Source organism: Poromitra crassiceps (assembly GCF_964638095.1).
Source record: "Poromitra crassiceps genome assembly, chromosome: 16".
NCBI lineage: Eukaryota > Metazoa > Chordata > Actinopteri > Beryciformes > Melamphaidae > Poromitra > Poromitra crassiceps.
The window spans coordinates 22,243,699-22,315,787 of record NC_139645.1 but is presented as its reverse complement, the minus strand read 5'-3'; the positions used below and the strand labels follow the sequence as shown (position 1 = coordinate 22,315,787).

At 46.8% G+C, this 72,089-nt stretch overlaps 2 protein-coding genes across 2 annotated transcripts in view; both read right to left on the bottom strand.

Moving 5' to 3' along the window:
* LOC310791525 (stonustoxin subunit beta-like) overlaps window positions 1-156 on the bottom strand; it is a gene marked incomplete at both ends in the record, with an annotated part of 27,064 nt that extends 26,908 nt beyond the window's left edge. Inside the window, one exon of the mRNA XM_083653199.1 lies at window positions 81-156. Within this exon, the coding sequence (XP_083509325.1) occupies window positions 81-156 (76 nt within the window). The remainder of the gene's footprint in view (window positions 1-80) is intronic.
* Window positions 157-22,209: 22,053 nt separating this feature from the next.
* On the bottom strand, window positions 22,210-44,901 carry LOC310791524 (NLR family CARD domain-containing protein 3-like; the record flags this gene model as incomplete). The annotated part of the gene is made up of 4 exons (XM_083653198.1): window positions 22,210-22,243; window positions 26,599-26,775; window positions 41,282-43,118; window positions 44,832-44,901. The coding sequence occupies 4 exons, from the start codon at window positions 44,899-44,901 to the stop codon at window positions 22,210-22,212; spliced, it is 2,118 nt and encodes a 705-aa protein (XP_083509324.1).
* Window positions 44,902-72,089: the final 27,188 nt, after the last annotated feature.

The following is a 72,089-nucleotide window of genomic DNA, read 5'->3' as shown; positions in this document are numbered from 1 at the left end:
AGGAATCCTGTTTTGAGAGAATGGACCTCAGTTTGGGAAATGTGTTGAATCAACTGAGAAAAACTGTAAACTGACTTTACCTGAGAGTCTCCAGTCTGCATTCTGGACTGTCCAGTCCAACAGAGAGAAGGTTCCATCCTGAATCTGGCACGTCATTGTAACTCAAGTCCAGCTCTCTCAGATGGGAGGAGTTGGACTTCAGAGCTGAGGTCAGAACTTCACAGGTAGTCTCTAACAAGCTGCAACCACTCAATCTGAATAAAGAATAAAGCAATAAAATACAATACTCCTTTAAATCTTTAACCAATCCAGTGTCTTATAATCCAATGGACTTCAGCATGTTGTCAGTGTGGATCAGCATCATGTCAGCCTTATACTGTATAGTATTTCCATCTGAAACCAGACAGACTGTCACTCCTGTTTCAGGATTTGCCCATTTTCCTTGAAAACTTTCTGTAACAGACCAGATGAATACATCTAAATGCCAAGTAGTTTAAAATAAATAAATAAATATTTAGTTATGGTCCAGAATCCACTTTTTTGGGGACACAATTTTCAGATGGCAGTTTATCTGGAAAAGTTGTAATACAAGCAGAATTTGAATTGGATGGGGAACTTAACCCTAACTGGACCCTAACTTAACCTGAACCATCCAATTGACCTATCGCTAAGTCCCGCCGCGAACGCAGATGAGCCAATCACAGCGCGTGCAGCTCTACAATACACTCGGACATGCTGAGCTTGGAGTTCCATAGAGAAGCACTAGAAAACGCGAGTTTCCTCTGGTTTTATACATTTATAAGTTGGAAAAATGGTCAAACGATGTGCATGGGGGTAAATTGACCATTACGAGGTATCCTGGGAGGCCAGGCAATTGATAATATTAAACTAGTAAACGTAGATCCACTCACATCCACAATGATGCTGCTGTTTTGGACGTTAAATCTGCATCGTGGTGACAGCGAGATGAGTCTTCTCCTTCATTTGCCTTCCGTGATCCAAAAGTATCATGAAATCATCATGGTATTCAGAAAGTCGGCAAAAGAAAATGCTGAATTATGCGAGTTTCCAGTCATTACGTTATGCACGTAATGCTGGAGTTGGTTGAAGAGGAGGCGCATTGATTGATGTGATTAAAACATCGCCAGACACCAGTCAAACCCTAAAACGAGGGAATTAATCTCGTTCCCCAAATAAATGTGAGGTAGTCTAAAGAGAAAACATGATGGAAAAAGTGGTCTGCTGTAGGCTATGCCTCTCCTGATCTGCTACACCCATGCGTGCGTGCTGTTGTCTCGCTATGAAAAACATCGGCACTATATTAATTTAACGTTTGTTGATTATACAGAGGTAGGCCTACATAGGTAGGCCAGGCGCCACTCTTCAATTCGGCATATATATAATCCACGGAGAGGTTACTCAAGTGAATAAAATGTAAATTCTGGATGTCAGTCGCCTGTTATCCCACTGGTTATCTCGCTGTCTTCCTTCGTTAAAAGTGCATGTTTGGTTTGATTCGCTAAAGCCGTTTCCATGCACTTATCTCATTTATTTTTATCGATAGCTTTAAATGTTGTACATCGCCCTCCATGGCATAGTGAAGTACTTTATGATGGCTTCTAGACAATATCAGGCCTCAAAAAGTTGTGAAGAGCGTCTTGGGATATAACTTTGACAGTGACGGCTGCCATTTATTCTAGTCAGTCTGCCTTGTGTTTGTCTGAGTGAGGACAGGGGGTGGGGCTTAGCGATAGGTCAATTGTCTATTCACCTTATTCTTTGCCCACACATGGACGCTTCCGCATTACGTCATTCCGTAATAGTATTTCCGTTTTGACTTGCCAAAAACTCCGCAGGCAAGATGGCTGTGCACACTCCGCATCTAAACTGGCAGAATTACTCCGCCATAAACTAACATATCTTGGCCAATACGTATGTAACATGCAAAATAAAACAACCCGTAATATCTTAATTTTATGTAGAATGCAGAGGATATGTAACTGTTTAGTTAAACTTGCATTCCAGGAATATTGTGCTCTTAAGATGACGTTAGTGGAGTCGAGGCTGTTGCGTCCTGAAACCCACTAGCGTAACCTATGTGCGATTCGAAATAACGCATCCGAGATAGAAACGTTATGAATATAGCCAAGTTATAAACAACAAACTAACGCTGGTGATCCGTATGGAAACAGTGTTACTCGAAATGGTTAAAAGTTATTATCAATTTGGTCATTCAGTGGCATTTTACTGCCATATAACATACCGGTAACTAACTAGTGGCTAACCACAGAAGCCACAGAAGGCAACTAGCGCTGAACCGGAAGAACAAATACGTTTGCGTTGAACGCGGAAGAGAGAAAAAGTGGGCGTGGTGAATAAGGTGAATACGGAAGCAACAGATTAGAGCAAATCAAATATTTCAGGGTTTTATCAAATCTAGGAAGTGAGTTAAAATGGAAATCCGAATGGGCTCGGGATATATATATATATATTAGTCATGGCCTTAGAAATAGTAGGGGGGTTATGATTTTGTTTAAGAAGGAACTGCAACAACACAAGGGTCGCAGGTTCACGCCCCCATGCTACCTCCGGCTTGGTCGGGCGTCCATACAGGCACGATTGGCTGTGTTTGCAGTCTGGAAGCCGGATTATGGGTGTGTCCTGGTCACTGCTCTAGCGCCTCCTCTGGTCGGTTGGGGCACCTGTTCGGGGCGGAAGGAAACTGGTGGCAATAGCATGATCCTCCCACGTGCTACGTAGTTCCCCGCTGTCAGGTGAAAATAAGTGGCTGGCAACTGCGCATGTGTCAGAGGAAGCATGGTGCTAGTCTACAGCCCTCCCCAGATCGGCAGAGGTTGGAGCACGGACTGGGGCAGCAGGGGGAAATTGACAAATTAAAACTGGGGAGAAAATGGGGGGGGAAAAAGAAGGAACTGCAACACACAGTCCACGCTGTCCAAACTGATGAGAATGGAAGAGGGAGATCTATGCTAGATGTTACAATAGATAACTTATGTTCAAAGCAGACTAGCTGGGGAGCTATCAGCACGCACACTCACCAGATGAAAAAGTTTTAGGTGCAAGGCACAGGAGTTTCCATAGAGCATGAGAGAAAGAGCCAGCACTCAAAAATGTCCTTTGAAGTTTTATTCCTGTATGTATCACAACGTACGCGTTTCAGCAAACAGCCTTCGTCAGCGTTGTGCTGTGTAAGGCGGAAAAGGGCGTATAAATACAGCCAGACAGGAAGTACATTCAATTAGTGCAGAAAAAAATGTATTCAAAAAGTGCCTAATGCATCGATGAGATATAATAAAATACAACCCAGCATAGTACATAAGCATTGATATGTAGAGTACAAGGATAGAAAAAGTAATATAATCATGGACAACCTCCATCCAGAACATAATCACTCCACATGTACAGAACCAGGCAAGACCATCACTTTAGAAGCACAGATGACAGCCTAGAACAACAGACCTGTTGTCTTCAAAGTGACAGCAGGAGAGAGATAAAACAAGGACTGGATTTTACATGTATACATTTAAAATAATAAAATAATCAGTCAAGGAAATAGTACTGTTGTCTTCAAAGTGACAGACAGGAAGGAGAAAGCCATGACTGGCACACATGCATAGATTTAAGATACACAGTGAAAATTCAAATAGTGAAAATTCAATTACGAAAATTATACAATGTGAGAAATACTTTAAAAAAATGCAGCCCAACAGTAATTCTTCATTGAGCCCTTTCGGGTGTTCTGACTGGAGTGTGTGGATCCAAAAAGCCTCTCTTTGTAATAAGGCTCGGTCCCTATCACCACCTCTTTTTAAGGGGCTGACAACCTCTATTCCCTGAAACCTGAGTGTACACACATCATGGCCCATGGAATTCAAATGTCTAGCCACAGATGACTTTTCATCTCTGTTTCTAATGTTACTTTTGTGCTCAGAATGTGTTCTGGATGGAGGTTGTCCATGATTATATTATTTTTTCTATTCTTGTACTCTACATATCAATGCTTATGTACTATGCTGGATTGTATTTTATTATATCTCATCGATGCATAAGGCACTTTTTGAATAAAAAAAATTCTGCCCTAATTGAATGTAGTTCCTGTCTGGCTGTATTTATACGCCCTTTTCCGCCTTACACAGCACAACGCTGACGAAGGCTGTTTGCTGAAACGCGTACGTTGTGATACATACAGGAATAAAACTTCAAATGACATTTTTGAGTGCTGGCTCTTTCTCTCATGCACAATAGATAACTTACACATCAATATAATCAATATATGCTCCAAATGAAGATAATCCAATCTTTTAGAGGAAATCCATCAGTGTTGGGCAAGTTACTCTGGAAAAGTAATTAGTTACTGATTACTAATTACTCCTTAAAAAAGTAATAACGTTACTTTACTGATTACTTTTTCAAAAAGTAACTAAGTACGTTACTAGTTACGTTACTAGTTACTTTTTTTTTTTTTACCCCAAATACCTTACACTTAAGTTGTTACATGTCTAGCATGTCACTGTATTAATTATTTTCGCTTTGGTATTATATAGGCTACAGTATGTTCAAAGAAACGCCAAAGGCATTTTACTTTGAAATTCGGTTAGAAAGAACAGGAAGTGGTGTGTTAAGACTGGCTAGCTTCACACTGGAAAAGACGTGAAATGATAGTCAGTCAGACAGTCAGACAGATAACTTAAGTTTAAGAAAGATGTTGTTTCTGTCGGAGTGGCAATAAAACAACACACCCTCAATGCAAACTTTTCAAGCTTCGTTGCTGAAAGAAAAGTGATGATCTGTCAACATTCACTGGGCCGTCTGACTACGGTCAGAAGGCTTTGACGAGAAGGTTAGGAAGTAACAAAGTGTACAACACTTACTCAAAGTGTATCTGTTAATCCAGTGAACTGTTACACCACCCAAGTCTACCTCACGCGGCGTCGCCTTCAATTTAGCCTCCATCCCTATCCTCCATCCACGCATATTATCTCTCGAGGTAGCCAGCAAACGTCATTTCCTGTGTGGCTGCGGCAGCTTGATATTGTTCTTCGTGGCTATTTTCTCTATGATGCATCGTTAAGAGGGCGAGTCAACAGTGCAAATAGGTAGCATCTGCCAAGCTGCTCGCACATAGTTTACAAAGGACAATAATGTCCCAACATTTGAACGCATATTTCTCTTGCTTGTCTCCTTCTTCTGACTCAGTTTGTTTTGAAAGCCAGCATGCACGCTCTGACGCTGTTGCGCGCACATACAATATGACGTATATGTGTGCGCGACAGGTCTACCTGAGTCCGTGAGGATAAAATGTTTTCTTTTCTTCTTTTACATAGAAAACACTGCATTCTGGCAGGCAATGATGTAACGCAGTAACGCATGCGTTACTTGGATTAGTAACTGTAATCTAATTATATTACTTAGTTACTAAAAAAGTAACTAATTACAGTAACGCAACGCGTTACTGCCCAACACTGAAATCCATAGTATTATCTCTTCTCAAGAGAATAACCAAAATATCATAGTTGGAAATTTAAATACAGTTTTAAATATAAACAAAGAACGTGCAGGTACTCATTCCTACAATAACCATCTCCAGGCTCTCTGTGAAATTCAATGAATGAAGGCATCTCTAGATCTAGTGGACATTTGGAGGCTATACAGAATCCTGACTTAAACAGATACACATGGTGTAGAGCGGTGGCTCTCAAACTTTTTCACATCAAGGACCCCTAAACTGACACAAATTAGACCACAGACCCCCATTTGATAAGATTTTGTCTCAGGGTCCCCCATCTGATAAGATATTTGCTTTTGGATGTTTTATTACAGTAAGTGTATGAAACCCATGACCAAAATAGTCATGTATTCTGTCATTGTGATACTTATGGATGGAATTATAGTGAAAATAGTTTTTTCGGACCCCACTTTGAGAACCACTGGCCTAGAGGACAAGGTAGTCATATTGATTGTTTTCTCATTTATTTTTCTCTTTATTCCAAGGTAGCAACATGTATGATTGGTGACCGAGATCTGATCATACTATTATAACAATTCAAATTATTACAGCTGAACATCCTAGGCAGCATGTCCACCCTGCAGCTCGCCTGCTGTGCTGGCTCACTTGCTCTTATAGAGAGACAAAGTGAAACATCACTTCCTGTACCAGCGCTGAAAAAAATATGAATGGCAGTGAACAGAGAATAACGTTCCTTTTTTGATCACCATAGCCTACGTGACTGACCACACTGACCAGCTGACCGACCACACACTAAGTGGTCCGGACCATGGTCAGAGCGTCTGTACGCTGACTGACCATGCATTAAAATGAGAAGGAACACTGACGGACCACGTGACAGACCACACTGACCACACTGACCAGCTGACCGACTACACACTAAGTGGTCCGGACCATGGTCAGAGCGTCTGTGCTGACTGACCATGCATTAAAATTTCGTTTCCGGGTCAGAGTACTGCTGGCGTCTGTTGCTGCGACTGCCGCTTCTGCCCGCGTCTTTACTCTTCGTTATTGTTAGCTGTTCGTGTGTTTATTTTGTTTTGTTTTTGGTCCACCCGTCCTCGTCCGTGTCTCTATCCTCCCTGCTAAACTGTTTGATCACTCCCGTTTTCCCCTGGCTGTTCAACACGTCCTCACCACCCTCTGGATTACCCGTCAAACCGATCGATCACTTCCTCGTTCCTGTCTCCCCTCCGCCGATCAACACATCTCTGGATTACCTTCTCCCGTTAGATTTATCATTTCCCTCTCACTGCCTGGACTCCATCTGCTTTGCCCCTCCACGACCGACCCGTTGCGTGCCGTCTCCTATCGCTGCCCAGCCGTGCTGCGCTGCGTGACCCACGGCCTGGGAGGCAGCCTCCACTACCTCGCCATTTCGTGGGCTCCCGCCACCTCTGCTAGCCATCTCTGCAGGTGAGTGATTGCCACCCCGCTTTCCCTCACTGCTGCTGGAGCTGGTCTGTCACCATGGCACGGCTGGGCTGCCCCGCCGCACGGGCTCGGTCCTGGGCCAGCACCATCAATCCTCACACCAACAACAATAACAACTGCTACAATAACAACCCACCCTACCTGCCACTATTAACCGTCAACTCCACTCTCCCTGAATTACTGTCACCTCTCCTCATATCATACCTCCATCTTGGACTCTTCTGCTCCTCCTATCTTTTCCCCCTGGACCATTTTTATTTTTTCCACCTACCCCCCAACTTCCACAATCTCTCCCCCGCCTCACCTAGTCTGCTGCCAACCTTCACTCACTTAACAATAACCACAGTCTCTCTGCTCCTGCTTTCACCACCGCCAGCAAATCTAACATTCTCCGCCGCCGCCGCTTCATCCACCGTGGACCCCGCCATAACCGCAACCGGACCCTACACTACTCTGCTGACACTAACATTCCCTCACTCTGGACTAACTCCCGCCCCCCTGTCAATACCACCTGCCGCTCTGCTAACCCCAAAGACCTCCGCTCTCTCCCCCCTGCTCCCCCTGCTCTCAAATCCATCTCCCTTGACCTGCTGAACACTCGCTCTCTCTCCAATAAATCACCTGTCATATCCGAACTCATCCTGGACAATAACATTGATCTTCTCCTCCTCACCGAAACATGGCAACAGCCCCTGGACTTCTACTTCACCCCCCCAACTATAGTTACATCGCCAAGCCCCGCCTCTCTGGGCGTGGGGGGGGGGTCTCGCCGTTCTCCATAAACATTCCCTAGTCATCAATGAACTCAACCTCAACCTCCCATCCATGTCCTCCTTTGAACACCTTGCCTTCTCACTTCCCAACTCCATCACTGTCCTTCTTCTCTACCGTCCCCCCAAGCCCCACCCCTCTTTTCTGTCTGAACTCTCTGAACTCCTCACCATCGCTTCTTCTCTTTCCTCCCGCCTCCTTCTCACTGGTGACCTGAACATCCACGTTGACCAACCTGACTCCCCTCTGACATCTGACTTCCTCTCTCTCCTCGACTGTTTTCACCTCACTCAGCACATCAACTTCCCCACCCACACCAAAGGCCACATTCTCGATCTAGTCTGCTCTTCCTCTCTACCCATCTCCAACCCTCACCCTCTCTTTTTCCCTCTCTCTGACCACCACTGCATTCTCTTCTCTGCTCCCCTGCCCTTACCCCGCCGCCCCAACAAACGCACCATCTCCTTCCGTAATATCAAATCCATTGACCTACCCACCCTCTCCCAGACTATATCCTCTGCCCTCCCCTCCCTGACTCCGCCCCCTCCTCCCCTGATGACTATGCCACCCTCCTCAATTCTGCACTCACTGACTCCCTGGCCCCCCTGAAAACCTCCACAGTCTCATTCACCTCCTCCTCCCCATGGTTCACCCCCCAACTCCGCACGATGAAACAGACCGGCCGGCAACTGGAAAGACTTCACAAGAAAACCCACCTCACTGTCCACGCCGAACTCTTCAAACAGCACCTCTCCTCCTACCGTGACGCACTCCTAGCCGCCAAATCTGCCTACTTCTCCACCCTCATCAACAGCACCAACAGGAACCCCCGCACTCTCTTCTCCACTGTCAAAAAGCTCCTCCAACCCCCGGACAATAACACTCTCTCCTCCCCTGAACTCTGCAACTCATTTCTCCACGCCTTCAGCAGCAAAATCTCGAAAAATCCACTCCTCCCTGACTGCCTCCATCGCCAACCCCTCCGCCCCTCCCCCCCCCCCCACTATCATCTTCCCTCCCCCTGACCTCCCCCCTCCCTCACTGCCTTCTCCCCTGTTGACTCCTCCCTCATCACCGACATTATCACCGCCTCCAAGTCTTGCACCTGCTCCCTCGACCCCCTCCCCACCCCCCTGACCAAGGCCTGCCTCCCCGCCCTCATCCCCCACCTCACTGCCCTTTTCAATCAGTCACTCTCCCAAGGTCACGTCCCCTCTGTCTACAAACTCGCCGCCGTCACCCCCATCCTCAAAAAGCCCACCCTCGACCCCGCCAACCTCTCCAACTACCGCCCCATCTCCAACCTCCCATTCCTCTCCAAAACCCTCGAGCGCATCGTCGTCACCCAACTTCACTCCCACCTTCACTCCCACAACCTCTATGAACCCCTACAGTCTGGCTTCCGTCCCTACCACAGCACCCGCCCTCTCCAAAGTCATCAACGACCTCCTCACTTCCGCTGACTCTGGTGCCCTCAACATCCTAGTTCTACTCGATCTGAGCGCAGCCTTTGACACTGTGAACCACTCCATCCTCCTCCAAAGGCTGCGCCAACTGGGTGTTGAGGGCACCGCACTGGACTGGCTCACCTCATACCTCACCGACAGACAACAGTTCATCTCCCTCTCCGGTCACTCCTCCACCCTCTCCTCTGTTTTGCAGGGGGTCCCCCAGGGCTCAGTCCTTGGCCCCCTGCTCTTCATCTGTTATATACTCCCCCTTGGTCACATCAACCGTCAATTCAACCTGGACTTCCACTGCTACGCCGATGACACTCAGCTCTACATCACCACCAAATCCCTCCAGAACCCACCCCTCACCCACATCGAAAACTGCATATCTGCAATAAAAACCTGGCTAACCCACAACTTCCTCCAACTCAACAGTGACAAAACGGAACTCCTCCTCATTGGCACCAAATCCACCCTCAATAAAACTGGACCCATCACCCTCACCATTGACGATTCCACCATCACCCCCTCCCCCCTGGTTCGCAACCTTGGTTTCATCCTGGACCCCACCCTCTCCTTCGATCCCCACGTCAGCTCTGTTGTTAAAACCTCATATTTCCATCTCCGCAATATCGCTAAAGTCAGACACTGCCTCTCCCCCCTGCTGCTCAATCCCTCATCCATGCCTTCATCTCCTCCCGCCTTGACTACTGCAACTCCCTCCTCACCGGCATCACCTCCCGTTCCCTCCATAGACTCCAGATGGTCCAAAACTCAGCCGCCCGCCTGCTCACTCACACCCGGTCCCGTGATCACATCACCCCTGTCCTCCTCTCTCTCCACTGGCTCCCCGTCAAGCAACGCATCGACTTCAAACTACTCCTCCTCACCTTCAAAGCCCTCGACAGCCTAGCCCCCCCCTACCTGACTGACCTCCTCATCCCCCATCGCCCCTCACGTACACTCCGATCCTCTTCTACTGCCACCCTCACCGTCCCCCCATCCAGACTCAAAACCTTTGGTGACCGTGCTTTCTCCCGTGCCGCACCCCGACTTTGGAACTCCCTCCCCCAGACCGTCCGAGACTCTCCCTCACTCCCCACTAGAGATGCAGCGGTATGAGTTTTTGACGGTATGATAACCTTGGACAAAAATACCACGGTTTCACGGTATCACGGTATCGCGGACCTTTATGTGTTATTGTGAAATCTGGCAACAAAAAAATAGCCTACATTTTTTTGTTTGTTATTGAACTATTTATTTAATCTAATTAACGTATGTAAAACTAAAACACACATGCTTATCTTTTGTCAAATCGGATTGGACACTGGACATAAATGTTTCAATGTTAATGTGCACACACACACACACACACACACACACACACACACACACACACACACACACACACACACACACACACTTTTATTTGTATCCAAAAGTACTGTAGGGCAAATATTAGAGATCCAGATATTTTGGAAGAAAGTAGCAGTGCAGACACTGGATGCATGTGCTGTAAGCACAGGAGAAATAGTGTAGCGCATTGCTAGCTTATAATGGATCCAAGCAGACATAATGTAAACACACACACACTTCTGCCTCTCTGTGCGTCACACACACACACACACACACACACACACACACACACACACACACACACACACACACACACAAACACACACACACCTCTGCCTCTTATTTAATGACTGTTGTTACTTCTCTTCAGTGCAATACGCCGGCATAAGACGTTCGCTCAGTCAAGTAACGTTATCGTTAGTTAGAGCAAAGACAGCTGAGTGCTAATTAGCCATGTTATGTTATCGATAACGTTAGCCTATGACAGTGTTTATTTTACGTTCATCCTCCTGCCGGTGGAAATGGTTTATGTCCGACACGATGTATGATGACGCAAGACGTTTAACGTACCTTGAATTTGGCAAATAAGGAAGGACGGGTGTTGTTCCTGCAGATGTGCTGATTCATGTTTGAGGTATTTCCCCCTCTAATCCTCCCTGGCCGTCCCTGCTTTTACCGAAATATTCCCACACACCGCGGAGTTTGTCTTTTTCGACGGGGCCGCGGCCCACCGCCCGGGGGAACGTTCTGGGGATTCTCCTTCAGCAGCCATGTTCACGTTGAATTACAATAGGCTACACACGGGAGTAAACGATTGACTTGATGACTTCTTGACGATCACAGCTACACTGATTGCTGAGACTGGGCAGCTGGGGGGAGGGGCCGCGTAACTGCACTCTGTCTGGGTACTTTCTAGGGGTGGGGGAAAAAATCAATTCACCTAAGTATTGCGATTTTTAATGTCACGATTTTTTGGATCGATCTTTTATTCCAGAATCGATAATCGCAAAAAAAAAAAAAAAAAAAAAAAAAATTTTTTTTTTTTTTGGTGCTTGCAGTCAGGCCACTCACTGAACAGCAGGCCAGGCGCCGCCTACTGGTTTACTAGTGGTTTTATTACTTTATTAGTTAGTCTGAAGTAATAATTACACTTCAGGGTTAAAGTGGGTGCATCTCATTGTAAAATTGGACTTCAAACGGCCCAAATCTGGCTTCAAACGGCCCAAATTTCACGCGCGTTGGCCCATATCGGCCTGGCCTGCTTGGTATCTAATGCCCGGCCTGAATTATGATCCCAGTCCGCCTCTGTTTTTAACTATATCGCCCAGCCTACTCATGATATATAATATACAGTCTCTAGTGTATGATTCAACTTTTCCCATGTTCTAATCTAGTGTAAAAAAGCAAACAAACTGAAAAAATAAAAGAAAAAAATAAACAAAAATCGCAATAAATCGTAATATCGAATCGCAATAATCATAGAATCGCAATACTTAAGAATCGCAATATAAATCGAATCGGCACCCAAGAATCGTGATAGTATCGAATCGGGAGATAAGTGAATCGCCACAGCCCTAGTACTTTCTCTCTCAGGGGGAAACAGGTGATACCGTGGGGAAGGTATGACGGCAAAACTTAGTGGTTTTGATACCGTGACTTTTTGAAACCGAGGTATACCTTCAAACCGGAAACCACTGCATCCCTACTCCCCACTTTCAAAACCCGACTTAAAACCTATCTGTTCTCCCAAGCTTACAACCTCCCCTACCCCTGACCACCTCCTCCAAACCATCAACCTCCGCCCCCCCCCACCTGCCCCTCCCTCCTGTTCTCTTCCTCTCCTCTGCTTCTCCATACAACCTTGCCCTGAACCGCCACTGTTATCTGTACCTGTCCCCTGTATCTGTTGCCTGTTGTCTGTATTTGTTGCCTGTGTCTGCTGCCTGTTGCTTGTTTCTTGTTTTACTGTTAAGCGTCTTTGAGTCTTGAAAAGCGCTATATAAAATAAATGCATTATTAGGGGTTCAAGCCCCGAAGGGGCTGAAACCCTATTGTTTTTGTGCTGGTTTATTATTAGGGGTTCAAGCCCTGAAGGGGCTGAAACCCTATTGTTTTTGTGCCGGTTTATTATTATTATTAGGGGTTCAAGCCCTGAAGGGGCTGAAACCCTATTGTTTTTCACCCGGTTTATTATTAGGGGTTCAAGCCCTGAAGGGGCTGAAACCCTATTGTTTTTCACCCGGTTTATTATTAGGGGTTCAAGCCCTGAAGGGGCTGAAACCCTATTGTTTTTCACCCGGTTTATTATTAGGGGTTCAAGCCCTGAAGGGGCTGAAACCCTATTGTTTTTCCTCCGGTTTATTATTATTATTAGGGGTTCAAGCCCTGAAGGGGCTGAAACCCTATTGTTTTTCACCCGGTTTATTATTATTATTCCCGTTCTTGTTCATCTGCCCCAACGCAAATTCCCGTGAGTTGGTAAATGGTAGAGACCTGACATTTGGCCCAATGACAGATATTGTTGGCTGGTAGGTGCTCAAAAAAGATTTTTTGAATCGGCCTGAAGGTGGCGCTATAATTGAAGGTTTTACGTTAAAGGCCTTAACTGCCACGCCGTTGGTCCGATTTTCAAACTTTTTTTTTCCAGATGTTCAGGTGGACCTGCTCTACAAATTTGCCATAAGGACCCTCAATGTCCGCCTGGAAAGTTTTTGAGATATTTGGAAAAGTTTGGAAAACACCTTTTTGACATCTCCTCCTAGACCGTTGGACCGATTTGCACCACCATCGCCAGGAAGCATCTATGGAGCAAGCTCTACAAACTGCCTTTTTGAAAATTTTGAAATCTCCTTTCGTTTCGGAGATATTAATCGTTAAAGTTGTGAGAGGGCGTGGCCTCACAGCTAAATTGTCATAACTTCATGACCGATTAAGGAATCTTCACGAAACTTGCAGGAGGTCTTCGGAGACCATCCTAGACCATGTGTGTCAAATTGTGTGCAATTCGACCAAAAGGGGGCGCCATAAACGCCAGAAATGGGCGTGGCTTAACATAAAAAAGGCTGTAACTCCACACCTGTTTGTCCAATGATCGCGAAACTTGTCAGATATATCAAGGAGGATGTCCTAGTCAGAATCAGAAGCTTTGTCATCTGCGCAAGGCTTGAACCCCGCCCATCGCCGCTTGCGGCTATATTTCTTGTTGTTTTTCATCTGCCCCGACGCAAATTCCCGTGAGTTGGTAAATGGCAGAGACCTGACATTTGGCCCAATGACAGATATTGTTGGCTGGTAGGTGCTCAAAAAAGATTTTTTGAATCGGCCTGAAGGTGGCGCTATAATTGAAGGTTTTACGTTAAAGGCCTTAACTGCCACGCCGTTGGTCCGATTTTCAAACTTTTTTTTTCCAGATGTTCAGGTGGACCTGCTCTACAAATTTGCCATAAGGACCCTCAATGTCCGCCTGGAAAGTTTTTGAGATATTTGGAAAAGTTTGGAAAACACCTTTTTGACATCTCCTCCTAGACCGTTGGACCGATTTGCACCACCATCGCCAGGAAGCATCTATGGAGCAAGCTCTACAAACTGCCTTTTTGAAAATTTTGAAATCTCCTTTCGTTTCGGAGATATTAATCGTTAAAGTTGTGAGAGGGCGTGGCCTCACAGCTAAATTGTCATAACTTCATGACCGATTAAGGAATCTTCACGAAACTTGCAGGAGGTCTTCGGAGACCATCCTAGACCATGTGTGTCAAATTGTGTGCAATTCGACCAAAAGGGGGCGCCATAAACGCCAGAAATGGGCGTGGCTTAACATAAAAAAGGCTGTAACTCCACACCTGTTTGTCCAATGATCGCGAAACTTGTCAGATATATCAAGGAGGATGTCCTAGTCAGAATCAGAAGCTTTGTCATCTGCGCAAGGCTTGAACCCCGCCCATCGCCGCTTGCGGCTATATTTCTTGTTGTTTTTCATCTGCCCCGACGCAAATTCCCGTGAGTTGGTAAATGGCAGAGACCTGACATTTGGCCCAATGACAGATATTGTTGGCTGGTAGGTGCTCAAAAAAGATTTTTCGAATCGGCCTGAAGGTGGCGCTATAATCAATGGTTTTACGTTAAAGGCCTTAACTTCCACGCCGTTGGTCCGATTTTCAAACTTTTTTTTTCCAGATGTTCAGGTGGACCTGCTCTACAAATTTGCCATAAGGACCCTCAATGTCCGCCTGGAAAGTTTTTGAGATATTTGGAAAAGTTTGGAAAACACATTTTTTGCATCTCCTCCTAGACCGTTTGACCGATTTGCACTAGAATCTCCAGGAAGCATCTATGGAGCAAGCTCTACAAACTGGCTTTTTGAAACCTTTGAAATCTCCTTTCGTTTCGGAGATATTAATCGTTAAAGTTGTGAGAGGGCGTGGCCTCACAGCTAAATTGTCATAACTTCATGACCGATTAAGGAATCTTCACGAAACTTGCAGGAGGTCTTCGGAGACCATCCTAGACCATGTGTGTCAAATTTTGTGCAATTCGACCAAAAGGGGGCGCCATAAACGCCAGAAATGGGCGTGGCTTAACATAAAAAAGGCTGTAACTCCACACCTGTTTGTCCAATGATCGCGAAACTTGTCAGATATATCAAGGAGGATGTCCTAGTCAGAATCAGAAGCTTTGTCATCTGCGCAAGGCTTGAACCCCGCCCATCGCCGCTTGCGGCTATATTTATTATTGTGCTTGCTGACAAGCAAGGCACAATCTTGAAATCCCACATACTTATTATTCATATTATATCTGCCAAAAAGTTAGCCGCGTAATAACTCCCTCAATTTTTGCGCCACATAGACATGCCAGACCTCAAAATGACCGGCTCATTGACATGCTCGTTGCTATGACTTTGCTAAGGGTTTGTGAAAGCGGTTTGGCCGCAATTCGCCATTAAGCGCCATTTTTTTCCCCATTGACTTGCATGGGGTTTCGAAAAATCTTGCAAAATCTTGCAGTAAATTAGGTGTAATTCAGAAACCATAACACCTACAGCTACGAAACTTGGTAGGGAGGTGCACTGAGGGGTCTTTTACTATCCCCCAAAAAATTGCACCAATTGACCATATGGTGGCGCTATAACAGCCCTCCTTACCTTTTGGTCCATAACTTTTGAACCGTAGGGTTTATCATCAAAATTATTTTTTCCCTGGATTCCTTGGGTCCTCCCGCATCTACTCAACTAGGCCACGCCCATTTGCGTCTGACTAGATTTTCCGCCATTTTGCATTTTGTCCAAAACCGTTTTTTTGCCATTTCTCCTTGAAATTTTGTCCAATCTTCACCAAACCAACGCACACATCATGTGGGGACTGTCCTGCACAACACTGATTTGGAAGTTTTTGAAAAAAACGCACCGTTGCGATATAATCCACTTCCAACTTTCTGTGGGTGGGGCCTATTTCACAAAGATCGTCCGATGCTAACCAAACTTGGTACAGGTGTGGAGGGATGTACTCTGAGCCTATAGGAGAAGTATTTTGTCATTTAGCCTTTAGGGGGCGCTATAGCAGCATTCAGTGCCTGTCCCTTCTAAATTGTTTTATTTTGAAGGGCGGCAGGAAGTGCTGATTCATTGTCATTTTGGCCAGCCTTCCTTCTTGTATGACACTTGACTTGACGCACGCACGCTATTATGTAGACTTCAGACATGGCTATACCTGTATTACAAGTGCTATATCACTCATGGTCTCACTCATACATTTTACATATTGTCTTTTGAGCAGCTGCAACTCTTCTCTGTTAAAAAACACATGCAAAAAGTGTACTGCAAACAGGAATCCGGTGAGATTTGACCAGATAAATAGAGCTTAAGAGCAACTCTGAGCAGGAGTGTTGCATCTTGGGTAAAGAGAATGATGTTGACACAAATAAGGCATTAAATTAACTATCTCAGAAACCATACTAGGTACAGCTACGAAACTTGTTAGGGAGGTTCACAGAGGGGTATTTTACTATCCACGAAAGAATTGCACCAATTGACAAGATGGTGGCGCTATAACAGCCCTCTTTATGTGTGGTTCATAACTTTTGAACCGTAGGGTCTATAATCAAACTTATTTTTTCCCTGGATTCCTTGGGACGTTCCGCATCTACTCACATAGGCCGACCCATAACTACTTAAAGCTACATTCAGCAATGTTTTTGTGTTCAAATAAGTGTTAAATGGCTCTATATTCTGACAGAAATCACTGAAATAGAGTGTTTGGTCAGTGACTTGAAACCCCCAACCCCCCACTGTCCTCTATCTCTCTCCTGTAGTGCTGCAGGCTGGGCGGACGTATCTCCGCAAGCGTAACTCGTACAGACTCACGGATGGCGACATTGGATTCGGGGGGAAAAAATACATATAGTCCTTTAAAGGGGTCGCGATTGGACTAGTGTTAATTTTGTCGGCTATTTTTTTATTTAGTCTTAGTCTTAGTCCCGTGTTAAATGTCCTTGTTACTCTGTATCATATTTAGTCAACCTCATCCTGTTTTTATTTAGTCAAGTTTTAGTCGACTAAAAGTTTGAGCATTTTAGTCTCGGCTTAGTCAAATAAAACCATAAGTATTTCAGTCTAGTTTTAGTCAACGAAAACTGTTCACATTTTAGTCTAGTTTTAGTCAATGAAAACTGTTGAATCTGCTGATGCGCTTGTACTAGTAATTGTAATTCGAAGCAGTGTTGGCAACTCTTTCCCAGGGAAAGTAGGTAATGGTGATGCTGCCCACCCGGGCCAGTGTCGGCATGCAGCGGTAGCAACGACAAGTGGACCGTATTTACAGTCCCTGCTCAGCCCGTAGCTGAGGGGAGAATGGAGGGAGCCTGGCTGTGCGGAAAGCACTCAGACTTCTCTGGATAGAATGTAGACAAGCAAGTAGCTGTACATTTTGGGAACACAATGCCTCATACACATATAGATAAGACCCTTAGCTAAGACTGGGCGGGTTCTGCTGTAACTACTGTAAATGTTTTTAAGACAGCTACATGTCAGCTACATCTATGATGCTGCAGCACAGGAACCTGAACTGCTGCATTGAGGGGGGGGGGGAACAGTCTATAATTAATGTTAATTTTGTCGTCTATTTTTTTATTTTGTCGTAGTCTTAGTCCTGTGTCAAATGTCCTTGTTAGTTTTTATCATATTTAGTCAACCCCGTCCTCTTTTTGTTTAGTCAAGTTTTAGTCGACTAAAAGTTTGAGTATTTTAGTCTTGTCTTAGTCAATAAAACTAAAAGTCTGAACATTTTAGTCTAGTCTTAGTCTTGGGGAAAAAGGTAGTCGACTAACATTTTTCCTCATAGTTTTCGTGGACGAAATTAACACTAATAAGGATAAATTAAGCTTTAGTCCCCCTAATTGCATGGGCAGGGACCTTGCAAGGCAGGCGGTGCATGGCGAGGACAGCAAGCACAATTACATTTTCGGTAGGAAATGTAGACATTCTAGTTCTTGTTATTATTCTTGTTCATCTGCCCCAACGCAAATTCCCGTGAGTTGGTAAATGGTAGAGACCTGACATTTGGCCCAATGACAGATATTGGTGGCAGGTAGCTGCTCAAGAAAGATTTTTCGAATCGGCCTGAAGGTGGCGCTATAATTGAAGGTTTTACGTTAAAGGCCATAACTTCCACGCCGTTGGTCCGATTTTCAAACTTTTTTTTTCCAGATGTTCAGGTGGACCTGCTCTACAAATTCGCCATAAGGACCCTCAATGTCCGCCTGGAAAGTTTTTGAGATATTTGGAAAAGTTTGGAAAACACCTTTTTGACATCTCCTCCTAGACCGTTGGACCGATTTGCACCACCATCGCCAGGAAGCATCTATGGAGCAAGCTCTACAAACTGCCTTTTTGAAACCTTTGAAATCTCCTTTCGTTTTGGAGATATTAATCGTTAAAGTTGTGAGAGGGCGTGGCCTCACAGCTAAATTGTCATAACTTCATGACCGATTAAGGAATCTTCACGAAACTTGCAGGAGGTCTTCGGAGACCATCCTAGACCATGTGTGTCAAATTTTGTGCAATTCGACCAAAAGGGGGCGCAATAAACGCCAGAAATGGGCGTGGCTTAACATAAAAAAGGCTGTAACTCCACACCTGTTTGTCCAATGATCGCGAAACTTGTCAGATATATCAAGGAGGATGTCCTAGTCAGAATCAGAAGCTTTGTCATCTGCGCAAGGCTTGAACCCCGCCCATCGCCGCTTGCGGCTATATTTAGGGGTTCAAGCCCTGAAGGGGCTGAAACCCTATTGTTTTTGTGCTGGTTTATTATTATTATTAGGGGTTCAAGCCCTGAAGGGGCTGAAACCCTATTGTTTTTCTAAATCCGAATATATTATTATTATTTCCGTTCTTGTTCATCTGCCCCAACGCAAATTCCCGTGAGTTGGTAAATGGTAGAGACCTGACATTTGGCCCAATGACAGATATTGTTGGCAGGTAGCTGCTCAAGAAAGATTTTTCGAATCGGCCTGAAGGTGGCGCTATAATCCACGGTTTTACGTTAAAGGCCATAACTTCCACGCCGTTGATCCGATTTTCAAACTTTTTTTTCCAGATGTTCAGGTGAACCTGCTCTACAAGTTTGCCATAAGGAACCTCAATGTCCGTCTGGAAAATTTTTGAGATATTTGGAAAAGTTTGGAAAACACATTTTTTGCATCTCCTCCTAGACCGTTGGACCGATTTGCACCAGCATCGCCAGGAAGCATCTTTGGAGCAAGCTCTACAACCGTGCTTTTTGCATTTTTGAAAATCTACTTTAGTTTCGGAGATATTGATCGTTAAAGTTGAGAGGGGCGTGGCCTCACAGCTAAATTGTCATAACTTCATGACCGATGAAGGAATCTTCACGAAACTTGCAGGAGGTCTTCGGAGACCATCCCAGACCATGCGTGTCAAATTTGGTGCAATTCCACCAAAAGGGGGCGCTATAGCAGCATTCAGTACCTGTACCTTCTAAATTGTTTGATTTTGAAGGGCGGCAGGAAGTGCTCATTCATTACCATTATGGCCAGCCTTCCTTCTTGTATGACACTTGACACTTCTGAGCTGATTTCAGAAAAGAAAGTGTCATTTGGCCTGTAGGGGGCGCTATTGTTTGCCTATGGGGGGCGCTACAGCAACGTATCTCCGCAACCGTAACTCGTAGAGACTCACGGATGGCGGCGTTGGACTCGGGGTGAAAAAGTAGCGGTACGAGGCACGGGATCACCATCGCACCTTCCGTTTCCCATGGGAGGCGGGGCAAGATGGCGACCTGAGCAGACGTACTACGCTCAGCTCTGTTTGCAAAGTCCCTAAAATGTAAACTAAGTTATCCTTCCTGACCGAAAAATAACTTGAAGTGAGTATAAACCAACTACGAACTTTTTGAGCTTTATCTAACTGGAAAAAAATACACGGAAATGCCTAATACAAGAGCGGAGCAGGCGCTCGCGGTGCATGACTACAACAAAGATATTTCAAACGTGGAAACAATGGAGACTGATGATAGCGCCGGGAACAACAAACGGGGGCTAAACTCGCCAACAAAACCTCCTGTGCCAAGTAAGATATTGAAGACGAAGCAAACTCCCTCTCCTGTCGAGGAAGAAGTATCCAACGCCGCCATTTTCGAGGCGGTGAAAAGTCTTACCAAAATGGTAGAAAGCTTCAACTCTCGGCTGAACGACAACACCCTTGCAATTTCCAACTTGGCGAAAAGCTTGGAGTTCAACTTCAAAGAAATCGGGGATTGCAAAGATAAAGTGAAAACTTTGGAAAAGAAAGTGTCTGCAGTCACAGCTGAAAACAAAGACCTCAAAGAGCGTGTACTGGAGAGCGAGAGATACAAACGGCGCTGGAATCTACGCATCCACGGTCTGAAAGAAAACGAGGGAGAGAACACCAGAGAGAGAGTGATCAAGATTTTGACCAAAATTGAGCCACAGTGGACGGGGAAGATGGATGGCATCGTTGACTCAGCACATCGCCTTGGAAGACAGATGGAGGGCAAAAGTCGACAGATCATCCTGCAATTCACCATGAGGATCCACCGAGATGCAATATGGCGAGCTTCCAAGAATCATGCTGCTTGCAAGGAGAACGGGATGCGCTTTTCTGAGGATCTGCTGAAGGCTGACAAGGAGGCACGAGACGCAGTGTGGCCGAAGATAAAAGAAGCCAGAGCACTCGGTAAAAAAGCTTTTTTCCGCGGGCCCACTGGTTTCATCGACAACCGTCCTATTCCAGTGCCATAGGTAACGTCAGGTAAAACTAGCCCAGGTTACATTCACTAAGATGTTACCACGCACTTTCACAATAATCTACGGCTACTGATGAAAACTGTTAAAAACGTTCAGACGTGTTTTTTCTTTTCTTCTTCAATGGAACATTCATGGAAAAGCAAGAGGCTACAGTGCCACACTTTTCCCACCACACACGTCAACTGTTAAATGACTGTTCAGTCAGATGCTGGTTTATTATACACTGAAGGTGTTTATGTTGGTTTATTACATCAACTGTTATATTGAACTGTTTGTTCAAAAGTTGGTTTACTCAGGTTGTTATAATAAGATGCTTATTGTATTACTTATTAGGCTACAAATGAAAGGGTTCTTTTTCAGGAAGCTTAAGTAGAATTTTTCATTAAGGGACACTGCCTTTACAAAACTAGTCAAGTTAAAGACACTAGTTTACAAGCACTACAAGTACTTTATCTTTTATTTTATTTATTGTCTGTTATTGTCATGTCTTCCCTAATGTGTCAGCTAGCACTCAATAGTCTAAATACTAGAGGTCTACAAAGCAAGATTAAGAGAAAAGCAATATTTTTATTTTGTAAGGGACAAAAAGCCCAGATCACCTTTCTGCAAGAAACACATTCAAGTGAAAATGATGCCAAATTCTGGTCCAATCAGTGGGGGGATAAAATTATATTTAGCCATGGTTCTTCACATTCAGGTGGAGTTGCTATTCTTTTCAACAATTGCCCAGGAAAGGTCATATCTTACAAAGCAGATGAAAATGGTCATTGGATTGTGCTGGTGGTGAATATAGAGGATTCCTTTTTCATTCTTTGCAATCTTTATGGTTACAATAATAGCCCACAAAACAGGGGTTTGCTGTCAAATATCAGTGTTCTGATTGAGGAAATGAAAATGTTATATCCTACTGATAACATTTTAGTGGGAGGAGATTTTAACATGGCCCCAGATGAATGGAAGGACAGGTGCCCTTCAAGGTTTGATGCACATCACTTTAACAACACCATGGTGGACTTTTGTAACACACTGAATCTAGAGGATGTATGGAGAGTTAATAATCCAGAGTTATTACAGTACTCTTGGTTTAAACCAGACAGAACATGTAAGTCCAGAATTGATTATTGGTTACTTTCATATAATTTATCACAATTTGTTTCTAATATATCAATGGATATTGCCCCTCTAACTGACCACAGTCTTATACATCTGGAGTTGAAGCCAATGAATACTAGCCAAAATAACAAAGGGTTTTGGAAATTTAATGCAAATCTTTTGAGAGATGAGGGTTACTGTCAGACCATCAGAGCCATGACGGAGGAGTCTTTTAATGACCCTGACATTCAATCTTACGTAAACAAATGGGAATTCTTTAAATATAAGGTTAGAAAATATTCAATATCCTTTAGTAAAGAAAGGGCCCTTACAGCTAGAAAAGAGGAAAAAGATTTAATTAAAGAGTTAAATGCACACTGTAATAAAAGTAATCCCACGGAGGAGGACAAACAGAAAATTATGGAATTACATAACAAGCTTGACTCCATCTTTATTTACAAAGCCAAGGGTGCTTATATCCGTTCAAAGGCTAAGTGGATAGAAGAAGGAGAACAGAACACTTCCTATTTTTGCAAACTAGAAAAAAGCCGTCAAGAGAGAAATGCAATCAAAACATTGCTGATTGAAAATGAAGAATGCTCTGATCCTAAAGCAATTTCTAATGAAATCTACTCCTTCTATAACCATTTGTATAGAACGTCACACTCTGAACATGACTGCTCAACGTTTTTTGAGCTTATTAAAGATAAGATTCCCACGATTGAACAAGAATTCAAAAATAGTTGTGATGCAGAAATAACACTTGAAGAAATGGACAATGCACTTAAGCGTTTACACTTGGACAGATCCCCGGGCTCTGACGGTCTGACAGCTAACTTTTATAAACACTTTTGGTGTGATATCAAGGAATTCTTGTATAAAGTGTTGACTGAGGCTCTTGGTGAACATAATCTTCCAACAAGTATGAAGCAAGGGGTCATAGTGTTAATTCCAAAACCGGGCAAAAATCCCAAAGTCATAGACAATCTAAGACCTATCACATTGTTGAACAATGATTATAAATTATTAGCACATATATACACAATTCGTCTAAAAGAAGGTATATCCCAAGTGATAAGTGAAACGCAGTCAGGTTTTTTAAATGGTAGATCTATATACAACAACATCCGTCTTATTCTAGATGTACTAGATTACAGTGAAATGATCGAGGACAAGGGTTTCATTCTATTTCTCGATTTCAAAAAAGCCTTCGACATGATCGAACACCCCTTCATGTTCCGTACTCTAAAGGCTTTTGGTTTTGGGGACTCTTTCATTAAGGCTATGGAGACTTTATATAAGAACATCAACAGCTGTGTCTCATTACCTCATGGTACCTCGCCTCGTTTTGACGTACAGAAAGGAATTCGTCAAGGCTGTCCGGCAAGCCCTGGACTGTTCATTTTAGCGGCAGAAATGTTGGCTATTATGATTAAGAATTGTGAGAACTTAAAAAAACTGAATATGTTTGGAACAGAGCTCGCAATTAGTCAGTTCGCGGACGACACAACCTTGTTTCTCCAGGATGAACATCAGATTCCTGTCGCCTTACAGAATATTGAACTCTTTTCAAAGGCCTCTGGACTATTTCTCAATATCCAAAAATGTGATCTGCTGTCTATTCATGAACATGACCAGAATGTGATTTATAACATACCAGTTAAAACTGTGGTAAAATACCTTGGTATTTATATAACAAAAGATCAGAAGGAACGTGAACTGCTTAATTTGACAAACAAAGTAGTGGAATGTAAACGAAAACTTAATATGTGGTTACAAAGAGATTTATCCATTTTCGGTAGAACGTTTCTCACCAAAATGGAAAGCATCTCCAGAGGTGTCCATCCTGCATCTTCTTTAGCACTTAGCTCAGACTTTGTTAAATCCTTAAATCAACTCAACTTTAATTTTATATGGAAGAATCGAACTCACTATATAAAAAAAGCTATAACTGTTAAAGACCTTTGTGAAGGTGGACTAAAAGCAATAGACTTTGAATGTATGAATGGAACTCTTAAAGTGAATTGGTTGAAACAGTGTGTTAAATCCCCTGACAGTATCTGGCACATATTCCCTCAAAAAATATTCAACAAGATAGGTGGACTAGAATTTGTTTTAAAATGTGATTATAATGTCACCAAATTGCCTCTTAAGCTTTCTAAATATCACCAACAGGTTTTACTTTTTTGGAAATTATTTTACAATCACAACTTCACTCCTCACAATACTCCACTATGGAACAATCGATATATACTTCACAAAAGAAAATCCATGTTCTATAAGCACTGGATGGATAGAAACATTTGGTGTGTAATGGATCTATTAGATGCAAATGGAAATGTACTTCCTCATAACGATTTTTGCTGTAAATATGATTTTGATTGTAACCTCAAAGAATTTAAATCGCTTATCAATGCCATTCCCAAAGCATTCCTTAACCTAGCGAAAAATATAGCATTGCACTCTCAGTCCTCATCTCATCTCTGCACTCTTTTTATCAATGGAATACATTTTCTTGATAAAAGGTGCTCAAACCAATTCACAAGGTCTATTCTAACAAATGATTTATACACTGCCCGTTCTTGTAGAAATAATATTTTGAATATTTTTGACAAACCAGCATTATGTAGATTGAGAACAAAATTCTTCAAATATCCAGTTCCACCCAAAACAAAAGAAATTCATTACAAAATAATGAATGACTTCTACCCTTCCAGTGAATTTTTAAGATTAAGATTTGGATTTGAGAGCAATGAGTGTATTTTCTGTAAAGGTGATATTGAAACAACTGAGCATCTTTTTGTTTCATGTTCTCACACCCAACTGTTCTGGAAACAATTCATCGATTGGTTAAATGGAAAAAACACAGTAATGCCTGTTCTTGATTATAATAGTATTGTTTTTGGTGTAATATTAGAAGACAAAAAATTGGACCTAATGATCAATGTGTTACTAATCTTAGCTAAATTCTTTATTCATAAGGCCAAATTTATCAAAACTCCACCCATCTTTACCTGCTACTTTAATGAAACCCAACTCTACATGAAGTCCCTGAAATTAATTAAATCGAAGTTTGCCAAAGACCTCTATTTATCTTTAACAAGTCTCTAGCCATCAATATGTTTTATTTAATTTAAATTGTATTTTATTTTTTATTTTCGTGTTTCCCCCTGTCTGTCCTGTATTATGTGTGAATGTGCTGCCATGTGTCTGTTCATGCTTGTCGAAGTTATATACACTTGTGATGATTGCCTTACAGTTGTAAATGAAAAGTCTAAATAAATTGTTAAAAAAAAAAAAAAAAAAAAAAAAAAACCTTCCGTTTCCCATTTATTAGGGGTTCAAGCCCTGAAGGGGCTGAAACCCTATTGTTTTTCTAAATCCGAATATATTATTATTATTCCCGTTCTTGTTCATCTGCCCCAACGCAAATTCCCGTGAGTTGGTAAATGGTAGAGACCTGACATTTGGCCCAATGACAGATATTGTTGGCAGGTAGCTGCTCAAGAAAGATTTTTCGAATCGGCCTGAAGGTGGCGCTATAATCCACGGTTTTACGTTAAAGGCCATAACTTCCACGCCGTTGGTCCGATTTTCAAACTTTTTTTTCCAGATGTTCAGGTGAACCTGCTCTACAAGTTTGCCATAAGGACCCTCAATGTCCGTCTGGAAAATTTTTGAGATATTTGGAAAAGTTTGGAAAACACATTTTTTGCATCTCCTCCTAGACCGTTGGACCGATTTGCACCAGCATCGCCAGGAAGCATCTTTGGAGCAAGCTCTACAACCGTGCTTTTTGCATTTTTGAAAATCTACTTTAGTTTCGGAGATATTGATCGTTAAAGTTGAGAGGGGCGTGGCCTCACAGCTAAATTGTCATAACTTCATGACCGATGAAGGAATCTTCACGAAACTTGCAGGAGGTCTTCGGAGACCATCCCAGACCATGTGTGTCAAATTTGGTGCAATTCCACCAAAAGGGGGCGCCATAAACGCCAGAAATGGGCGTTGCTTAACATAAAAAAGGCTGTAACTCCACACCTGTTTGTCCAATGATCGCGAAACTTGTCAGATATATCAAGGAGGATGTCCTAGTCAGAATCAGAAGCTTTGTCATCTGCGCAAGGCTTGAACCCCGCCCATCGCCGCTTGCGGCTATATTTATTATTATTATTATAAGGAACACTGACGGACCACGTGACAGACCACCTGACCGACCACACACCAGTGGTCCGTGGTACAGTGACGGACCACACCAACTGGTCCGGACCATTTGCTTTAGCACCCCCTACTGAAATGGCTACAACCCCCTCTCCATTTTTCTCCGTGAGGTAAACAGAGAGAAGATAAAGGCTGCCCATGTGCTTATATTACTGAGATTATATATGATACAAAGTGGGTTGATTACCAGTAAAGCCGTCCTTTAAAGGCAAGAAAACAAGTATTATATAACAGAATCAAAGAAGTTGCATAAATAGTAATCAGGTGAATTAGGGCCTATATGTCTCTCCCTCTCTCTCCTCTCCAGAGTAAAATGATTAAGGCAAACAACATGAGTAGAATTTGAGATCTAAGCCCCTAAAACCAGATCATGCTTGATTTCAGATTGATCGATTCTATACAGACGTCCACACATTACAAAATTCATATAATATTCATATCAGCAGATTATTAAATATGATGTCTGACCTCAGAGTCTCCAGTCTGCAGTGTGGACTCTCCAGTCCAGCACAGAGCAGCTTCACTTTTTTTTTTGAACCATGCAGGTTGCTGTCACTCAGGTCCAGTTCTGTCAGATGGGAGTTGGACTTCAGAGCTGATGCCACGACTTCACAGTGAGCCTCTGTCAACCAGCAGAACCTCAATCTGAATAAAGAATAAAGAAGAAGTTGAACTTCACAGCTGAGACCAGGGGCCCTGGTCTCGCAAACGCACTGATTAGTGCTTGTGCGGTGTTTAACAGCGGGCACTAGTGCAATTTGGAGGCGTGACCAAACCCTCTGCTATTCTCCCTGCCACGCAAAATGCCTGTGTGCTCCATGCAAAATCATGAAATGGGCGTGCTTGTCACCTGTGCAGGCAAGAATGATGCAGGCCACACTGATTGGTTTGATTGATGTAAAGCCCAGACCCTGGGCATCACATCAATCAAACCAATCAGATTCCCGTCTCTCACTCCCTTTAATACCGTTTGTGGGTGTGGAGAACCCGGCACATATTTGTATTATCGATCATAATCATTTTCACCTCATAATTTACACATAAATCACCCAAATGATGTTATTTTTTAATGTGCACTCCCAGGAGTATCAAACAGGTGTTGTCTATTCAGTTTAAGAATGGCACTTAACTGTTTCTGCAAATGAACTCTTCATTATCTATTTATTTACATTGCCAAGAGAGAATGAGAGATATGCGCTTTAGGCCGAATGGGCGTGGCGCAGTCCCAGAATGGGCGAGAATGGGCGTGTCGGCCTTAAATATCGGCCTAATGATATCTTCCCACCTGCCGTAAATTTAGCGCTTAGCGCTTTTGAAAACCAGGCCTATTGAGTGCGCCAGTTGCGCGGAGCGCTCCCCTCTGGCACCCTTCTCTGTGTCACTCTCTCCCTTTCTCCTCAGTCTGACAGGCACAATACGACTGTCTCTCTCTGACTCCCTCGCTCAGACAGACACAACACACGTCCCATAGGAAAAAGCAGTTGTAAGTTCACTGCCTGTGAATGTCCCAGCATGCAATGGGCTTCTCCATTTCGCTACTAAATAGCAACCAAATGAGCCGAAATAGATATAAAGGTCGATTTAAATAATGTTTAATGGTAACACAACCTGCAATTGTAGAACATTTCAATATTGGACCAAATAAAACATCGAAATGAAAACACCACCCTATGTGAAACCTATATGTCATCCTGGGCCTATATATGTCCCTTGTCGATTTAACGTGATTTAGATAAGTAACAGCGTAACGCGCTTCTGTCATGTCCTACTGTGATGTCCGCTCCAATAACTTGGCTCTACTTCACATTTTAGTTTTACAATAAAAACACATTTATGCAATGACTTTACATAATGTAGGCTATATTTATGTGCATATCCTACCATCCTAGCAGGGGAGAGAAAACGATATTTTTCTGGACAAACTTTCACCAATCTATTAATCTCATCATATAGGGATGGGCTATATTTTTCTAGCTGATGCCTTTAGAACATTCTTTTCACTTTGATCTTGCTATAGTGTAGCGTATTTACATGCTTGCAGTATTTAAACTGCAGTTAGATTGGTTTGAGAAGCATAATAATATGGAATAATAGCCTATATATGGAGAAAGACAGACTGGATGAAGGGAGGGGGGGGGCAGAGCGCTTGGCTTTTGTCTGGTTTTGCTGGACCACTGGAATTGGAGCTTAAAAGGCAAGCGTGCGATTCGTTTATTGCACTTATCCAATGAGCATGACGGTGCATAATTTTACGCTTAAAAGGCATGGTTGTAATGCTTTAGGCTGCGTGTAGCGCCAACACCAAGATATCAAGTGCGCTGGTCCACGCCCACTGCGCCAGGCGCTCGGCCTAGAAACTACGCCGATGCAAAGATAGGGGCCTATATATTCATATATTTTCTTCACTCAGTTTAGGCTCAAGCTAATGCTGAAAAGTCAAATGGAACTAGCAGCGCTCACAGGTCAAGTTTGAAAAAAAGGTTTTAATCCACACAGCAGCAGTGAACAGAGGTGTTGCAGCCTGTGGCTTTCCTCAGTGTTAATGAGAGAATGGGTGTGACCTCATATATAAAACGAGGCAAATTTGAGGTTGATTATGTTTATAAGAACAATCCTTCTTGTTCTTTTGTCAAATGTTGGTAGATACATTGATGATTTGTTTTGTGTGTTCACTGGTTCATCTGAGGAGCTGGAGGGGTTCAAGGAATTTCTTAATTCTAGAGTTCCTACTATCATCTTCATGTTAGAGACAAGCAGTGAGTCTGTGTCCTTTTTACATGTGAGAGTTAATACATGTGAATTACTTGCGCGTGTTTGGCGCTGAGTGCACCACAAAATGGGGGCGTGCTCAAGTGTGTTGACATCTCACAACAATCATCACATCATTTAAAAACATCTGTGATTTGCAGCTTTTAATTGATGCAATTCAGGTTCTTTAGTTGGCTGGAAAATAGAAACATGTTTGCAACGAGGAAACAGAGACATTTGATTGACAATAATATTGCAAGTAGGCTACAATGTCCAAGTTTTCTCAATTAATTTCCCATTAACCCCTATTTGTAGCCTATCTTTTTCCTGAGGGAGCGAGATGGGAACTGACAGATGCATGTAGGCTACTCAAAGGGGAGGAATAATTGTAGACTAATATTATAGTAGGCTATTAATTGGCATTAAGGCATTGGTGATTAATTAATCTGGGCGAGAATCTGCAGTATGGTGTGCGTATGTGTGCACGCGTGCGGTTTCGGAGAGAGAGAGCCCCCCTCGATATAATCGATCATATTAACAAAACATTTTCACCTCATAATTTTCACATAAACTCCCAAAATAATGTTATTTTTTTATGTGCACTTAACACGTTCACTGCCGTGGACGAGTCAACTCGTCAAGCAGAAACCAACGGTTGACTGCCGTGGACGAGTCAACTCGTCAAAAAAAAAAAAAAAAAATTTGACGGTGGGACGTGGATCAAAGCCCCCTACGTCTCCTATAAAAATATGGGAGCCACCGAACGTGTACAACCCATTCCACCGACCCACTAAGTGGCGACAGTGCTCTCCAGACTAGAAAAAGCCGAGCCAAAACTGCAGGGGAAAGCGTGAGGAAACCATTCTCATACTGTAGAATGGTTTGGCGAAAACGCTTTCACGCTGGCGCACAACGGTGGCGCACAACGGTGGGGGGTTCCAAAAATAGACTGGGTGCAACACACTTTGAAACACGCAGCATAAATAAGCCCAGAATCGCAAAAGCTTGATCAAAGCTTTCAACCGAAACCCCAAGAAACGAGCGAGCCCCATCCAGACTCGCCCGCGGCCCGACGAGGGGCCGCCAGGCAGCAGAAACTCGCTTGTGACACACCCGCTGCAGCCACGGAGGGAGGAGGGGAACACACACGGAGGGAGGAGTTTGAAGGAGAGGGGCGTGAGGGTGCTGTTATGGAGGAAATTACTGTTCAGAACTATTGTTTAGATGTCTGACGTCTTACTGATGACAAAAATAAATGGTTAAAGTGACTGTTCTATCGAATTTCACAAAAAGGCATTTATCTCAGCTTAAATTTTCAGATGCTGAAACCATGCTGTATTCAACTGCTAATGCCTACATAACTACTAACTCTACAAACTAACTCTTTTAGACAGAGAAAGCACACATTCTATTATTATTATGCCACTTGTCCCAGCACCACAGTGATTTATGCAGGATTAACTCTGGAAATTATTCAGAGGCGTGCAGGCTTGAGGGCGGGATCATCCACACAACCAATCAGTGTCGTTCCTTTCATTCCCTCCAATTAATTTGCGCAAATGTCATATGGTTGGCCACGTGCATTAGACGTTTTGTTCATATAAATAGGCTATAACATACACATGTAAAAATATTTGTTTCTTTAATAGGCAGGGATGTGTGAGAATTTAATTCTAGCCTATTTCAACATATCAAAATTCATCTTAATAGGCTATTGCATGCGTGCAATTGCAGGGAAGGGGGTTACTGTATCACTGGTCGACACGACTTGCTCAAAGTAATCTACTGTGTGTGTGTGTGTGTGTGTGTGTGTGTGTGTGTGTGTGTGTGTGTGTGCGCGCGCACACACAAGGTTTTGGAGAGAGAGGGAGGGTAGCCTACTGTACAAAGAGGATATCAGCATGATTGTGGTACTTTACATGTGATAAAGGTTTTCAGTGAATAATAGTTGATTGCCTCACTGAGTAATCTGCTGTTACACAATTTTAGCAGCAGAATTTGATGTCCTGGCATTTGTATTTTAATGGGACATCCGTGCGCAAAGAACTGTGCACATGCTGATGATAACAGAAGGCAAGGATTGCGGGGACACACCTGGTTTGGCTTAGGGCACGCCCACACCTGTGTTTGGCCAAAACTGGCTTTTGCACCAAAACTGGTGCAAAACTGGAAGGTGTCGTGCCCAACACACAAATTGGCACTTGTGTGAGGCGGATGATAGCATAAGACGCAGGGAAGATAGCATAAGACGTAAGGCGTGCAAACCCAGGCTCAAGCGCAAAAAGCGGATAGCGCTTGTACCAAGATAGGGCCCCAAGGAGTTCCTGTGCACTGCTGGAGCAGTGCGGAGAATAATTGTGCACTCAGGTGCAGCAGGGTTTTAGACCTGCTTTTCAGAGCTCTAAGTGCAAAGAATTGAGCAAACATGAGGATTTAGCATGGCCACGCCTGGTTTACCTTAATGCACACCCACAGGTGCGCCGGGCCTGAAAACCCAGAACCCAGAACTTCAGAGCTGAGGTCTCAGAGTTCACAGACAGAAAGACTGTTTACACATTTAATGTGAAATGAGAGATTATCAAAGCAGAGCTGAGATCAAAACCTATTAAGCTCCTCCTCCTCCTCCTAATAATAATAACAATAATTTATACTATAGAATTTGACATTTTCCAAAAGTGATTAATGTATAATATAAGCATAAACCAAACAGAAAATAATACATGAATGCAATTGTATCATATTAAAGCATTTCTGTAAAAAACAGTTTAAAGGGCCCATATTTTGCTAATATAATGTATTATTATTTTATTGTTGGCCTCCAGTAGAGTAACTTATTGCGTCAGTCATAGTTGAAAAAACTCAGTTTATCTTGTACTGGCTCTCACTGCCCCCTTCAGTTCAGCCTCTGTCTGAAACGCTCTGTTTTAGGTCCTGTCCCTGAACCCCCACCCTCCGGGAAATACTCCAGGAGGTCAGCGCGAGGAGTTTTTGTGTTTGGCCGTGGTACGTGATGCCCTGCTCGGCCAGCCGCCGAAGGAAATGTCCCGGCACAGCCCGGGCCAAGCGGAGCTGTAGATAGCTAGGGGGATGTTGATATATCAATTGATAGCCTTGCTTGTTACGCCCAAGTCACGTTTGTTATCGATGGTCAAATTCGTTTTGACAATCCCTTGCTCGTTTATATAATTGTTTTACAGCTCCGCGCCCTGCCCGGCGAGCTTCACACTATTGTCGTCACATTCAAGCCACAACACAACAGCTTATGTAGCTAGTTAGCTAACTTCCCAAATGATTGTGACTATAGTGTGCCTCTCCTAGCAAAGGCTACACGGACCAAACCAAAATGAGGACTTGGAGAAGTCAGCAAGTTGGACTAACGTTACAAGTTCTGAAAATGTGTGCCTTCGTCATTCATCGGTTGTTCATGTCTACGAAAGGCAGCTGTGCTGCTAGGCTAATAACAAGTGCTAACGTTACCCAGCCGGCGGTAAGTAATGATAGCGCTTCCTAGCTACTAGGTACCAGACAATTGGACTCGAGTCATAGGGACTCGGACTCGAGTCGACTCGAGTCGCAAATTTGACGACTTCCGACTCGACTCGGACTTGGAATACTTGAAACTCGACTCGGACTTGGAAGAAAATGACTCGAAACTCGACTCAGACTTGTGACAAGATCAGCCGAGTGCACCAGCTGGGCGTACGCCTAGGTTTACACGCTACGTCCGATGTAGAACTCAAAGTTACGACTAACTTAATTTTATGACTAGTGCACCCTGTATGCGCTGCGTCTGTGTATGGAGCAGGCGTAAAAGTTACACCCAAATGCGTAGCTACTCACTGACAGCTGTCTCATCTTGATCTGCGCGTGATGCGGCCGGAATCTTCTCCAAAAATATCGATCGATATGTGCTGTAAATATAGACGTTTTGGGCGCAGGACCTCCGCTCGTCGGCGGGTTTTAAGCTGATGCATCGGAAGATCTTTCAATTTCTTCCTGACTTCGTCAACTGCCCGCAGTGCGCAGTCTGCCATCGCATTCAGTACTGATTGCACTTGTGATCAAACTGCTTGTGTTGGCGCTGTTAAATTGAGCTGTGAGAACGTTTCTATGCTTTGAATACAACTCTATAAGTTTGAGCTGAGTTGGAGCTGTCTGTCAGCTGTCTCGAGCTCGTCTGAGAGAAGTGTGTTGCTTGGCAACAAGCAGACTTGACTTGAAATAACATTGTGACTTGACTTGACTTGCCGACAAAAGGAAAGACTTGGGACTTGCTTGAGACTCGGGACCAATTGACTTGAGACTCGCTTGGGACTCGGATCAGAGGGACTTGGACAATTGTCTGCTAGGTACAACCGATGCTGGAATGAGACACATATTTTCAGAACTTACCACTTCAGTCCTACATCCTGGCTCACTTCCAAGTCGTCTCCTTGTTTTTGCGGTCTCAAATCCGTTATTCCATGAGACTACTGTTGTAGACAGCCAGGTTGGAGAGCGCCTGGTGACGCGGGTTAGGTTGACAATTCGGCAGTGTACTGGAGGAGTCAGAACAGGGAAGGGAGGGGCAGGGGGGACGGGTGAAGGCTATGGCGCGCGCGCACTGCCGGCCCGGGCTAGGCTTGTTATCACCATGGTAACCTGACGTCACTAGAACTATGTTCTCGCACAAATCCATGTCCTCTCGTCTACGAGACTTCATGGGGGTGTGGAGTCTCGGCAGCTTACCCCCCAGCAGGTGAGAGGGGGAGGACGACCAGCCACCACAGTGACATCAGAGCCGGGGGTTCCCAACAGAGACGCTGTTCGGGCCGCGTCATCAATGAGAGGTATTTCCCAAATTACCTGTTGAATAGTGTGGCGCACCCAGCTGAGACAGATTCCTAATCAGTCTGACTAGATAACAGGGCGGCTCGGAATGATCACTGTGTGGCTGGCTCTCCTCGAGATGGGACCTCTCCTTGCTGTCGGGCGGTATGTACTACTTCCATTCCTCTCTTTAAGCATACGATGTTGGCTGTCTGCTGTGCTCTGACCGCTCATGTCTCCTCTCACACAGGCACGCTACTGGAGCTCGTAACCGAGGACTGAGCCCTGGCAAACATTGTGGAGGAAACTCCCCTGCGTTGGCCCGCAGGCTAATCCTACCCTAAACTGCTTCACGTCTTTTTGCAAACCTGCCCCGATAAGGGAAGATCCTGAGTTAAGACTGTAAATAAAACAACGCACCTTGCGTTTAAACCTGCTCATTGTGTCTTGGCTTGGTTCAGAGTCCACAAATGGTGGAGAACGCAGGCACTCTGAGTCAACGCCAACCTCATAGAGCATGGAGCAAGCGCAGGCGCTATTAGCGCTGATAAAAAGCCAAACGGAACTACAGCAGGCTGTACAAGAATTGATAAAAAAAATCGATAAAGACGAAACTACTTCACGGGCACCCGGAGATGTACTCACCAAACAGAGCCCCGATGATGACGTCGAGGCCTACCTGGAGCTCTTTGAACGCACGGCCGTGAGAGAGGGATGGCCGGCGGCCAACTGGGGAGGCATCATCGCCCCGTTCCTCACGGGACAAGCGCAGCGGGTCTGCAGGGACCTGTCCATGGGAGAGGCCCGGGACTTTGTAAGGTTACGCACCGCCATCCTTGCCAGCTACGGTTATAGCCTCCCGGCACGCGCTCAAAAGTACCACGGGTGGGCATATGTCACCCACCAGCCACCCCGCTCCCAGGTCACCGATTTATTGAGACTAACCCAGAGTTGGCTCACGTCCCCGGGGGAGGCCCCCTGGATAGAAAGACTCGTCATCGACAGATGTATTCGCTCTTTGCCGCCCGACGCCAAAAAGTATGCAGCCCAGGTGAGCCCCACCTCGTTGAATGCCCTGGTGGCATTGTTGGAGAACCACCAGGTCAGCGCGGACATGATGCGCTCCACACAGAGTGATCCCATCCGAAAGCCAGCCCCACCAGACCGACCCGGCCGCGACAGCCGCCGCCGTCCGCCGCCGACCAAGGTAGTGTGGTCAATCGCATGGCATTGAGGAGAAGAAAAAAAAAAAAAAAAATGTTTACTGTTTTTCCACTGTTTCCACTGTTTTTCCACAGTTTTTCCACTGTTTCCACTGTTTTTCCACTGTTTCCACTGTTTTTCCACTGTTCCACTGTTTTCCACTGTATACTCAGTGTATATATATATAAATAAATATGTTTGGTAGATCACTTTGACTTGGTCATTTTAAAAGTAGCTCCCAAGCTGAAAAAGTGTGGGCACCCCTGCTCTAGCTTATGGGCCCCCTGAGCTCACTTCGCAGCTGAGACTCTAGCTTATGGGCCCCCTGAGCTCACTTCGCAGGCGGCCTGCGAAGAGACTCTAGCTCAGGGGTGCCCAAATTCTTTCCCATGAAGGGCCAAAACTCAATCTGGGTGGAGGGCCGAGGGCCAAAAATAAACGTTGTGGAATTACATTAAAATGCATTGTGTTTTATAGAAAATTAACATTCTAAATCTAAAATAACATTTCAATATAATAATCTACTTTTTATCTGTTTGGTAATTGTAATAATTTGCAATTGGTTATATATATTTAAAAAAAAACATCTGCATTTGTGGGGAGCTTAAACATTTAATCAGTAAACACCCAGTTAAAAACAGTTGTATTTTCCACCTTTGTAATCAAGAGAGAAATTTGACTTAATTCACAACTTGAAAAATCCTCAAGGTATTTTGAAAATCAGCTTTAATGTCCATCTTTTGTAAACAATTTGCCATGACAATTTGCAGGGATGCAATCTCAGGAGTGAACACAGTATATCCGCAGCCACATTCAGACACTGTTTCACAAAGTCACCACATGAAAAAGCTTGTCCACCCTTTGCAATCAGTGCAGATATCTGATAACTTGCCCGAGTTGCATTCTGGATAAAAAAAAAGTCGGGGCAAAAAAAAAAATTATTATTATTATTTTTTTGCGCTGTGAGGGGGGGCCCGTGAGGGGGCCCGGCCCAGGGGCCCGTGAAGTCATAATCCGTCTATGCCCTCACCAGCAGGCGACCCTACCGGTCCGAGTCGGCCGCACCGACACCCACGCTCTCCTCGACTCGGGCAGTGTGGTGACGCTCGTCCGGGCCGACCTAGCCGAGGTCATAACGAAGGAGAACATGCCGGTGACCTGCGTCCATGGAGACGTTAAGCTGTACGCAGTCAGCTATATCCGGGTCCAGACACCGAGAGGCGAGGTGAGAGTCGCCGCCGGCGTAGTACCCAACCTCCCGGTACCGCTACTGATTGGCACCAACTGCCCCTTGTTCAGCCGGTATTGAGCCCCGGATGTCGCCCTGGTCCCCCTCGACGAGGGAAACCGAGGGGAAAACGGGGTCCCCGTCAGCGCCTCGCCTGCCCAGCCTTTCGACCCGGTTCGGAAGGCCCGAGGTCCGAAAGCTCGGCTGCAGAAGACGGCCCAGCCGGACCAGCCGAGGATGATACGCCCCCCCTAGAAGAGGATGCGTTCGCAGAGTTTCCGCTTCCAGACGACCCTGGGCCTCCGCCCCGCGGAGAGTTTGCTTCCGCCCAGTGGGCTGACCCAAACTTAGACGCCGCCCGCAGAGCCGTCGCCGCAATAAATGGCCACCAATGTACCGGGGTGAGGCAAACTTTTCCTCATTTCACATTAAAAAATGGATTGTTGTATGCTATCAAAACTAAGGGGGGGGAAATTGTAAACCAATTGTTGGTGCCGAAAACCTATGTGACCCGGGTGTTGTATTTGGCCCACACACACCAATTGGGGGCTCATTTAGGGGTACAGAAAACGTATGACCGGGTGCTAAGCCGCTTCTATTGGCCCGGCCTGAAAAGAGCAATTGAAGAATTTTGTCTGTGTTGTAGTTAGTGCCAAAAAACAGCCCCCCGGACCATGTACCGGAACCCCCTGATCCCATTGCCCATCATCGGGGTCCCATTCTCACGGCTGGCAATGGACATAGTGGGCCCACTCCCGAAGTCAGGCAGAGGACATCGCTACATTCTGGTAATCGTTGAATATGCCACTCGGTATCCGGAAGCCATACCATTACGCACGGCTAATGCCAAGAATGTAGCCAAAGAACTTTTCATGTTGTTTAGCCGGGTGGGAATAGCAGAACAAGTGCTCACGGATCAGGGGTCCTGCTTTATGTCGAGGGTCATGACGGCACTATACAAATGGTTAAATATTACCCGCATCCGAACCTCTGTTTATCACCCCCAGACCGATGGCCTCGTAGAGAGGTTCAACCAAACATTAAAGAAAATGTTGAAAAAGCTGATTGACGTGGACGGGAAGGACTGGGACCAGCTGATCCCCTATGTGCTCTTCGCCATCCGAGAGGTGCCCCAGGCGTCCACCGGATACTCCCCCTTTGAGCTGCTGTATGGCCGCAACCCCCGCGGCCTCCTCGACCTGGCCAAGGAGGCGTGGGAAAGCCAGCCCTCCCCACTCCGGAGTGTCATTGAACACGTGGACCGGCTACAGGAGAGAGCGAAAAAGGTGTGGCCGATGGTGAGACAGCACATGAAGGAGGCCCAGGCAGCCCAGGCGCGCACCTACAACAAAGGTGCCACCCCCAGGCAGTTCCAGGTGGGCGAGAAGGTCCTGGTGTTGGTCCCCAGCCATGACTGTAAGTTCCTAGCCAAGTGGCAGGGCCCATTTGAAGTGACGGAAAAGGTGGGAGAGGTGAATTACCGGGTCTGTCAACCCGGGCGGAGGAAAGGACACCAAATATATCATGTGAACATTTTGAAGTCATGGCATGCCGCCGAGAGACCCGCCCCCCGAGCCCTCCTCACCTGCACCAAAAAACGACCGGCCCCGACGGTCACGGTGGACATCGGGCAGGACCTGGGTCCCGCCCAACTACAGGACATCAAGGAGCTCATAGGACGAAGCCACGATGTTTTCTCTGAGCTGCCCGGGCGGACACACGCCATACAGCATGACATTGAGACAATACCGGGGAAAGTGGTGAGACAGCGGCCCTACCGTATTCCAGAGGCCAGAAGAGAAGCCATAAGGGGGGAGGTGAAGAAAATGCTGGCACTGGGGGTGATAGAGGAGTCACACAGCCCATGGTCCAGCCCAATAGTCATCGTGCCGAAGCCAGATGGGAGCCTACGATTTTGTAATGACTTCAGGAAATTAAATGAAATATCAACATTTGACGCATACCCGATGCCACGAGTGGATGAACTGATCGAGCGGCTGGGTCCCGCTCGGTTCGTCAGTACACTGGACCTCACCAAAGGGTACTGGCAGGTTCCCCTAACCAGACGAGCGCGGGCCAAGACCGCGTTCGCAACTCCAGACGGCCTTTTTCAGTACCGCGTCCTCCCATTTGGTGTACACGGCACCCCAGCCACCTTTCAACGCCTCATGGATCGAGTCCTCCGGCCCCATCGAGCTTATGCGGCGGCATATTTGGATGACATAGTGATCCACAGTAGCACTTGGGAGCAACATCTGGAGCAACTGGAAGCGGTGCTGGGAGCCCTCCGCCGAGCAGGACTCACAGCCAATGCCAGGAAGTGTCGGTTGGCCTGGACGGAGACCAACTATCTGGGGTACACCATAGGCCGGGGGTGTGTAAAACCACAGATACAGAAGGTGGAGAAAATACAAAATTGGCCCCGACCCATGACAAAAAAACAGGTGAAGTCCTTCCTAGGACTAATAGCCTATTATCTGAAATTCTTAATTTTTTTTGCCACCATCGCAGCCCCCCTATATGACTTAACGCGACAGAAGCTCCCCCATCATGTCCAGTGGACGGACGAAACCAACGCCGCCTTCTTTGCCCTGAAGGAGGCACTCTGCAGAGAGCCGGTGCTCATAGCACCAGACTTCGCCAAGCCGTTCGTCCTCCACACCGACGCCTCAGGGACAGGAGTGGGAGCAGTACTGGCCCAGATGGTGGACGGGGACGAACATCCAGTTACCTTTATAAGTAGAAAACTACTGAAACATGAGCGAAACTACTCGACAGTGGAGAAGGAGTGCCTGGCGGTGAAATGGGCCATTCACCACCTACGCTATTACCTATGGGGCCGGGTGTTTACCCTCATCACCGACCACGCCCCCCTCAAATGGATGGCGACGAATAAGGACAAAAATGATCGGGTAACGCGATGGTTCCTAGAACTCCAGAACTATAAATTCAAAGTGGAACATAGACCGGGAAAAGACATACCGCACGCCGATGCCATGTCCCAAAGAGATGGAGCAGGGGATAGTGAAGCTCACCGCACAGGCAGCGAGCTTAGGGGGAGGATATGTGGAGTCTCGGCAGCTTACCCCCCAGCAGGTGAGAGGGGGAGGACGACCAGCCACCACAGTGACATCAGAGCCGGGGGTTCCCAACAGAGACGCTGTTCGGGCCGCGTCATCAATGAGAGGTATTTCCCAAATTACCTGTTGAATAGTGTGGCGCACCCAGCTGAGACAGATTCCTAATCAGTCTGACTAGATAACAGGGCGGCTCGGAATGATCACTGTGTGGCTGGCTCTCCTCGAGATGGGACCTCTCCTTGCTGTCGGGCGGTATGTACTACTTCCATTCCTCTCTTTAAGCATACGATGTTGGCTGTCTGCTGTGCTCTGACCGCTCATGTCTCCTCTCACACAGGCACGCTACTGGAGCTCGTAACCGAGGACTGAGCCCTGGCAAACATTGTGGAGGAAACTCCCCTGCGTTGGCCCGCAGGCTAATCCTAGCCTAAACTGCTTCACGTCTTTTTGCAAACCTGCCCCGATAAGGGAAGATCCTGAGTTAAGACTGTAAATAAAACAACGCACCTTGCGTTTAAACCTGCTCATTGTGTCTTGGCTTGGTTCAGAGTCCACAGGGGGGAGAGGGGGTTCATGGGGGTAACATTAAAACACTTTCACCTATTTATATGAAGCTTAGCCCATGTTTAATATGACCATCCAAGATTGTAACAACATATATATGATACAAAATTAAGAAATGCATAATATGGCCCCTTTAAGAAAAAAATGAAAAATGATGGAGATTTCAGTGTGAGCTCCACAGGCTGTTCAGTTGTGGTAAAACAGCTCAGTAGAACAGCCTGACACCATTAGAGTCAGTCTGGCTTCACCACAGATTTGGTTGGGGTTTAGTAACTTTTAAAGTTTTGAGCCTACAGCGTCATATTTACCACTTTGTCAGCTCGGTCATGTGACTCTCTGTAATTATGATATTTCTAACATGAGCTGAAGGCAGGAGAAGACTGGGGGAAACTTTCATACACAAGTAGTTAGGTAGCTAGCAATCATGTCACGGTGCCAGGGTCTGCATGGGAGATTAGTTCCTGTACACACACACACACACACACACACACACACACACACACACACACACACACACACACACACACACACATATATACAGTATATATATATATATATATATATATATATATTATTACTAGTATTGTCTTTTAAATGGGCACTGCACTTTTAACATCTTAACACTGCTTTTGTCAGTTTTTTTTGTCAGTTTTTATTATACTGTATGTGTCTGTGTGTTTTTAATGTGTTTTGTAACATGCACCTGAGCCTGGTGGAAGGAAAATTGTCTCTCTCAACATTTATTATTGCCATTATTACCTACTATTATTGTTCTATGCTCCACTCGGGCATAACGAGTTCCAAAACATCTTTATCCTATATTCTTTTATATTTTAAAACCTCTTGATCCTGCTATTTTCAAATATCCTCTTTTAAACATTGTATACATCTGTATCCACTCTGAAGGACTTTTAATCGTTTTTTTAATCATCTTTATTATAACTAGCAGGATACCCGCCCCGTGAAGTGTATGGAGTAAATGCTGCATTCTCTGTATGTTCATCCTCTATGGACTGTGTCTGCAGCCAGGCTGGCCAGCGTGGACAGACAGTTCCCCAGCCCCATAAATCTTGTAAAATTTGTCTGAAATAGCTCCCCAACAGATACAAAAATATGACCATATATGTGTTTGATGTACATACAAATAACTGCCGCAATCAGATTGGTGAAACGCGCATTTTTAAAAAAAATGTGTTTTCCTTCTTCCTGGTTTCTCCTCTGACAGCCTGAGCTCACCTCACAGAGGCAGTCAGACTGTGGGCGCTGTGCTCCCGGATGAAGCCACGGTCTGCGTGACGTAAATTCCGTCATCAGAGGGTGTGCGCGCAGACTCTCTGCAGACAACCACGTACACTACTTTTACTTTTACTGCGTACGCTAATTTTGTGACTGCACTGACATATCTGGTGGAGGCTGTGCATTTACTTCTATTTTTTCCACGTCACGTCAGGGAAGTCGCGCCTCACTTTTAAAACCGCTTGTCTAGACTGTTCTATACTGTTACTAACGGAGTACTAACCGAGCCTTCCTGCAGTTCCTCACAGCTGGGATCAGTCTCTGTCGCCCCAACATTGATGTGTTATAGTCCTCCAGGTCAAACACATCCAGAACCTCCTCTGACATCTGCAGCATGTAGGCCAGAGCTGAGCAGTGAATCTCAGAGAGTTTACTCTCTGATCTGTTCTCTGACTTCAGGAACTTTTGGATCTCCTGGTGTACTGACTGGTCATTCATCTCAATCAAACAGTGGAAAATGTTGATGCTTCTTTCAGGAGAGGTGAAGAAATGTGCATTTTTCTTCTCATTACTGTTCATCTCCTTCAGGTTGCTGATGGCTCTCTGGATGCTTTCAGGCCTACTCTCTGTCTGACCCAGCAGGCCTCGTAAGAGTTTCTGGCTGGACTCCAGTGAGAGGCCATGAAGGAAGCGGACAAAGAGGTCCAGGTGGCCATTTTTACTCTTCAGGGATTTGACCATGGCATTCCCCAAGAAGAAATCCAGGGATTGGTAACCTTCTCCTTCTTCTTCGCAATCTTCCCAATCTTCTTCATCTTCTTCTTCTTCCGGCACCCTCTCATCTCTGTTTGTGTGACAGTGGAACAGGTAGACAGCAGCGAGAAACTCCTGAATGCTCAGATGGACAAAACAGAAGACCTTCTCCTGCTGGTACAGCACACACTCCTCTTTAAAGATCTGTGTGAAGACTCCTGAGTACACTGAGGCTGCTGTCATATCAATGGCGCACTCTTTCAGGTCGGCTTCATAGAAAATCAGGTTGCCTTTCTCCAGCTGCTCAAAAGCTAGTTTTCCCAGAGAGAGAATCATCTCCCTGGTCTCTGTAGTCCAGTGTGGATCTGTCTCAGCTCTCCCATGATACTTGATGTTCTGCTGTTTGCACTGAACCAGCAGGAAGTGGATGTACATCTCAGTCATGGTCTTGGGCAGGTCTTTTCCCTCACTGGTTTTCAACAGATCCTCCAGAACTGTAGCAGAGATCCAGCAGAAGATTGGGATGTGGCACATGATATGAAGGGTCCGTGACGTCTTGATGTGTTTGATTATTCTTTTGGCCTGCTGCTCATCTGTGAATCTCTTCCTGAAGTACTCTTCCTTCTGTGGGTCAGTGAAGCCTCTCACCTCTGTCACCATGTCAACAAACTTTCCAGGGATCTGATTGGCTGCTGCAGGCCGTGTGGTTACCCAGATGCGAGCAAGGGGAAGCAGTCTCCTCTTGATGAGGTTTGTCAGCAGCACATCCACTGAGGTCGACTCTGTAACATCAGTCACAACCTTGTTGTTCTGGAAGTCTAGAGGAAGTCGACACTCATCCAGACCGTCAAAGATGAACACAACCTGGAACCCATCAAACCTGCAGATTCCTGCTTCTTTGGTTTCAGGAAAGAAGCAATGAAGAAGTTCCACCAAGCTGAACTCTTTATCTTTCAGCAGATTCAGCTCTCGGAAAGTGAACAAAAATAGGAATTGTATATCGTGGTTGGTTTTGTCCTCAGCCCAGTCCAGAGTGAACTTCTGTGTTAAGACTGTTTTCCCAATCCCAGCGACTCCCTTTGTCATCAATGTTCTGGTTGGTTTGTCTCTTCCAGGTAAGGGATTAAATATGTCTTCACATCTGATGGTTGTTTCTGGTCTCACTGGTTTCCTGGACACTGCTTCAATCTGTCTGATCTCATGTTCATCATTGACCTCTCCACTCCCTCCCTCTGTGAGGTAATGCTCTGTGTACATCTGACTCAGAAGTGTTGGGTTTCCTACTTTAGCAATGCTCTCAAACAAACACTGAAACTTCGCCTTCAGACTGGATTTGTGTTTTTGTTGTGGATGTTGATGTTGAGTTTCTGAAAGAACAAAGAACATCAGTGAGCAGATGTTTTGGTAAACATGAGAAATGTGAACATTTCCTGGTAAATGTGTATCTCCACTCCATGACATCTCTTCAGCTCATCAGTGGTGAGTGGACAAACAGGTCCTGATTGTGTGCAGCTCAGTGTGAAAGACAACTGGTGTGGTGCTGTTTTGTTTTGCCAGTGTGCACCACTATGTTCAGCGTATTATATACTCACATTAACAAATTAATAATTTTACCAGATTATCCAGAGGGATTCTGCTCATTGACCTTTAAATATTGTAATGAATAGATCTCGTTTGGCAAATGTTTAGATTTTCAGCAGAGTTTGGACATGCTCATGGCTTCTATCATTTTAAACTATAGCCACTATAAACTGTAAAGTTCCAACATGAAGGAGGGCTAAACTCAGTTTCTTTATCTTGTGTTCATGTTGGAATGGATTTGGCATGTTCCAATCCAAACCGATGATGACTCAAATACATTCAGAAAAAATTAAACAGGTCTTAACAAGTCAAATGAGCAAAAGTCAAATATAATGTTCTTCTCTCTCTAATAATTTGTTTCTTGTTTGGTTATATGTTCTTTCTTTGTTGCGGTTGAGAACTGTGGCTTGACAGCATCTTCCAGCTACAGCTTGTGCACCTGATTCAAATGAATTAGATGAGGTGCCCCAAATGATTTGTTCCTATGTTGTTTTGTCAATTCTTTCACTTATAGGTGGCATCATTGTCTTGAAAACTAAGCAAAACTCTAACAGACATAAATCACCCATTGTCCACCACCTCCCCTCTCTCTCCATGACATTAAAGCTGTTAAAGACTCTTACTCCTCTGCAGCTCCTCAGCCAGCTCCTCCTGCTTCATTCTCCTCAGGAAGAGCAGTGTGATGTTTAGAAAAGCCTCTGTGCTCCTCCTCTGCTCTTCCTCCACACCATCCACCTCCTCCTCCACCCTCTGACTCTCTGAGCATTCTGCCTCATCTGGACTCAGAACCCTCCGGAACCTTCTCAGCTCCATCTTCACAAAGGTGACGATGTTCTCCTCAAGCAGCTGGAACAGAATAATATACATATTAAACCTTCATACTAAAATCTGCAGACAAAATTACATCCATCTTCAGAGACTGAAAGCCTGCACTGATCTAAAGAGTGCAGCATGGAGATTCAACATGATCTCACAAATAATTATGGAATAGAAATGTTGACCCACAGCACAAAGCCTTCTAGTTTCACAACAATGGCTCTAAAATAGTTGAATGTGAACATCAGTTTCTGCCTCAGTCCACAGCTACTTCCTGGTTACTAAGCCGGCTGTGACCACCGAGTTGCCCCAGTAGAGAGTTGTGGGAGCATCATCCTCGCCTCGGCCCGACCTCTAGTGGCCAAACAAACTTTATTTTTGAACAATTGTAAATGTGTTTTGGTGAAAGTAGAACGTCTGGGCTGTGGACCCACGTTACTATGTCACAATTCTTTGTGAGACTGAGTTGGGACATTATAATGACCAGAACGGTTTATATGCTACGCCCTGCAGAAAATTACAATCATAACAGTAGTTCTGTTTCATTCCTTCCTGACTGCCAGTGGCAGTTTAACTGTGAATAATGATCTCGCGCTCCGCGACAGACGAGTGTTTTTATACCAACGTAGTCACGTACGTGACGTGGGGCACCTGCGTGTCTATAAAGGTGCGCCGTGACCCACCATACGTCATCTTTGATCTTCTCGCAACCTGGCGTGGTTCGACAGGCGTGCGGCTCCGGAGCTCCGTCATTCGGATTCTCCACTTTTGATCAGAGACAGACAAAGGAGAGGTACAGTAGGTACAATGCCTGAAGGTGTGTTAGTCAGCCATTCCGCTCAGCCTGGGACTTGAGTCAGAGTGCAACGGGGTTGCCCTCTAAGGCTGTGGGTGGCTGCCTACCACCTCTCCCCTCGCCGGGAGGTAGCTCCGTTAGCAGGGCTATCTCCGGCCTAGGCGGCCGGCCCTAGCCGTGGGTGTGCGTGGGACGCTACCCCCGTCTAGGTTGCCTGGTTGGGCTTGTATATTGCCTATTGTGGTAGCAATTATATTGCATAATTGTGTATATATTATTAAGTAGATAATATTGTATTATACTATACTATATTATACTATACTATATTTAAGCAATATATCACGAGAGCAAGTGTGTTGTGGTGAATATATCCCCCTGATCAGTTGTTATCCCACGAGGCCGCAGTATAATAATATAATAATAATAACACTATAAGTCCGACTGGCATGGTATTCTGAGAGTCAGTTGAAACACTACTGTAAGGCGGGACCTCTAGCAAGAAGATAGACGTGCGGGTGATTTGATTGGATCGTTCTGGAGACTGAAGTCGACATTGGCCAATCCTGGCGCTTGCTGCGAACCTGAGAGCTTTTTGCAAAGTCCGACACCAGAGCTGTACCAAGTAACGTTACGTCTTATTTAGAGATGCGGGGTTAAGAGTGAGGGCGCGCGAGAGAGGGGTTAAGACATTAGCCCGCGTCTATTCTTGTACAAAACATCATTTTCTGCGAAGTATTAGTAAAGTTATAAGCGAAGATCGATTCACAAGGATCTGAAAGGTGTCTCCGCCATTTTGTTTTCAAAGCCTTTTAGTAAGAGAGTTGCGCCATCATGCGTCCATAATGACTCATTGTACAAAGACTTGAAGCAGTAGTGACCCTGGCATTCTCAGGGCTTGCCCGACACCAACTAACGTTACGGGGTTAAATGCGGGGTTAAATGCGGAGTTAACAGCCTTTCTTTTGCAAAGAAGACATTAGCCCGCATCTATTCTTGTACAAAACATCATTTTCTGCGAAGTATTAGTAAAGTTATAAGCGAAGATCGATTCACAAGGATCTGACAGCTGTCTCCGCCATTTTTTTTTCTACGTTGTCATTTGAGGTAAGCCTTATTATTACTCTCTTAGTAAGAGAGTTGCCATGGCAACCAATAACCCATGGCCATGGGTTATTGAACTCGGTTACTGGAATTATACAATGGCTGTGAACCAATCAGATTGCTTGATTTGAGAGAGCCATTTTATAATATACTATACTATATTATACTATACTATATTATACTATATTATATTACGATATTCTAAGCTATAGCCTATAGCCTTTTGTACAATTAGATTGTATAACTGTAGAGTATTATATATAATATTGTATTATATCATACTGTATTATATTATAATTGTAAAGTTAGCTTGTGGGGCGCGGACGTGTCCTGGACTGTGTCCCAGGGCCCGCTCCGATCTCCCAGCCCGGCCCTCGTCGCTGCATTGCGGACGTGTCCTGGACTGTGTCCCAGGTCCCGCTCCAATCTCCCAGCCCGGCCCTCATCACAACAGTGCGGACGTGTCCTGGACTGTGTCCCAGGTCCCGCTCCAAGTTACTGGCTTGACACCCTGTGCTCGTTGACGATGCTGGCCTGTTGCTCCTGTGGCGTGGAGCTGCACGTGGAGGATGGCCATGAGATGTGCCCCAGCTGCCTCGGGGTGGGTCACCTCCGGGAGGCCCTGTCTGACCCCTGCATTAATTGTGGCATCCTGCCCCTCCGCGTAAGGGAGGAGCGGTTGCGCGAGGTGGAAGGCTGGTTGTTTGGGCACCGCCCACCCGTGGTCAGCAGCCCGAGGCGGTCTCCCCGTAAGCGGCGCCAGGAGGAGCGCGAGGGGGAGGACCGCGGCGTGGAGAGGGTCCTACCGGCCTTGGCGGAAGAGACCCTCCCACCATCGGGGGTCTGCACTAGGTCCGCTGCTGCCGCTAAGAAGCGAAAGAGCAGGACGCAGGTGAAGCCGCGGAAGAAGGCGAGGAAGGAGACCTCCTCTCGCCAGGACATGGCGGCCTTGCGAGCTGAGTTGGAGCAACTCAAGGCTCTGATGGTGCTGCCTGCGCACCCAGGGTCCTGGGCAGGCGCGGCCAGGGAAGACGCGCTGTCAATGGCAGCGTCAAACACCATGTTCCAGGACCGCGGAGAGGACCGCGAGGACGAATATGATGACCCCGGGGAGGATCATTCCCCGGAGCAGTCAGTCTTGGCGGGCAGACGGGGAAGCACGGAGGCCAGGGACGGCTCAGAGACTTCCCTCAGGAGTTCAGCGGGCACCGAGCGGGGGGTCGGTGTCCAGCCGCTCCAGGCAATACTGCGGGCAGCCCTGGCTAGGGTCGGCCTGGACGACGCGCCGGCGGTTCAGCCGAGCAACCCACTCTTTAGGCGGGCTCCGTCGGAGCCGCCCTTTGAGGTCCCGCCCTCTCCCGCCTTTCTGGAGGCACTAAAGAGCTGCTGGGCAGACACGGAGACGCGGGGGCGCCATGCGAAGGATGGCAGGACCCTGGCCTCCATGCGGGATGCAGCGGTACACGGTACATGCCCCCGGTGGACCATTGTATAGCGTCACTGGTCCTCTCGCCGGACGCCGCGCTGAGGGACAAGGCCAAGTGTCCTAGCGCACAATGCCGGGTCACAGATGACCTGCTAGTGAAGGCATATGAGGCGGCTGTTAGGGTGGCTCGGATGGGCAACTCCCTCTCCGTGCTCCTCCTCGCCCAGTCCCAGATGATGCAGGCGACGCATCAGGGGGCAGAGTTGGGACACACACACGAGGCGGCCCTGCAGGCCTTCGGGTTCATCTCAAGGGAGCTGGGCCGTGTGATGTCCACCTTGGTCGTGGCACGTCGGCAGGTGTGGCTTGCGCAGGCGCCTATGTCTGATGACTGGAGGCGGACGTTGAGGACGCTCCCGGTGGTGCCCGGTCAGCTGTTCGGGCCAGAGGCAGAAAGGGCCCTGGAACGGAGAAAGCAGTCGAACCAGGCCTCAGAGGGCTGGGGTCGGCGCAGCAGAGGCGCAGGGGCGGCCTTGGCCTACGTCTCGGGGAGACGGAGCGAGAGGCGGGAGCCACGGCGCTCGCGATACTGGGACTCGCCTGGGCAGGCAAGAGGGCGTGCCCAGGAGGCGACTGGTAGTGGGCGTCAGCCCAGGGGGGTGCGCCCTCCGCCCCGGGGGCGTGGGCGCGGCTACGACCGGCACCCCCCCAGAGCCGCGGGAGGTCCTCCAGGCATGGCCTGAGAGGTCGGGGCCGGCGGTGGGCAGATTCACACATCAGCACCTGGCCTATTGGGCGGCCCATTCACAGGACCCATGGGTCCTGGACACCATGTCCAAAGGCTACAGGCTGCAGTTCCACCGCCGGCCCCCACCACCTTCCGGGGTCAGGATGACCTTCGTCACGGACCCCGCGAGGGTGCAAGCTTTGTCACAGGAGATAGTCAAACTCCTGGACAAAGGGGCTATCACACCATTGAACCCACGTACACAGAGCGATGGGTTCTACTCCAATTATTTCCTGATACCAAAAAAGGACGGGTCGCTCAGGCCCATCCTAGACCTAAGGGGGCTGAATGTACACATGAAGGTCCTCCCGTTCCGGATGCTGCGGACGGCAGACGTCCTCCAGGCCATTACTCCCGGAGAGTGGTTCACCTCCATAGACCTCAAGGATGCGTACTTCCATGTCCCCATCCTCCCAGGGCATCGGAAGTTCCTCCGCTTTGCCTTTCAAGGCCGGGCATACCAGTTCGCCGTCCTGCCATTCATCCTGTCCCTGGCCCCTCGCATCTTTACAAGATGCATGAGGGCGGCCTTGACGGCACTCTGCCTAGCAGGGTTGAAGGTCCTACCGTATCTCGACGACTGGCTGATCTGCGCCCCCTCCCGCCAGGAGGCGGAGCGCGCAACATCCAGAGTCCTTGCCCATATCGAGGCACTGGGCATGTCCGTAAATTGGGAGAAAAGCTCGCTGCGCCCGTCCCAACAGACCACCTTCATCGGGTTAGCCCTAGATTCAGTGGCAATGCGGGCGCGTCCAAAGGGGGAACGCGTGGAGAGGATTCAGGGCCTGCTCCAGTTTTTCGTCCTAGGCGCAAGCGTGACGGTCCGGACGTGGCTCAGGCTGCTGGGGATGCTGACAGCGGCCGCAGCAATCACGCCCCTGGGGCTGCTGCATCTGCGCCCTCTACAGATATGGTTCAGCAGCCTCCATATGGATCCTCGACTGCACAGGTGGGTCAAAGTCAGGGTCACACACGAACCTCTTGTCCATCTCCGCCGCTGGCGGGACAGCACGTTCCTGCTGCACGGGGTGCCTCTTGGCTCGGTCCCAGCGCGGCGGGAGGTCGTGACGACGGATGCCTCGCCCCAGGGTTGGGGGGCAGTATGGCAGAGGAGGTCGGTCCAGGGGGTGTGGTGCCCTCGGTGGAGGGGGCAGCACATCAATGTCCTCGAACTGCGGACGATTGGCTTGGCGCTGAAGCACTTCTTGCCTTCTCTCAGGGGCAAGCATGTGTTGGTGCGCACGGACAACACCTCGGCGGTATTCCACGTCAACCGGTACGGGGGGACCAGGTCTCTGGCCTCCTTGAGGGAAGCCCAGAGCCTGTGGATATGGGCCCATCCGCGATTGGCCTCCCTGAGAGCGATGCACCTCCCAGGCAGTGCGAACTCGGTGGCAGACTACCTGTCACGCCAGAAGCTGCCTCCGGGCGAATGGAGGTTGCACCCTCAGGTGGTGCAGCTGGTTTGGGATCGGTACGGAGAGGCCCGGGTGGATCTGTTCGCCTCAGAGTCCACAACTCACTGTCCGCGGTGGTTTTACTTCGTTTCGAACTCAAGCTCTCACTAGTGCCTTAAACGCTGCAACGCAGCCCTATGGAAGACTGTTATTTTGCTCCAAAATTACTTTTCATTAAAACCTGACCACCCACCCGTAGGTGGCGTGGTACCCCCTGGGACTGACACAGATCCACGTGACTACGTCACGTCCTGCCAGTCCAGGGAATAATCACTTCCGCTTTCTTCCACCCGCTGTGAAGACGTGTTTTGTGAAAGCTCCGCGGTTATCGAGGAGTTATATTATATAGCTTTAGATACTAGGCTCGTTCCGGCTGACGTGCCCACCTCAAGAGGGTCGCGTGGACGGGATAAAGCAGGCTTCGGAGACCCGACCCTGTACCCTTCACCTGCGGCGTCGGAACAAGTCATCTAAAAAGCTAAGAGTATCTTCCTTAGTTAACTGTTGTTACTGTAGCTGCCGCCGTGCAGTTGATGTGAAACGTTTCCCCGGAAACGGGGTAACGTTGTAAGGCTTGAGCGCATGACTCAGGTCTGCACTCATAACTCTAGCTAGGTTTGCATACATGCAGAATAGCTTGTACCGTTAGCACTAGAACAACAGGCTAAATAGCACAGTTGTCACAGTTAGCTAGCTGCATCCGTGCGGTTGTTTCTGTTGCTAGGTACTTTAGGAACGCCGGCTGTAGAGCGCGCGCGTTAGATAGTTAGCTAGTTTGCTCAGTGCGGCTAGCTTGGACTACCTTGTAGCACTCCATATCTGGCTGCGTCCCCAGACAGGGTAACGCACCCGGTTATTGTGGCAGATAGCTAACGTGCACACGTGCAGTTAGTGTCTGTGTGCTAAGTACTTCGCGCCAGCTACCTCTGTGTAGTGCGCGCCTTAAGCGAGAGTAGTAGCTAGTAGCCATGCTCTTCAGTGAAATAGCTAGTTAGCTAGCTTGCTCCCGTGCAGCCAGTATCTAGCGTTGTGTAACCCCGTTTTCCTGTTAGCAGAGAGAGGGGGGAACAGCTAGGTGCTGTATTAGCTGTGAGGCTACCGGTTACGACCGGCACAATTAATTTGATGTGTGCATGCGGGCAGGAGCACGCCGCACAGGCGTTGCTGGGACAACTACATAAATGTAGTGTAGCTTTACTGGCGTCTGAGATTTTAGCTGGGCGATTCGCTAGCTAGGTGAGCTCGCCCCGCACCTTGTGTGGGCCGCTTCTCTCAGTACTTACGCCATCTTAGCCAGCTTGCTTGTCTGCTAAGTGTTGCTTGCCTCGTGCAATTAGCATCTACTAGATTGCAACTCCCGCTGAGGAGTTTCTTCTGAGATTGACTAGCTTCGCGGGCCGCTGGCCTTTGCTTGCGGTCACGCTTGCTTCCCCGTGTTACTCAGGGTAGAGACGCGCTGCACCGGCCTGTGCGCAGACTTGTGTTAGCGCACGCTTGTCTCTCAGTGCTTATGCTAGCTTAGCTAGTGGCTTCCACGTCTGTTCTCTCGGGTTAACAGGTTGTGGGTATTGGTGCCCCCCCTTCGGGATGGGTTATTGCTAGGGGTGTCACAATATATCGTCCCACGAAATTTCGCGATAGTAAAACGTCACGATATGTATCGTTGAGATGAAATCTCATATCGTGAAAAAAAAAAAAAAAAAAAAATTTTTTTTTTTTTTTTCAAAAGTAGACAAAGAAACGTCTTTGTTTGTTGAAGTTCAATGTGTGGAAAGTAGTTCAGTTGAACAAGTCTCTGAAGAGACACATGAGAAGTTATACAGGAGAGAAACCATTCAATTGAGTTTCTGGCAAAACTGTTTACTTGACAGGAAAAACTGAAGATGCATAAAAAATAGACTAAGAAAAGTCTTGTTGTTTGAGTTTGAAGAAAAACTGAAGATGCATAATGAGAATTTATACTGCTGAGAAACCTTTTAGTTCAAAGTAAATCTAAGTGACGGTGTAACTCATTCTATTTCAAGATAAGCCTTATCTCCAATCTCATGTTTTTTCTAGTTGTTATTGTAATAACAATTTCCCACAACAGCATGTTTTGTATTTGTGCATTTCAAATAAAATACTACTTTTCCAGTCATATATTGTCATTATTCAAGTTTAAAAAAATATTGTTAAAATCGTATCGTATCGTATCGTTATCGTGAACCCAGTATCGTGATACGTATCGTATCGTGAACTGAGTGTATCGTGACACCCCTAGTTATTGCCGCTTACGTTACCATTGCACGCGCACGTTCGCTAGCCTCCGGGTTGCTTACTGTCTAGCCTGTGCTTCTTGCTAGCTTGGTTAAGCAGTACTCCCGCTAATAGGGTGCGCCCTGCGGGAGCTTGCTATTAGTGGTTAGCTTCCTGCTTCCTCTTGCTACTGAGCAGGGAAGGTCAGGGAGGGGATGGGCCGTGTGTAAAACTACTTGGCCGAGTATGAATCGGCACGTTAAGTGCGTGTTCGGCCTTTGGCACGAGCACGCTGCACAGGCGCCTTGAACCTTCGGTTTTGTCCGCAGCTAAGCTCTTAGAGCTGACCAAGGTCCGCTCTCAAAGAAGTGTTAAAGCTAGCTTGCCTTGCATAGGTGCAGATAGCAATATTTAGTACTGTTTAGCACAGAACGATAGCATTTTGCAGATAGCTGGCGTGCACCCGTGCAGTTAGTACCTGTGTGCTAAGTACATTGGGCGCGAGATACCTCCGCTACAATAGACATACTGCTCCTTGCTGGCGCTACGCGTCCAGCAGGGCTTACAGCTCGCCAAGGTCTGGGCTCAGTGCCAGCCTTTGGCTTGTAGCTCTAAGGACAAGCCCACCGCCCTTGGTGCCCAAGGCCCGGGGTGGTTGGGAGCTCTCCATGGGTCGCACTCCCTTGTTGGGGCGCCCCCTGCAAGTGCAGGGAGCCTGGCTGGGGGCACAGCGCACCTTGGTCCATGGCCACGGCCTGGCCTCGGTTGGCAGCAGGTCAAGCCCACCGGTTGGCTCACCAAGGCTGGGCTTAGTTCCAGCCTGCGGCTTGTAGCTTTAGACCCACCGTCCTCGGTGCCCAAGGCCCGAGTTCGGTCGGGAGCTCGCCCAGGGTCTCATACCCAGCATCAAGGCTCGCCTTGGTCCATGGCTACGGCCTGGCCTCGGCTAGAGGCTCCTAGGACAGCCCACCATCAATGGCACCAACGGCTCATTGCTGGTCCGGAGCTCGCCTGGGGGCCGCACTGTCGGACAAGTCCACGTGCGTCTCGAGAGAGAACGTTACCTCCGCAGTCCCCCCAGCCTGCGAAAAGCGCACGGCAGGGGGGGGGGGGTTACTTCGATACAACAGCGCGTCAGTAGGCGGAGCTTGCGTAAGAAGTTCTCCCCCAGCATGCACAGCTTCTACGGAACTGTCCATGCGGCGGGGGGGTGTAGCCTCTCACGTCCCGCCCCCCCATCAGGGCACCGGATCGAAAGGTCCCGGTGCCCAGCAATATGCTCATGACTATATTTCAGGGATCATTTCTATAGTTTCTAACTTGAGAAATGTGTTTCTAAAAATGTTCAGTCTCGCTATCCACGATGATGAGACGCTGATACTCTTTTCTGAGCGCGAAGCGGGCAGAGAGACTTGATTCAGTTCATATGCTCTCTGCTTTTGATGACCGTTCACTGTCTCCTATGGGGACATTGAGGGAGAGAGTATGATCCGAGTGGTGGAACGGGTTCCGCTCCGTTGGCCACAAGAGACCATCTTGTCCAACAGGCTCGATGCCTGGGAGCATCTATGTTCCCCCGTCCCCATTACGGCGCACCCTCCAGAGGGGATACGCGCTACAGTTTGCCCACCCACGTTCGACGGGACCCCCGATCTGGCCGTGGAGGAGGAGGCCATGGACGGCTCCATGCGTCCAAAATTGGACCTTCGGCGTCTCAACAAGACGCTGAGGAAGTCCCATCCCGAATGCTCTCTTCCCCGCCTGTTCAAGTTGAGACAGGGGGATTTCTTACTTCCAGGGATCTGGAAGGTGCGGTCTTCCATGTCCACATGGTCAGGAGACACAGGAAATACCTGAGGTTCTCCTTCCTGGGGAAGGCTTACGAGTTCTGTGGCTTGCCATTCGGCATGTCTTTGAGCCCGCGAACCCTCACGGTGTGCGTGGAGGCAGCCGTGGCTCCCCTCCGCGCGAGGGGGATCCGCGTCTTCCTATATCTCAACGACGTTCTCTTAGCGGCCGACTCGAGGGTCTGTGCCGCGGAACATACCAAGGTGGTGACCGATCACCGGCAAACCTTAGGGTTTTTGGTGAACTGGCAGAAGAGTTGCCTCGTCCCAGCGCAGGCGGCGACCTTCCTGGGGCTCGAGCTATACTTCCTGCGAGCCTTTCGCCAGAGCGACAGGCTAGCACGGTTCGGACAGCAAGCCAAGGACGTTAGGTCTGTGCCCTCGGTGTCAGTGCATCAGTGCACAGTGATGTTGGGCCTGATGGCCTCAGCACTGCATGTGCTCCCGCTAGGGAGGCTACACATGCTCTCGTGGTCCAAATATGGTTCTCAGGCTTCGCCTGGACTCGGCCGGGGACCGTCATCGCAGGGTTCCTCTGACGGGTCAGGCCTGGCAGGCGCTGGCTATATGGGCGGACCCCCGTTACCTCTCGAGAGGTACTCGGTGGGGCCCTATCCCGCTCAGGATGGTGATTCGCACAGACGCCTCACTCTGGGGGGGGGGGGGGTGCGATTTGCGGCCATTTTTCGGCGAACGGCCGGTGGGAGGCTCAGGAGCTTCGCCACATAAACGTGCTAGAGCTGAAGGCGATTCGCCGGGCTCTGCCTCAGGACAAGCCCACCATCAATGGTGCCGTGGGCCCATTGTTGGTTGGGAGCTCTCTTGGGGACCGCACTGCCGGACAAGTCCGCGTGCGGCCAGACTCGAAAGAGAACGTTGCCTCCGCAGTCCCCCCGGCCCGCGGTGGTAACACTTCCAGCGGCTCACACATGGGCACCATGTGCTGATTCGCTCGGACAATAGGGCAGCGATCGCCCACCTGAACAAACAGGGCGGTGTGCGGTCGGGGGCGCTGAACCATAGCGGGGATTCACCTGTGGGTGTATCCCCGTCTCCTTTCAGTGTCAGCGGTCTATCTGCCGGGACGGCGGAGTTACGACCGGCCTGCTGTCTCGAGGCAATCCCCGTTATACGGAGTGGTGCCTCCACCCTCGGGTGATGGAACAGGTTTGGGCCAGGGTTGGTCGCGCCTGCGTCGATCTCTCGCATCGCGGCGCGCGACACACTGCCCACTGTGGTTCTCGATCCAGGAGGACAGCCCCCGTTAGGTCATGACGCGCTAAAAGCGCACGCGTGGCCGAGGGAGGGGCTCTATGCGTTTCCCCCGACCCCCCCTGATCCGTCAGGTGTTGGACAGGGTGAGGGAACAGCGCCTCCGGCTCGTTTTAGTCTGTTTGGCACAGGCAGACATGGTTTGCGGACCTGGTCTCCCTGGCGCAAGATCCGCCCTGGGCATTGCCGGTACGGGCCGATTTCCTATCCCAGGCGGAGGGGGAGGTGTTCCACCCCTCCCCAGGCAGGTGGAAGCTAGCGGTCTGGCTCCTGAACCGGACCAGTTGCTAGCCCAGGGCTTGCCTGATAATGTGGGATGCACTATGCAGCAAGTAAGGGCGTGGATCCAGTGAACGGCAGTGTGCGAACAGTTCTCTGTTTCCTTCAGAGCCTGATTGACGCGGGTCAGTCCCCGCAGTCGTTTAAGGTGTACGTAGCCGCAATTCTGCTTGCCATAAGGGAATTGAAGGGAGCCCCGTGGGGGCGTACCCTTTGGTCTTGCGCTTCATGAAGGGGGCGCGTAAACTGCGCCCGCCGTTGCGGTGCGTTTTTTCCCCAAATCGGACCTGGTTATGGTGCTGGACGGGCTAACGGGTCATCCGTTTGAGCCCTTGGACTCCGCCGATTTAAGGGTTCTGTCTTTAAAGACCGCGCTGCTGCTGGCCTTGTCGTCAGATAAGAGAGTTGGTGACCTGATTGCCCTCTCGGTGCAGCAGGCCTGTGTGGTAATGATGGGCGCAGGGTTACGTTGCGACCTAACCCAGCGTACCAACCTAAGATTATTAATGTCAGCTTTAGGTCTATGGTCATAGACTTATCAGCATTCTGTCCCCCGCCGTTCAGTTAGAGACGGGCGAGGAGAGACGTTTGCTCATGCTGTGCCCCGTAAGGGCGCTCTCGGCCTATGTGGCCAGGACGCGTTCTTTACGCATTACAGATCAGCTGTTGGTTTGCTTTGGGCAAAGGGCCCAGGGCGGACCCCTTTCCAAGGATCGCTTATCACACTGGATAGTGGAGGCGATCGCGTTGGCATACTCTGCCGTGGGCAAGGTTCCCCAGGAGGGTATCAAGGCGCTTTCTACGCGAGGTGTTGCGACATCCTCTGCGTTGTTGCGCGGTGTGTCGGTGGAGGACATGTGTGCCGCGGCCTCATGGTCCTCTCATCACACTTTTGTCAGGTACTACAGTCTCGACGTGTCCGGTGCGCAGTTCGCGCACGCGGTGCTGTCGGTGGCAAGAAAGTAGTATCGTTGCCACTCTAATATGTCAGACGGTTAGGCATAAACGTTGCCATATGGCCGTGGTTCACCGGTGCCTTTCGGGTCGCCCTGTGGGGTGCTCCCGGCAGCAAGGTCGGTTGAATGGAGGCACTAGTGAGAGCTTGAGTTCGAAACGAAGTAAAACGTTAGGGTTGTGCTACAACCCAGGTTTTACGAGTGAGAACGAGAGCTCTCACTACCCAGCCTTGCTGTGTCGATGCGTCACGGGGTGCGTCGGATCTCAGCGGGCTGGAAGAAATTAGAGTGATTATTCCCTGGACTGGCAGGACGTGACGTAGTCACGTGGATCCGTGTCAGTCCCAGGGGGTACCACGCCACCTACGGGTGGGTGGTCAGGTTTTAATGAAAAGTAATTTTGGAGCAAAATAACAGTCTTCCATAGGGCTTCGTTGCAGCGTTTAAGGCACTAGTGAGAGCTCTCGTTCTCACTCGTAAAACCTGGGTTGTAGCACAACCCTAACGTTCTCCCTAGCGGAGACCAGCACCCCACTGGGGATAGACGCTCTCGCCAACGCTTGGCCGAGCGGTCTGCTGTATGCGTTCCCTCCGATCCCCCTGATAGGGCTCACGCTTCACAGGGTGAGGTCGTCGGGTCACAGGGTTCTCCTGGTGGCCCCCAAGTGTCCAGCCAGGCTGTGGTTCCCGGCACTCCTCGGGCTGTTGGACGGGGAACCATGGCAGCTCCCAGCGAGGGTGGACCTCCTGTCCCAGCTGGACGGGGAGGTTTGGCATCCGTGTCCGGCCCACCTGCAGCTCTGGGTGTGCCCTGGTGAAGTACAGGGTGTTTTTGTGTGTAGCTGAAGTAAAATGTGTTATTTCTTTTCACACCGTAAATACGGAGTCCAGGTCTGTTTGATGCTCCTGGACAGACTGACCACTAGAAACCTCTGACCTCTCCTCGACTCTGTTGAGAAGACATGATGTATGAGGTCATATAAGGTCACTCTCACACACACACACACACACACAATGAACTCAACTGATCTGGGCTGCATTCTCCTCATGGTGCAGGGACGGGGCATTGGACCCGGTCTCCTGCCCTGTACAGGAGATCCTGCGGTATTTGCAGGAGCTGTTTGATGCAGGCCGGGCTGCCTCGACCTTGAAGGTGTATGTGGCAGCCATCTCCCTCAGTCACGCCTATGTGGAGGGCGTGCCAGTGGGGCGGCACTATTGGGTGACGCAGTTCCTGCGGGGTGCCAGGAGGCTGCGGCCCCCCAGAGAACACCGGGCGGCAGCATGGGACCTGCCGCTGGTCCTGCGGGCCCTGAGCGGGCCACCCTTTGAGCCCATGGCGGGGATGGCCTTAAGGGCAGTGTCAATAAAAACTGCTTTTCTGCTGGCAGTTACGACGGCCAAGCGGGTGGGGGAGCTCCACGCTCTGTCCATTAGCCCGACATGCCTTCGGTGGAAGGCGGATGGCTCGGGAGTGACTGTGGCCGAATGTGGCGTTCCTGCCCAAGGTATTGTCCCCGACACATATTAACCAGGCCATAGAGCTGGAGGCGTACCATCCTTCCCCGGCTGGCTCTCAGCCAGGGGAGAGCGACACTTCGCTATGTCCCGTCCGGGCGGTACGGCTTTATATCGAGGCGACGCAGACCATCAGACGCTCAGAGCAGCTTTTTGTCTGCTACGGCGGGAAGAACAGGGGACAGGCTCTGTCCAAACAGAGGCTGTCCCACTGGATTGTGGACGCAATTAAGCAAGGCTATGACGTTGCAGGGAAGCCTGCGCCCTCTAACATTGTGTGTCATTCGACCAGGAGTGTGGCCACGTCCTGGGCGGCGATGAGGGGAGTGTCCCTGGCGGAGATCTGTGCGGCGGCTTCATGGACAGCACCCTGCACATTCTCCAGATTCTACCTCATCAACGTGGCCTCAGGGTCCACGCTGGCGGCGGCAGTCCTGCCATTGCCGGAGATGGACCAGTAGGTGAGTCGGTTCCTCGTGACGCCGCAGGTATAAGTCATCCACAGTTAAACTGCCACTGGCAGTCAGGAAGGAATGAAACAGAATGTAACTTACGGAGGTAACTATGGTTCTGTGAATTCCTGGATGACTGCCAGTCATGCCGGTCACTCGGAACCTTCGGTGCGAGAAGATTCTGAGATGACCTATGGTGGGTCACGGCGCACCTTTATAGACACGCAGGTGCCCCACGTCACGTACGTGACTACGTTGGTATAAAAACACTCGTCTGTCGCGGAGCGCGAGATCATTATTCACAGTTAAACTGCCACTGGCAGTCATCCAGGAATTCACAGAACCATAGTTACCTCCGTAACTTACGTTAGATAACTTTCTTAATTTTTAGAAATCCATCTATCTTTCTATCTTTCTTTCTTTCTTTCTTATTCTTAGTACTTATTAGGATTTTGCTTATATTATTGTAGTACTGGAGGTGTACTCACTGGTTTCCTGGATGCTGCTTCAATCTGTCTGACCTCATGTTCATCATTGACCTCTCCACTCCCTCCCTCTGTGAGGTAATGCTCTGTGTACATCTCATTCAGAAGTGTTGGGTTTCCTGCTTTAGCAATGCCCTCAAACAAACACTGAAACCTATCCTTCAGACTGGATTTGTGTTCTTGTTGTGGATGTTGAGTTTCTGAAAGAACAAAGAACATCAGTGAGCAGATGTTTTGGTAAACATGAGAAATGTGAACATTTCCTGGTAAATGTGTATCTCCACTCTGACATCTCTTCAGCTCATCAGTGGTGAGTGGACAAACAAGTCCTGATTGTGTGCAGCTCAGTGTGAAAGACAACTGGTGTGGTGCTGTTTCGTTTCCCAGTGTGCACCACTATGTTCAGCATATTACACTCACATTAACAAATTAATAATTTTACCAGATTATCCAGAGGGATTCTGCTTATTTACTTTTAAATCTTGTTTGGCAAATGTATAGATTTTCAGCAGAGTTTGGACATGGTCATGGCTTCTATCATTTTAAACTATAGCCACTATAAACTGTAAAGTTCCAACATGAAGGAGGGCTAAACTCAGTTTCTTTATCTTGTGTTCTTGTTGGAATGGATTTGGCATGTTCCAAACCGATGATGACTCAAATACATTCAGAAAAAATGTAAACAGGTCTTAAGAAGTCAAATGAGATCAAAATGAGCAAAACTCAAATATAATGTTCAACTGTGGCTTGACGGCATCTTCCAGCTACAGCTTGCACACCTGATTCAAATGAATTAGATGAGGTGCCCCAAATGGTAAATGGACTGCATTTATATAGCGCTTTTATCCAAAGCGCTTTACAATGTGCCTACATTCACCCATTCACACACCGAGGGTGGCCAGCTGCCACACAGGTTGCTGGCACAGCCATCGGGAGCAATTTGGGGTTCAGTGTCTTGCCCAAGGACACTTCGACATGCGGACTGGAGGAGCCGGGGATCGAACCACCAACCTTCCGATTAGTGGACGACCCGCTCTACCGCCTGAGCCACAACTGCCCCAAATGATTTGTTCCTATATTGTTTTGCCAATTCTTTCAATTATAGGTGGCATCAATATCTTGAAAACTAAGCAAAACTCTAATAGACATAAATCAGCCATTGTCCACCACCTCCCCTCTCTCTCCATGACATTAAAGCTGTTAAAGACTCTTACTCCTCTGCAGCTCCTCCTGCTTCATTCTCCTCAGGAAGAGCAGAAAAGCCTCTGTGCTCCTCTTCTGCTCTTCCTCCACACCATGCAGCACCTCCTCCTCCTCCCTCTGACTCTCTGAGCATTCTGCCTCATCTGGACCCAACCTTCTCAGCTCCATCTTCACAAAGGTGACAATGTTCTCCTCAAGCAGCTGGAATAGAATAATATACATATTAAACCTTCATACTAAAATCTGCACACAAAATTACATCCATCTTGCAGAGACTGAAAGCCTGCACTGATCTAAAGAGTGCAGCATGGAAATTCAACATGATCTCACAAATAATTATGGAATAGAAATGTTGACCCACAGCACAAAGCCTTCTAGTTTCACAACAATGGCTCTAAAATAGTTGAATGTGAACATCAGTTTCTGCCTCAGTCCACAGCTACTTCCTGGTTACTGAGCTGGCTGTGACCACCGAGTTGCCCCAGTAGAGAGTTGTGGGAGCATCATCCTCGCCTCATCCCCGCCTTGGCCCCGCACTCTAGTGGTCAAACAAACTTTATTTTTGAACAATTTTAAAGGTGTTTTGGTGAAAGTAGAATGTCTGGGCTGTGGACCCACGTTACTATGTCACAATTCTTTGTGAGACTGAGTTGGGACATTATAATGACCAGAATGGTTTATATGCTACGCCCTACAGAAAATTACAATCATGACACTAGTCAAATAACTTTCTTAATTTTTAGAAATCCATCTTTCTTTCTTTCTTATTCTTAGTACTTATTAGGATTTTGATTATATTATTGTAGTACTGGAGGTGTACCATTAGGGGGGGCTGTAGGGAAAGTACTGTACTGACATATTTGGGTCAAAGGTTTCTCTTGTCCATGAAATGACATCATCCTAAGATACAAAGGAAGAGCAGCTGATGTTGATGATACTGATTGAGGACGCTGACAGATGAACCGCATGGATCAAAAGCAGTCTGGTAGCTGAAGTGAAGCTACTGTTTCTTGAGGACAGTTGGTCGTGTGTGGACGCACAGACCTGTGAAGCTATGTTTCTTGAGGACAGCTGGTCGTGTGTGGACGCACAGACCTGTGAAGCTATGTTTCTTGAGGACAGTTGGTCGTGTGTGGACGCATAGACCTGTGAAGCTATGTTTCTTGAGGACAGTTGGTCGTGTGTGGACGCACAGACCTGTGAAGCCATTGTTTCTTGAGGACAGCTGGTCGTGTGTGGACACACAGACCTGTGAAGCTATGTTTCTTGAGGACAGTTGGTCGTGTGTGGACGCACAGACCTGTGAAGCTATGTTTCTTGAGGACAGCTGGTCGTGTGTGGACGCACAGACCTGTGAAGCTACTGTTTCTTGAGGACAGCTGGTCGTGTGTGGACGCACAGACCTGTGAAGCTACTGTTTCTTGAGGACAGCTGGTCGTGTGTGGACGCACAGACCTGTGAAGCTATGTTTCTTGAGGACAGTTGGTCGTGTGTGGACGCACAGACCTGTGAAGCTATGTTTCTTGAGGACAGCTGGTCGTGTGTGGACGCACAGACCTGTGAAGCTATGTTTCTTGAGGACAGTTGGTCGTGTGTGGACGCACAGACCTGTGAAGCTATGTTTCTTGAGGACAGCTGGTCGTGTGTGGACGCACAGACCTGTGAAGCTATGTTTCTTGAGGACAGCTGGTCGTGTGTGGACGCACAGACCTGTGAAGCTATGTTTCTTGAAGACAGCTGGTCGTGTGTGGACGCACAGACCTGTGAAGCTATGTTTCTTGAAGACAGCTGGTCGTGTGTGGACGCACAGACCTGTGAAGCTATGTTTCTTGAGGACAGTTGGTCGTGTGTGGACACACAGACATGTAGAACTGATGATTAAGACTGTTTGGTAAGTAACGTAGCGGTAGCGTCCGCTATGTTAGTTACCAAACTAACGTAGCAGACACTACAGGAGTAGCAATCAACACCACATGACATGATAGACTTGCACCTTCTCAAACTAATAGGATATTTGGTCATCTACACCAGCGTTTCTCAAAGGTGGGTCGTGGGGCCGTTTTGATTGGGTCGCGGACATTGGCCAATTTTTTTTTTTTTTTTTTTTTCTTATTTCATTTGAGTTCAATTCAGATTATTGAAACTGGATTAGCCTGACCAGTTTTACTTGTTTAACAACCTGAAGCATATGCTCTGCCTGTAATTCAAGAGAAGTCTGCCTTTTCATTTCATAGGCTATTTAATTTTAGTTCAATTCAGATTATTGAAACTGGATTAGCATGGCCCCAGTTTAATTAAAAGTTATGACCAGTTTAACTAAAAAGCATATATCCTGCCTGTGATTCCTTTTTATTTTGTAACAAAACATCTGAGGTATCTGACTGAGATGAAGGTGGGCGAGTGCCCCGAGGCACTTACTGAGGCTCATTACTGTCTTGATCATTCTAGTTAAATTCAGACTGTTGAAACTGGATTAGCATGACCAGGTTAACTTGTTTTATTATTATTATTATTATTAACTTGTTTAAAAACATATAGGCATGTAATTCAAGATAAGTCTGCCTTTTATTTCATATTTCATACAGTTCAAATAAGACTTTCTGAGCATGACCAGTTTGACTTGTTTAAATTTAAAAACATATAGGCCTGTAATTCAAGTCTGCCTTATTTCAATTGGTTTTTAGCCCTAGTTGCACTTCTGTTACACTTTTTTGTTCATTTGAGGTTTATAACAGTGCATAAAGGCATTGTGTATTAAATTAATGCGCTATTTTTGTGCAATAAATTTGAGTGGTTTAAAAAAAAATCTGAAATTTGGGTCGCGACTTCATGACAAGGAAAATAGTGGGTCCTGAGGCTACACCAGTTGAGAACCACTGATCTACACGCAACACTATCAGATTTGGGGATTGTGGATTTCCTAAGCGTCCTTTGAATGAAGACCAGAACAATCGACATCCGAAGTGGTCCAACTGAAACCGATGCCATGGAGCTGGGTATCACCAAGCCAACCATGCCCCAGTTCAGAGGGACGCCATGACGGATAGCGCAGAAGATCAAGAAGACCAGTGAATTAATGAACTGTAATCTTTACCCTGCTGCCTAAACAGAGATCACTTGCAAACACATAAGTGAATAAGTTTCACTCTCACGTCAGTAAACTAGAGATAGAGATTTCATCTTACATTAGGGCTAAAGACTAATGGTAAGGGAGGACATAAGACTTAATGATTGGGTTAGGCCAGCGGTTCTCAAAGTTTAGGCCACGCCTCCACTGGGGGGCGTGAGACAACTTGAGAGGAGGTGCGGGCGTGAGTGGGAAAAATCTAAGAAGAAAATGCGCAACCAGAGACGGTAGGATATCAAATCTCTGGTAGAGATGCTGCGATCGAGATTTTTCAATTCCGATCCGATTTCGATATTTTAGCTCAAAACCGATCCGATTCCGATCAAATTTCGATACCCGATTCGATACCGATTTCGATCCGATACCGATACAGCACATATTTAAGTCTCTCTATGCTGTCTGATAGCTAGCAGGCAACACACATTTTTAGGGTTAGGTATGTATGTGTGTGCTTTGGTAATATAGTATGTAAACGATTTAGTTCATCTAATTCATTTGATGTAAAACTAAAACATAACAATCAAATTAGGGCTGGGCGAGATGGATGATTTAATATTCCATAGCTCTGACCTAAGCAAATCTGACATCACTATTGTGATATAATATTTTTTTTAGTAAAGTGTATCACTCAAGTCAATACAAAAAATAATGGCTTTTATAGAACCGAAAGCCTAGCTGCTTAGTCTGCAGATAAAACATAAAAAATTACATTTAGACTCTTATTGGCATGACGGCAACATATAAGCGGTCTGAATTTTGCATGGGGCCAGTTCTATAGTGAGGCATGGAAAGCCTCACTATACGCCATCATATCTGTGTCGTTTCACTTTTGACTGAAAAATGATGCCTGTAGTCTAGATTAAAGAAAATACATGTATGTGATGTTGACAATTATGTAGGCTATGTGCGCATTCGTTTTCCTTATAGATCATGAGTGCTCCGCAGCTAGCTACGTTAGCTTGCATGTAACGTTTAGCGTTAGTTGATTTTGGAGACACAAACCCTGGACGTTTCATTTTGAGTAGGCTAATGCATGAGGTTCTCTATGGTTTACGCCAGCTCTGGGAGTATGAAATGCTTTAAATGCGGGGGTTTTGGTCACAACAAGCTTGTGGAGCGCTGCCTTGCAACTAGATAGCCTAACCAGCTAGCTAACGTTAGCCATCATCACAACAGCTAACGTTACGTTAACGTCAAAACAAATCCGCTGCCTCATCCCCACGTTTGGTTTAGAGTAACGGCAGCTCAGACTTTCCCCTAATCTCAGAAACCTTGCGGGACATGTATTGCAAATTGCAATAGTGGTTGTTTTGTTATAATTTGAAACTGTCAAACTGGTGCGGACGCGTGATTTCGAATCGCACATAGGTTAAGGACGGGTGTGTCTGACGTTTTGGCCCTGGCCATCCTAGGCTCAACGCGGCCTCTTTGCTGCTGCTGCTGCATGCTGGATAGAAATCCTGGAGCGGAGTCATGGAATGGAGTGCTTATATCGGAGCCTTGGATCGGTCATTTTCGCTGGAATCCGATCCGATCCGATCCATGTTTTTTGGCTGATATCGCGCCGATATCCGATCACATGATCGGATCGCAGCATCTCTAATCTCTGGCGCTACTTGGCCATGCTGCACAATGGCTACGCAGCCTCCACCACATGAATCAGCCGGGGGCGGAACTCCTGCAGTCTGGCTGCCTGAGGCGAGTGAGGAGCTGTCAGAGGAGAAGCTCCAGGGAGAAGGAAATCATGATTTCTTTAAATGTGTGTTTCACAAATCAGATCACGGCAGTTCTTTGTATGTACATCAAGCACATGTGCTCATGTTTTTGTATCTGTTGGGGAGCTATTTCTGATGAATCTTGTGACATTTATGGGGCTGGGAAACTGTCTGTCCGCGCTGGCCAGCCTGCAGCACACAATACAGGTTGAACGTGCAGAGAACGCAACATTTACAGGTACACAGATACACTGCACGTAGTCTCTTAAAAACGGACGGTTTGCTCTCGCAATTTTCAAGAGCTTCCGACTGATGGAAAGGGAAACTCAGGGAAAGTAATGAGCGATGATAGGGTGATATCCTGGATGTCCCGCTCGGGTAGGCTAATAGCCTCTCGTGATGGAAAAAATAATTCCCAGAGATTTTCCTATATGATTATAGAATGCATTTTGTTAGACCTACATTGTAGGCTATGTCGGGCGTGCGAGGAGCGAGAGAGAGAGAAAGAGAGAGAGAGAAAGAAAGAGAGAGAGGGAGAAAGTTATTTATTTATGTAGGCTATGTAGCCTATGTAAGCCTATGTATTTATTTAGCCTATTGAGTCTATCGGGAATTTGGAGATAGAAGATCAAAGACCCTTGCAACTTCTGCTATTACTATCACGGTGACTTCAGAGGATTAGCCGAGACATAGGCTATATGAACACCTGTCCTGTCAGGAATAAAATATTAATAAATAATTTAATAATAACGGACATTTCGAGGAAGACATGCAATCAGTCTGATTGTACCAGACAATCTTATCACAAAGAAGGCTGGCTCTGATTACCATGACTTGTTTTCATTTATTGAATGGAGACCAGAGGTAAGTTGATTGAGTTCAAACTGCTGATGTGATAATCCAAAAATCCCCCAAAGTTTATCCATGCAAGTCACAAGTCGCCAAAACAGGATCTGAATAAAGATGTTTTTAAAGGATAAAAATGCTCGTTCTTCAGGCCATTACGCACAGTGCAGTTGACTACGGCAGCTGGTTTATCCAAAAATGCGCACTGTTTCCTGCAGTTGTGGCGGATCAAGGTCGGATCACGTTCTCACCACAAACGAAACCGCACCAGAGTTCGTTTAAAGCGGACTGAGACCACCCTTTCTTGGCGATCTCGGTCCGCTTGTTTTGTCCCGCATCCGAGTGCGATTGCTGTGTTCACACTCCCCCAAACGAACCGCACCAAGGGGGAAAACGCTCTCTGTTTCGAAACAACTGCTCCAAACGAGATAGGTGTGAATACCCCCTTAGTAACTCCTAACCATAATAACTAGCCGTGATACAGTAGCCTCTGTCCTTTTTGTAACAGGTTGATTTCACTTAATGCTGAAGTACAAGGTGTTTTTGTGTGTAGCTGAAGTAAAATGTGTTTTTTTTTTTTCACACCGTAAATATGGAGTCCAGGTCTGTTTGATGCTCCTGGGCAGACTGACCACTGGAAACCTCTGACCTCTCCTCGACTCTGTTGAGAAGACATGATGTATGAGGTCATATAAGGTCACACACACACACACACACACACACACACACACACACACACACACACACACACACACACACACACACACACACACACACACACACACACACACACACAATGAACTCAACTGTGTAAATGCTGCTCTGATTGGATGTGATGAAGGATCGGACCAATTCTATATCTGATAACTGTGTATCTGTTGTGATCATCAGTTTCAAATAAATACCTCTGATCAGTAGAGTGCTGTCCATCTTTGAAGTTGAAAGGGTGAGACATAGACCAGTCACTCTTCATGGACACACAGCTGGGCTCAGGGGAGTCTGCTCTCTCCTGCTGCATCCTGAGAGAAACACATTATGAACAGTGTGAAGGTATCTGTGTCTTTATGAAGAAGACAATCAGGATGGGCTCTTCACAGGTTAGTCGGTTCAGGAGAGGCAGGCACACAGACTGCTGGTGGTTCAGCTGGTAGCTAGTCTGCTGCTGGGGCTTGGCCTGGTAGCTAGGCTGCTGCTGGGGCTTGGCCTGGTAGCTAGGCTGCTGCTGGGGCTTGGCCTGGTAGCTAGGCTGCTGCTGGGGCTTGGCCTGGTAGCTAGGCTGAAAATCTATGATGCTGAGGAAGCTCTCATCATCTCAGGTAAAGAGCTCCTCAGCCAAGGCTCAGCGAACACTTGCCTGCAAGCTGCGTGTCTGGACTAATGACTAGAAGCCCTTCCCTAACCACACACATTTTTATAAAACATTAGGTTTAGGCAAGTACAACAATGTGGTTAGGGTTAGGGTTTGGTTATGGTCGTGGTTAGATAAGAAAACCCTAATCTTAACGACATCTTTTTTACTTGTCACACCTTTTCAGGAAGAAGCAATGGCGGCGACCAATCAAATGAGTTCAGGGCGGGGTTTTCCCGGCCCATACTAGGAGGAAATGTTGGTCCAGGAACAACCAGTTCGTGCTGCAACAAGTACGTACGATTTGCACCTGTGTGAGACCTGATTAATGAAACAAAGCAGTGTTTGCCTACTATTTCTCTCACTTAATATAGCTCCTTCTAATGGAGAATATGTCAGATGAAAAGTGTCAAATGGAACTGGTGTTGTCAGGTCTTGTCTGGTCTTTTATATATATATATATATATATATATATATATATATAGTTGTGTTGTCAGGTCTTGTCTGGTCTTTTATATATATATATATATATATATATATATATATATATATATATATATATATATATATAGTTGTGTTGTCAGGTCTTGTCTGGTCTTTTACTTGTGGAAGAAGAAAGGAATAATAAGGAGAAACCACACTAAATGAGTATCCTGCAGCGAGAGGTGATAGACTTTACCAAAGACACGTCGTGAAAAATATCCGTGTATTGGAATGATCAGATGAGATGAAGTTGGAAAATGAGCAGAGCGTTTTGTGTGTTTCTCGACTCCTGACCAGCCAATCAGAGTGATTTCTCTACCCCTGACCAGCCAATCAGAGTGATTTCTCTACCCCTGACCAGCCAATCAGAGTGATTTCTCTACTCCTGACCAGCCAATCAGAGTGATTTCTCTACTCCTGACCAGCCAATCAGAGTGATTTCTCTACCCCTGACCAGCCAATCAGAGTGATTTCTCTACTCCTGACCAGCCAATCAGAGTGATTTCTCTACCCCTGACCAGCCAATCAGAGTGATTTCTCTACCCCTGACCAGCCAATCAGAGTGATTTCTCTACCCCTGACCAGCCAATCAGAGTGATTTCTCTACTCCTGACCAGCCAATCAGAGTGATTTCTCTACTCCTGACCAGCCAATCAGAGTGATTTCTCTACCCCTGACCAGTAATCAGAGTGATTTCTCTACCCCTGACCAGCCAATCAGAGTGATTTCTCTACGCCTGACCAGCCAATCAGAGTGATTTCTCTACCTCTGACTAGGGATGTCGAAAATCATAATTTTTCTTGACCGACAACCGACACTCATTAGCCGACAACTGTCGGTTAACCGAGAAGATTAAAATGCGCTATTTTACTGTCTGTGCCCCATTAAACCATTAGGCCTACCAAATGCTTGATTTTTTTTCAGTAGAAAGTGTTTATTTTTACATCTACAAGCAGAAAAAAACACATTAACAAAACGAGAAGACAAGTTGAACCTTCCAGCCATCTAAACAAAAACATTCCTCCGATAGGCTATACTGCTCAGAGCTGCACGCATTGCATATTAAGGACACGTCAATTGACACGCAGCCGCCCCGTGAAGTAGTGTTTGAGCGGACGACAGCCCAGGCTGCAGGGCGCACTGACAAAGTGCGCAGCATCACTACAGTATCTTCTCTTTTAGCAATAGTCTCACTAATCCCACAGTGGTTTACCTGCTTTTGAGATCTGCAAAAAATAGTTTGCTTCTGTCTCACCCGTTCACTCTCTCTCTTCACACACGCGGCGAGGGCTGTGCTCTCTGTGTCTGGCAGGGCTCCACAACATTATAAAGACGAGTCCGCACTCCGCACGCAGTCTCTTGTGAAACAATTTATCCGAACTGCCATGTGTTGGACAGTAACGTTAACGTTAATTGATACTTTTCAATCGTCAATTCGACCGCTTCATGTCATTTTTGTAACACGGTAAAAACTACTGTTTCATCATTGAGTGCGAGCGTATGCATGCGTGTGCATGATGAACATGCACTGCAGAGAGGGAGGGAGAGAGTTGCCAGCCGCAGCAAGCACACCACGCACACGCACACGCCACGCACATGCAAGATGTGTGTCCCGGCCGTTAGACCGAATGAGACAGTGAAGAAAAAGTAGGCTAATGACAGCACACACGGAGTTAACAAAACTATAGAACATGTATGAGCTGATTGTTTCGCTGGGTGTATTAATCATTCTGAAATGGTCACAGAGCACATCTGAGCTGTGCGCTCAGACAGGAGCAACAGAGGGGCGGGGCAGTCAGTGCGCTCACTTCACTGTGGCTGCAGCAGGTGTTCAGCTGTGTGTGTGCTTCGCTGCGGAATGCGTTTGATCAGACATCAGGTAGATAAAATCAACATGAACCATGTGTTTATTTCCAAATCTAGCTTGATTAATACTTGCCCCATCATTTAATATACTTATGTTACATTGCTGACCACGAAGGAGGGGGGGGAATCGCCACATTGGCAACACTGTTATATGCAAATTAACATGGAAATTGACCGTTTAACCGACATGCTTAACCGACCAAAGACGTTCTCGGCGGTTAACCGGTTAACGGTTAACCGTCGACATCCCTACCTCTGACCAGCCAATCAGAGTGATTTCTCTACTCCTGACCAGCCAATCAGAGTGATTTCTCTACTCCTGACCAGCCAATCAGAGTGATTTCTCTACCCCTGACCAGCCAATCAGAGTGATGTCTCTACCCCTGACCAGCCAATCAGAGTGATTTCTCTCACGAACGACCAGACGCCGATTCAAAATGTTGAATCAGCCGGAAAAGCCACCGAAAAGCTGACTAGAGCGAACGGTGTGGGACACACCGCAAATACTAGATTGACAGATGCCCAGACATGGCCGACGACCGACTGTCAGCTTTGTGTGTCTGGGGCGATATTGAATTTCACAATATCGAATATGAATTTCACTACATATATATATATATATATATGGTGGGTAAACTACTCACCTTGGATAGTTTACCCACCTATGTATTTACCACTACACTGTTTTAGACAGAAACTGTGGAGGCATTTTTGCAGCAAAACACCTGAGAACTTGCATGATGTAATTTCACACATCTGTGTCCTAAAGTTTAATTTACTAAAGATTTACTGATCAACAAGTGACAATCTGAATATGTATGTGGTTTGCGTGGGTGGAGGAGAGGGAGGGGAATGGAATGGAATGGAATTCAATTGGAGTCCCCTAAAATTTCTAGTAATAGATCGATACAAATAATTATTGTTCTAATAATAAAAACACCACACACTCAATTTAAAACAACTGAAGCTACCCTACGCTTTCACAAAGCCTCAGCTAAATGACAGAATGTAAATGTAAATATACATACCGCTAATTGTGATGATAGAGAAATAACGTGTGACCCCCTTATGAATATAAAATACTTTCTTCAGTAGGGAGGTGGCCTTTTGAGCGATAGAGACATAGATGTATAGCTTATATACATGATCTAAATTCTCCACATCAATATGCTGCAGGAACTGAGCTGTAGACCTGTTAGTGGGCTCTGTGTTCACCAGATATAGCCCATATCTGTAGCCTACTTAGCTCTTTTTCAATTTTCATTATTCATTGTTTAATTTGAGTCATTGTTTGTTCAGCATTAATTTGCAGCCTTGTAAATACAAGCTCACCTCAATACTGTAGGATATCAAATTACATTTCCTCATTGCAGTATAACCAGTCCTCTTACCTTGTGTCTGAAGGTTCATTACTGAACTCTGGAGGTCTATGTTTAGACCAGTCAGTCTTCATCGACAGACAGCTGGGTACTGGAGACTCTGCTCTCTGGCGGGTGGGAGGGGGTGCTGTTGAAAAATGTAAGAGTAGATTTGAAATGTAAAAACATTGAGCACCACTGGAGGTACTGCAGGGGGTCTGTCAATTTTCATCGAAATAAATGTGGAAATTTTAGAAATGCATTTTAGATCAAAATAATAATATTGAGACTCACAGTCTAGGTTTCCAGGTTCATTACTGAAGTATATTAAAGCATCTTTAGACCAGTCAGTCTTCATAGACAGACAGCTGGGTACTGGAGACTCTGCTCTCTGCATGTGGTGCTGACCTCTGCAAACACAAATGTTTGATACATATCATCATTAGCTCTAGTAAAGACACACAACTTCTTGCAACGTTGCACATTGTCAGTTTTTCTGACATCTGGAGTTTTTGATAACATGGTCTGTTGATAAGTGTCCAGGATGCCAGGTTTTGCATCAGTGGTATCCACGGCAACAAATGAGGAAAGATGGCCCCTCCCATTCAGCTCTTTGATGCAGTCGTGCACGTTACAAACTCATGTAGTCCCACTGAGCGCGCTCAGTCAACGTCGGGGCTGAATAGACTTTAGAACTGATGTCATCATCACCGTACATTATCATCATCATCATAATCATCACCATCATCAGGTTTACAATGTGAGTGTGCCAGGTCTCCCAGGAAGCTGTTTCAAGCTTTTGAAGGAGCCTGATCTCATACAAGGCCTACAGGTATCAATGGACAAACATACATACGTAAAACACACGTATCACATGACACTTAATACAACACATAGAACATAATACATAATACAATGACAGAGTTCCATTATCAGAGGGGTGTAGATACTCATTACAAGTAGGATTTGAGCAGTTTTTCTTTCAGAGCTTTCTTAAAGGTGGAGATGGATTTCAACATTTTCGTACCGTCATCGAGCTCATTCCAGATCTGCGAGACCCTGCATGTAATACTTAACACATTAAGTGCCAGAGACGACCTAACTCGTCTTACATAATCCAGCGCTTAAGTGCCAAGGACGAGCTAACTCGTCTTACATAAACATTTTTTTTTTTGACGGTGGGACATCAATCAACCCCTTTTACATCTTCGAGATAACTATTTGGAGCAAGAGCATGTGTGTAATCTATTTTACCGACCACTAAGTGGCGACAGATACAGAGAGAAGCCACAGCCACGGGACCCGTACAGCCGCCTCCCGCGGAAATGGCTTGGCGATTTTACAGTCAGGAGCCCGGAGACACACACACAGAACGGACAGAGAT